This window comes from Sciurus carolinensis, chromosome 11 (assembly GCF_902686445.1).
Source record: "Sciurus carolinensis chromosome 11, mSciCar1.2, whole genome shotgun sequence".
NCBI classification, from domain to species: Eukaryota; Metazoa; Chordata; class Mammalia; order Rodentia; family Sciuridae; genus Sciurus; species Sciurus carolinensis.
In genome coordinates this window covers 8,155,925-8,216,872 of record NC_062223.1, presented here as the reverse complement: position 1 = coordinate 8,216,872, position 60,948 = coordinate 8,155,925, and the positions used below count along the sequence as shown (strand labels likewise).

The window sequence follows — 60,948 nt, the reverse complement described above, 5'->3', positions numbered from 1 at the left end:
GAACGCTCCTGGGCCGGCTCTGGTCCAGGTGAAGGCTGGCCAGCCCCCAGGCTTCTGCTCACCCTCCTGCCCCAGAAGGAAAATGTGGCTTAACCGAAAGAGGAGGACAAAGGAGGTTTCCTTCCTGGGAAGCTGCTCTGGAGAGGGGCCCTCCTCCAGCGGTTGGCTGCCAGGAAGGTCAGTTGCAGGATTCCCGGTTCTGGTCTCCCAGGTGCTTCCCGTCATGGTCGGAGTTCTGGGGCAGCAAACACATCATAGAGGAGAAACTAGGTCCCTTGCAGGTGGCTTCTGAGTCACCAACTTTCGTGCATAAAATGCTGCTTCCCTTTCATGCAACTATAAGCTTCCAAGCTGGGCGCAGGGGGTGAGAGGGCAGTGCCAGGGCCCTCTGAGTGCCCTTTCTCTCAGAGGCCAACACTGGCAGGTCTCACCAGGCGCAGCTAACTGCCCCCCGCCCCGCCCTGCCCTCTGGGGCATATTTGAGTCAGGTCGCTGTTAAAATCGTGACTCCCAACGCTGGAGGACACCTTGGATTTGCCTGCTGCCCCTGGGCTGCTGGCCTTCTACACGCTTCTTGCAGATAAAGAGGGGTCCGCCCCGTCCCAGGGCGGCGGGGCTGAGGCCTCCCACAGGCGGCAGGGCCGCCGCGCCTCTCCCACGGCCTGGGCTGGGTGAGTGCCCGTCGCCCTGCTTGTCTGCACACGACCTTTGCCCACGTTCCCCTGCCCCGCTGGCTGCACGGAAAGCGGGTAAAAAGCGGCGTTTCCTTTTGTCACTCAAGGGAACTCTTACAGCGACTGCAGAACGGCCCTCCCGCAGAGCCGGGCCCTTGGTCGGGTCCTGGAGCAGGCCGAGGAGCCCCGGTTCTTACCCGATGGTGGCCCACAGGCCAGCTCCTCTGGCTGCCTGTCGCCACGTGCCCTCCCGCACCCACACCACCCACGTGCCCCGCAGGCCCTGGGTGAGGGCCCTCTGCATCAGACTGAAGTCCTACCGTCCCAGAACTGCGACCACCCTATCGCCAGGGCGGTCTTCCCCAGGTCCCATCCAGGACCTGCATCCTCTCCAAACTCCAGAGCCTGCCCTCTCCATTTGCTGGTCCCATGACAGCTCCGGGTTCCCTGGCCACAGAGCCCCCCCAGGCCTCCTGCATCTGCCTTTGCCAGTGGCCCACTCTGCTCACAGACTCATCTTTCCTTCCCTACCCTGAGTGCTTGCACAGTGCCGTTCAAACCCTCTCCTGCCAACCTGAACTCTACCTCCACCCCACCATCTCCTGGGACCATCTCCAGGCCTGAGAGGCTCACATCTGTGCAGAGGAGTTCCCTGCCCTCCTGCCCGCCACCCACTAAGGCAACTTGACCCGGGCTGGTACTGCAGTGTGATGAGTAGATATTTCTTCGATGAATCATGCTGAGTTTCTACAGTCAGCTTGCTTTCCCAGTCCTCGATTTCACATCTCTCATTGCCCAAATCCCACATCTGACTCTCAGTGGCCTTGCTGCTTCCAGAGTGGCCGGAACACTTGTGGATGCTGGCGCTAGCCGGTTCCTCCATCACACCCAAATGCCCTTCCTCTTGGAAGGTGGACGAACTCCCCACCCCCCACCTCCCACTCATGACTCCTCACTGCCTTCTCAGGGACTCGCCACCCCATGGAAGCATCCGTCCTCAGCGTTAGACTTGCTTTCCCTCTAAATAGTTAACCACCTTCTCTCTCCGATGTCATCCCCTCTCCTCCATGGTCCCCAGCCAGCCTTACTTCTCAAGTATTGCCCTAGCCATGCCCTCCAGGGTCCCCAAAGTCCAGTTGCCTTGGCACAACATTCCTTGTTGCCCTCAGTGCCTGTGGAGGCACCAACTGGCCTCATCCACTTCTGTGGCTTTAATTCAAATCCTGCCTCCCCAACCCCAAATACCTAACAGGTGCTTCAACACATACCGTAGAAATGTGACTAACTCCTGTCCCCTGCTGGGGGTGGGGTACTCTCCTGTTATAACAGCTGAGGCAGGAGGGTCAGAAGTTCTAGGCCAGCTGGACAATTAGCCAGACCGTCAAAAAAGTGACTCAGTGGTAGAGCAGCCCTGGGTTCCACCCTGAGTATCACAACAGAACCAAGAAGGCCAGCTCAGGGTCTCGGACGGGGACCAGCCTCTGGGGTACCTAAGCAGAGCGTGAAGCACTACTTCTCTTCAGCAGAACACTGGACCAGGTGGGGACTCCCAAAAGGATGGTCGCATTCTAGGGCAGCTTAGCAGAACTCAGATCCGGTGAGGCACAGGATCTGGTAACAGCACTGTTCCCCAACATGCCCAGAGCCATCTCTACCAGCCTGCAGGGTCTTCTGTCCAGCTGTTCACTTGGGAGCTTACGGCCCTGGGAGGAGGAGTGGTAGGGGTGAGGAGGGCGCATTGGCAGCACATCCCTTCCGGCTCACCTGCCGACACTACTGCTCTTTCTGAAGAATGCAGACCCACCTGTGCTCTGGCTCCACCAGTCCCAGCAGTGGCACTCAAGTGCTCTGGGGCCGGAGGGTGCAGAAGGCAGCCTCGTGCCCTTCCCTTGCAGGCTAGGGTCACGTGCACTGTCATCCTGGGACTACACAAGTACCCAGGGGTGGCAGCTTCTTGGCAGTTTTTTTTTTGGTGGCAGAGCCCTTGACAGGGTGAATGTTGGTGACAGAAATCTAGTATTTGAGAAAGAGATCACACGGGAGTTCTGAGCAGCGTGCTACGAGCTAGCTGCCTCTAGCTACTGGAAAGACCTGAGCCATCAAGACATGAGCACTTAACAGGCAGGACAGGTCAGTCTTTTTCAGGAAGGGGAACCCAGGCTCGGGTAAATATTCCATCAGTTAGCAAATGAGTGCTGCACTTGCCTGGTCTGTACCCCTCCCCTGCCACCAGGGGCGAAGGGTGTTCCTTCTAAGCCTTAACTGGTGCTAGGACCAGGCGCACTTGCCTTCTGACCCAGAATGGAGCTAGGTGCCAGGACAGAGGTCTGCAGCCAGGCAACTTGCTCCAGGCTACGCAAGGTGTTGCCAAGCTGGCCAGGTCCAGGGTTCCCGATTCCTGTGCCAGTCCTATTTCAAGGAGGTCTTTGCCAGAGTGAACAGGAGAAAAAGGACCCAGTCCAGTTTGGGATCTGCTATCTATTGGAGGGAAAACCCAAGCAATGAGCTAGGAGTAACTGGGCCACAAAAGCCCTCAAATGTCATTTTGCTCGATTTGGAAGGCAGACTTGCCGCGTCCCCAGGCTAGGCATCACAGCTGGACCCAGCCTCCCTGTGGGGACTGGCTGCTCACTCTTCTCCCTACAGCGAGTGGCACAGGCAAGGGTGCACTCCTGGTCCATGGCTTCACGAGAACACTGCGTGGAGGTGACCACTTGACGTCTTCTTCTCATATACAGTGAACACCGGCCACATTGTTTTAATTTCCGAATTTATTAAAATGATTAACCTCAATACTGCAAGTGCATGTACAAAATATTTGTAAAAAATGTTTTTAATGAAACGTTAAAGAACTTACCTCAAATGCTGAAAAAGTCCTTTTTCATTCTTTCAATACAAGGAATACATTGTATCTCAAAAGTATTACAACTCAGCAAAACAATTTAAAACAGTAATTTGAAAAATGATTGAAAATTGAATACTTTACATATATTTCTATGATCATTTCCTAATTCTTACAATGCCAAAAACTTTTACCAATCATTGCATAAGCTCAAGCTGTAAGTTTTATTGAATGTAACCTCTTCCAAACTGGTCAAGAGTGTGTGGCTTTCGTCTCCCACACGGTGACGTTCTACAGTAGACTGAGAACAGTCCCGAGGCCCCTACCTTTAAAAACGGAAATCAGGGCACCCTAGAAGGCATCCCAGCGGCCGCTGAGTGCTTGTGCATACCAACTCCTGAGAAGCAGCGACTCATCACCAAATGTCACTGCTCTGAGACCCACGGGGAGGTCAGCTCAGAAGATGAGGCCATAATAAAATTAAAACAAACATCATAAATAAGTTACTAAAATTAAGTTTCAAAGTGGAGAAAAATGGGAAATGTGTTATTTCATTACTTTTTCCTTAAGACTGAAATTCCTGAAATGGCTATTGTTGGTATTAAAACAAAACAAAACAAACAAACAAAAAAAACCCATTGAGGTTTAGTCTCTGAACCTCTTCAAAATACCCCAAGTGAACGTGGGAACAAGAGGCGACCCGCTGCCCGCCCACTCCAGAGAGCCCATCTTCATCCTCCCGTGCCTGGTCAGGCCGCACACTTCTGTGCAAGGACCGCGTGAGGACTGGACGGTGCCCAGGGACAGGAGTGCCAGGCTGTGTGGGCTGCTCTGCCTGGAGAGCTGCAGCAAGAGGAGCGTGTGTGCGGGGCCACACCTGCTTCTAAATCAATACCTGAGGATCTGCCTGCACGAGGAGCCAGGTCGGGACTGCACAGGACCAGGGGCTCCCGGGGTTGTAGGAGCAAGGCCTCTCAGACTCCCACACTCTCTGCCTGCAACCTATGGGCACTAGTTTTGAGGAGCTTCATTTAAACAATGTCCCCCAAACTTGACAAGTGGTGGGTATCACACGGAAATAACAGTGAAGCTTGAGGTTTTCTCCATTGGACTTCGTGTTACCTGCAGATCCCTTTGGAGTATTTTAAGACATGGGCTACTTCTCTACAGACACTATAAGAATCCCCTAAGTTGATTTTACTCGTCTGAAAGCACATGTACACATTTCCCAGGAAACAGAGACTCACTGGCGTTAAAACACCTGCTACAGACTTATATTCCCAAATTCTTTGACTTCTAAAATAATCCAGAGAAATGAAGAGAGCCTGGTATTGAACATAAAGTAATAATCAAAAATTTGCTCATTAAGTTACTTAAAATTAATTTCTTTTCAAAGTGCTTCAAAAACAAATTAAATCTGACTCCTTTTTGATTAACTGATAATATAATCAAAAAAATCTTTGATATTTTAATAATAAACTAACATAAGCTGAGAACTCCCACTGAGGCAGTGCTTAAAACTATATATTTATAATTTCCTATTTTATTGGCATGAATATTTCTAAACTTAAAAACCTTCCTGGTAAGTTCTTTTAATTTCTTATGACAAAAATTTCTCACAACACACAAATATTTACAACATATACATTGTTTCAGCTCTTTACATTGAATTCCAAGACAAAACATTTTATAGGTTACCACAGAACAAAAGCTGTGACTCATGTTTTTATTCATAAACTATTATAAGTTAAAGTGAATAGATTTTCTAATACTCCTTGTAGCATTTTACAAGTGCAACAGAAACTTGAAGAACAGATTAAGACAGCTGCAGTTCATAGATAACGCTGCTTGTTGCCGTCGCGTGTTCACAGCAGGGTTTTGAAAAAGTAAGCACCAATCATTCTCGCAAAGAACCATTTTATCTAAAAGGATTGAAAAGTGTTAAATACAAGGTCTTTAATGTACATGACAAGCAATAAATACGCTGCTCTGAAACTCATCCTGCCCGCTGCTGACCCCAGACATACAGTGTGCTCAGCAGCGGGCCACCTCACGTGGGAGGGTATATTTTTGTTTTGTAAAGAAATCACTCTGACTCCGACCGATGGTTTGCTATGTCAACAGAGGCCAACACAGTACACCTGGGCCCGCAAACAGTGTGAAACTGACAAAACTCCGGGGGGGAAACATCTAGCAAATTATAATCAAAAAGCCAAAGATCATTGCTGGTGATATTAGCATATACTTGAAACCTTAATATGCTGCTACTATGATTTGTTTTAGATTATTGTTTAGTCATATATTAAAGAGCCAGCTGATGCTCTTAAAAGTTTAAAAAAAATTGTGGAGCCACATTATTGTCTCAACGTCCCATGTGGAAAGCTGCTCTCACTGTACAATTTTGCTGGAGCCTGTATTTTACAATAGGGCGTCACCTCTAATCAGATTGCACATAAGAAGGCTATTTAAAAAGTACGATAAAAATTTGCACAAATCAGACTTAGGAAGAGTCAGTACGCTGTACACTTTCTACAATAGTATGCTGACAAGTGAAGAGACGATAGAAGTGCTGCCACTAAAATGGTTCAGTTGAGGAATAATCGACTGGAATTTTTATTTCTTTAAAGTAGCTATCCCAGGTCCAGTCAGACCAAGAAGTTATGCATTAAGCCTTAAAGACTGATCTTCTCTTCTCCTTGAAGAAATGTCAATATCTATGGAGTCTTTCCCGACGATCAGCCTCAACCGCTTAGCTGGAGGAAGAGGAATGAAGTCGTCCTCGAAGTCATCCTCGTAGTCCTCCTCCTCCTCGTCCCCCTCCGAGGAGGAGGAGTCGTCCGTAGCTTTCCTCCTCATACTGACCGTAGCCATCCACTTCCATCTGGGACTCCAGGAGAGAGAGGGGGTCGCTACAGCAGACCCCATTTCATGCAGCCCCTCTGCATAGGGCCCCCTACTTTCCTCTATCCCGTTTTAGCTGGATTTTTAATTTCGTAGAACTACTGCCTGATCCTGAGTTAAATCCATTATTGAGCTTTGCTACATAGAGATTGTTATCATTTTCATGGTCTTTACTTAACTTGATGCTTATTTTGGAAGAATTCACCCCGTCATTCTCCTGGTCGTTCGTCTTACTGCTGCTATCGTGGCGCCTACGGAGAGTCAATTTGGGAATCCCAGAGTTATTTTCCAGGATCAGCTGGGCGTCATACCTTGTGATTCGCCGCTTCTTTTTGCTTTTAGCAGTTCTAAAGCCGTCCTTCGCCCTGAAGCTGTCTGACGTGACGATCGAGCACCCGATGGGCGAGGGAGTGCAGTCTGTGTAGCTCACGGGCGCCCCTGCCACACCGCTGGGCTCGCCCTGGTCAGAGTGGGGTGCCATCAATCTGGCACCGCACTGTCCTGTCCAGGGCAGTCCTGCACCGGGGTGGACTCCACTATGTTGGCCAACTGCTTCACAAGTTTTCCTTGTCGTGATTTCTTCCTGGACAAGCTGGGGTCACTCTTGTGACCTGTGCTTCCCCCTTCTGTGCAGTCTCGCTAGCCAGTTCTTCCTGCCTGTCGGGGGCCGGCTGCTCACCACTGTCCAGGCAAGGCTCCACTGCGCCATTACAGTCCTCCAGCGTATTTGGTTCTAGCTTGATGTCTGAGGCCTCCGGAGGGTTCGCCCTGGTCCTCACTGAGCGCCTGGTTGTGTAGGTGCAGGGCGAGCTGTCACCCTGCGAGTGAGCACCTCTCCCAGGATTCCGCCTGTGTTCTCTGGCCGCATGTCTGGTCAAGCACCCACTGGCCACTGCAGCTTGGACTGGTCCCTCGGGCTCCTGGTCTTTTCTAATGGGCAAATTCTTATACAGGACCACTTTAGGCTCTTTAAGCACTAAGTTTCCCATTCGAGCTTTCTTGAACTACTCTTCTGCTCCAGCCGCTTGCAGTGATTCCTCAGCTTTATCTTTGAGAGTAAAGGCTTTGCAGGCTTTTTCAGTTTCTTTGGTACCCTGGAATTGTCCATGTGAGTTAGCTTAGATGAGGTAGAGTTGGAGGAGGCGGGAGTTCTGGACATGGACTGCCTGGTTAACGTTCTGCTCTTGCCGTTCTTTTTTACACCAACGGAAGATTTTCGGTTAGAAGCTGTAAGGTTTAAAAAAAAAAAAAAAAAAAAAGGATGAAAACCAACTGGGTAACACAGTAGTACTCAACCAAACACTGCCCCAAACCAGACCACGAGCTACACAGTATTTCCATTACACACATGTGGAAACGCCCCAGCAGATCTGCCAGCGCAGGAGCCAGCACTCCCTACGCTGCCTTCCTGTTCTCTTCCAAACTGACGGAGCATCTGCTCATGTTGGAGGCAGGTGATTCTACGGCTGAAGAGCTCTCAGCACAGAGGGACTCGGACTTCACTCTGAGCTTCTCCTTCATCTGCCCAAATGCTGATCCAAACTAGGTGTTTCTTCTCCCAATTTAGTATTTTCTTTTCTTTCTTTTTTTGCGGTACTGGGGTGATGAGCTATAACCCCAGTCTTTTTATTTTTCCTTTTGAGACAGGGTCATGCTGAGGCTGGCCTTGAACTTGAGATTCTCCTGCCTCAGCCTCCTGAGTCATTGGGATTAAGATGTGTGCTACCACGCCCAACAGTGATTTATTATTTTCTCTCATAAAAGATGTGAAGTTAAGTAAGAATTACAGTTTTCTTTCACAAGTCTTCTTGAGATAATTTAGAATATTCTTCTAAAATCCATTACTCATTTACCCAAAGTAAGTATATTACTTGGCCAGTAATACAGAAGAGAATTGTATTACTGTTGGGCTCTAAGAGAAAAATTCTAACAGATCGTTTCAAGCACGAAAAGTAGATCCTAAGTACCATATATTGTCATTCTCAATAGATGTTTACCAAAAAAAAACCTACACATCAACAGTTGCTAGCTTGCTTCAGCTCAGTGAGGACTGAGAGAGAAGAGGGGGCAGCCTCATCCCTTCACACCTGCTTGGTGCCCACAGCCAATGGCAAGAAGCCAGCAGCAGCTGCCAGAAGATGTATTCTCAAGAAAAGTGAGAGTCCCGCTTCCACCCCAAGACAGGGATACAGGAAGGCTGTCCTTGAGGTGGTGCCACCGAGGACCGAGTGACTACAGGTGGGCTTTCAGAGGCTCGCCCTGCCACTGCCTCCTCTGCTGTCGTCCGGACTACTCACAGGGCTTTACACCAGCCAATGTTTCAGTTACTGTGCTCTCTCATCCCCCAGTCAAAAAACCTCCCCCTCATCAACCCTGAAGATCATTCAGTGGGGAAGCTGCGACCAACCTCCACATCACCAGGGATGAAACCCTTACTGTGGGCGAGCTCAGCATGGAGGCCAAGCAAGGACCAGGCTCCTTTCCAAGTGCCTAGTGCCTGGGCAGCTGCTGTTCCTTCTGCACAGCTAAGCAAGAAAAGTCATAACTAGTTTTTATTGAGAGAGGAGCAAAAATGCCTAATAAGCACTCCAAAAATTATCAAGTCACAAGAGAAGGCTCTGTACTCAGAGAATGGCTCATAAATGGCTTCAGGCTACCCAGACTAGCAGAATTCACAGCGGTGAGATCCACTGCCTGGACCAAGAATAGCTTATCTGTGGGCTGCTACCAAGGAGGCAGTTTATTTTTAGAATAGTAGGAGTAGTGAGGGTTAGATACTACTCAATTTGAGGATGCATGCTTCTAAATACAGGATATTTATGGAATTCTTTAGCACAGGATGGACTGAGCAGATATGATGCCCACATAGCACGGCAGTGTCCTGGCTGTTCCCAGAAAGGACTGTACCTGCCTGCCTGCCTTGGATGTGGCCACGGGGATGCCTTGACTGTCTCACACCCCGTCAAGACCTGCAGTCACACCTGGTGGTTCTCAGCCTTTGGCTCTCCTTTTCCATGCCACCCCAGGCACCTGCTGCACTCTATTCCATGGTCACACGCACCACGTTCTCACCGGCACCCTGCGCACTCTGGGTCTCGCTTCTCCAAGACAGCCTTTGCTGACCAGTGTCCTGGTCACAAAAAGCAGCGAGTACTTCTCAGACCTTTCTTTCTTCACCCGAGTGTGACACCAACTGCTGTCAAGAAGTCATCTTCTTTCTAGCCACCAAAGAGTGCTCTCCTGGTTCCTTCTGTCCCTGGCACTTCTCCATCTGCCCAACCCCCTTATTCTTCAGGTCTCTCCAGGTGACCAGAACCCACCTGCCGGTGGCTGTTAGCTCTTATATGCCAACAGTCCCCTAATACCTTCTCTAGCCCAGCTCTCTCCTAATGACAGACTGCCAACAACCAAGTGCCAACAGAGTCTTCTCATATGTCTCCCTGTGCCTGCATCAAGCTCAACACCAAACCTGGCCATCACATCACACAACACAGCCCTTGCCCAGCTGCTCCATGCCAGATGCTGGAGCCATCCTGGACTCTTCCTTCCCTCCCTCATCCAACCAGCTGGCTTTACTGTGCAGTCTGCCCTGCGATGTCATGGCCCCTGCTGCTGGAATCTACATGCTCCCCGTTTCTCCTGTTGCTTTCCCAACAGCCCCTTCTCCTCTATGTAGCTAGATGGCTTTCCCATTATCTCAGGTCACTTTTAGGGTTAAGCCAATGTCCTGAGAATTAAGTCCAAAATGCTATAAACTCTGTTCACGGACCTTCTTCTCACCTGCTGAAGCCATGATGAACAAGTCCTCCACCTGTACATGCACATGGATGATAGTCCCCTGCTTTGAACAGGCTCCACTGGGCCAACGTCCTCACTGAGCCTCAGCTTGGGCAGTGCCTCCGGCAGGGAGCTTCTGTGGACTTCCTCTTAGAGCCTGTGGTGCCCTTGTGTTGTCCACAGCACCCAAGACTTTGCTTACTCAGCACTTAGTCTAATCCACTGGATGAATCCCACCTTAGGTGACTTTGAGTCTGGGCTCTTCCCAGTCCATCCTTCCTTCCAAGAAGTTCAGTGCTGGCGGCAGTGCCAGCGGCTGACAAATCACCTCGTTTGTGTTCTAGGCTGAGCACAAAATACTGAAGATGGAACACAGGACTTCAAGATTTCACTTGCACATTTGTGTACTTATCAGTGTGTTCTTATCACAAGCCCAGTCAAAAGGTAAGCTCGTCAAGTCAAAGGCATAGAGACACATGTAGATCAGGCAAGAGGAATGTAAGAGATGTGACTAAGATGCAAGTCCGGAGAGTCACGAGTCCTTCACTGTCAGAAAGTGCTACCATGTCCTTGAGGGGTTGGGAATTTCAGGTATAGTAAGGCTAGAGGAGGACTGCCACAATGACACACTAAGATAGTCTTTTTAAAAGAATGTCAACAGAGTAAGGATTCTGACATCAGTATAAGTGAGGCGTACTTACGGTCACCCTTGCTTCTCAACTGACTTACTCTGTGGGTTATCCTTCTCTAGTGGCCTGGAAATCCAACGAATGCATAAGCCTGGACAGCAGTTCTAGGTGGAGGTACATACTCTTTTCAGCAATTACTATTGTGCTAGGTGTCATGCAAACAGGTCCCCTTGGGACCTGAAGTGTGTGACATCACACCTGTGAAAATCAAGTTCTCAGGGATGAGTAGCTTAAGGTCAGTTCATTTTCCAAATGGCAGGGGTGGGAGCTGAACCTAGCTGGGTGAGGTGGTATGGTCTGTAATCCCAGCAACTCTGAGGCTGAAGCAGGAGGATCCCAAGTTCAAGGCTAGCACTGATAACTCAGAAAGACCTTGTCTCAAAACAAAACAATAAGGGCTGTGGGTATAGCTCGGTGCTCAGTGGTAGTGCACCCCCGGGTTCAATCCTCAGTACCAAAAAAAAAAAAAAAAAAAAGGATGCTGAATTCTTGATCACTTCTGCTGCTGCCTGTAAGGTCTACTGCAGAATTATGATGTGTCAGCCCCAACTCATGGGCAAAGGACATGGCTATCATAGTAATTTGAAGATGCCATCAAATTATAAGGCAGTGTGGCATTCCTGCAGCCAGATGAGATGGAAGAGCTGCAGAAGGACACCTGAGCTTTCCTGAGCACTCAGGCTGCTCTGGAAACACACCATTGGCAACATAAGATGCTACCAGACACACACTCAGTTCAGCATCTGCAGAGCCTGAGAACCCAGGAAACCCCACAGAACTTAAAGGCTCAGTCTCCATGAGTTTTGCTAAGCACAAGCTGCTCTCACCAACCTGCCGGCCTTGGCTACCTGCAACAGTGTGCTGGAAAGGATGCAGAAGCAGCCCACAGGCTTGGTGCCGGGAGCAGGCAGCCCAATCTCCATGTCTGCGACAGCTGCTCCTTAGTTAAGATAAACTGATCCCATGGCCACGTCTTCTGGGTTCTGTGCTGACTGGTGACACTGGCAGTGGCTGTGTCCACACCTTCAGGCATGCTCTTGAGAGCCTTCACATCCTGGATCACAGCACTAATGATAGGAAGGCTCCCCAGCCCACAAGGCACAGAGGCCTGAAAAACCAGAATACTCTAAAAACAACTCTGTCATTCAGACTTGTAGACTGTGGAAATGGATTTCTTCTTGTTTCACTCCTGGATGCTAAAGTGAAAAGTCAAGCTGGAGCTCTGAAGATACCTTCCAAAAAAGGAACCTGCGTGGAAGGGAATAGTAATCCTTCTTCTGAATAGGCAGAAGTGTTTCTTGTACATGCTGTTCAAAGAAAAGAGTTCCTCTATCAGCTGCTAAATCCTACACGAAGTGCAAGATAAAGATGGGCAGCCAGGCAGAGGAAAAGCAGTCCACACCTATGCACACTATGCACCCAGCTCCCCTGGGAAAAGAGCTCTGGCTCTTCTCCAGTCAGTTTCAAATTCTTTCTTTTTAAAGGGTCTGGTTGAGAAATAAACACCAAAAGAATACAGCCTAAAGGAAGACATGTAAGAACTAGAGAAATCCTTCTGTGCACGCAATTCAATGTACAATGGCCTCAGAGTGGCTCAAGTCTGGGCTCCTCCAAGCCCTGGGCCATGTCTGGTCACTCTACGTGCCCTCAAGTCAGTCACGCCAGCCTCAGGTTATTCCAAGGTCACGCTGCAGAAAGGCAACTTGGACAAAGCAAGCACCCCAGAATAAGCAGCCACTACTGAGGTCAGCTCAAAGGCACTGTTTGTTCCCTCTCAACTTGAGAAAATGGCATGGAGATCTAGTCTGCTCTGCATAGTTTTGTGCACCTGTCTTGGAGCTAAGGCATAAGCTCCTGAGGGAGGGGCCTGGGTCTCAAACCTCCTCGTCTCTCTCAAGAACTAGCAGTCTTTTAGTAAGTGTTTGGTTTAGTAAGAAGTATTTCCTAGATGGTTGTATATCAACACACTCAACACCTTCCAAAAACTAGTCATACTTTCATCTTTTCAGCGAAGTGGTGTACTGAGTGCAGGATCTACACACTGTTAGTAGGTTAATGTGCAGAAACAGACAGTCCTGCACTGTGCAGGGCCATCCTGCAGGCGGCCCTGTGGCTCTCACAGGTGGATAGCAGCACGCACCCACGTGTTTCCATGTGAGGGTCTACCACATGGGGTCACAGGTCTCCAGTTTTCACCAAGGAACCAGACTCAGAAAGCGAAGGTTCATTAGGCTGCATTTATTTTTGAATCAACAGTCAACATTGAATGATCAACTAACTCCTCTTTTTGCTCACTTTGGACATTAACTTAAAAGTCTGGGTAAGAACTATACTATTACTTTCGCACTACAAAGGTCACACCTGGCCTCTGACTCCCAGCAGCAGGCAGATTCAGGAATCCATGGCAGTGACATTCAACCTTTCTTCAGGGATTTCTGTAGGGGAGGGAGCAGCTGAGGCACAGGACAGCCTAAGACAGTGCTTGCCAGTCTTACTGACATTAAGACGCCAGGCACAGGCAGACTTTGGGGACCACCCAGTCAAACCCTTCCAGTAACCGTATGTTAGAGACAAGGCGGGTCAAAGAGCCTGCCGCTGTCGTGGCACCTAGGGAATACGGGCGTTACCCAGACGGATGACAGCAGTGTCACAGCCCCAGCACTTCAGAGCTCCACACACGTTGTGCTGTCCTTTGCCTGTTTGGGTTTCCTTTTCTTTCTTCCTTTTTTGTTTGTTCTTCATCCTCTTTTTACAGTTTCCATCAGATCTTGCCCCCAAATACGACTGTTTTCAAAGCTTGCTTCTTTCTTTTTTCCATCTCTCTTGCTACCTTCTGTGGTGTTAACACAACATGCCACAAAACGGCCAATCTGAGTGCTCCTCTAGCATAATTCCGAGTCTATTAAGTGGTGGTCTGGTGAATTGAGTCCATTCATTTAGAAAAAGATAAGCAAGTAGTACAAAGGTGGAAGCTTTGAGGCCAGAAGCTAGGAACTCCCAAGTCCATCACCTGTTCCCAATAGACTGCTGGACACTGGACATGTGTGAGCCTATATGATTCTACCTGGTCCCTTGTCTTCTTGCAGGGCCTAACAACACCAATGACAGAGTCACTAACACCTTGAAAATGTTTTCCTCAAACACATGATGATCCTGGAACATATGATGATGAATTCAACATCCAGTTACCATGTATTCAAGAGAATAGTCTAGAGTACAGCACTGAATCTGGAGGTGGGCACAACCGTGCTTTGTACTCAAACCATTTCTAGAACCTTGCAGAGCTGCTGAAGCTCATGAGTCCAGTTTCTCTCAATATTTAGAAGTTCAAAACTATTGAAGCATGCTTTAGGAAGCAAACTGTGTGAAAATACTCAAGAAAAAAAAAAAAGCATCTTATCAAACCTCCCTTACTTACTTGCATTGCTTTTTTCCTGAGTGGTATCTGCATCAGTGTTAGAGCTGACAGACTGACTGTCTGAGTTTTTGCTGCTGTCACCTAACTTTTTAAGCCTATTTAAGCGTTTATCTGTTTCTCTGAGTCCATATTTGCTATTGATAACAGGAGCAGGCGCGGGCAGTCCCACTCTGGATTTGAAAGCACCAGTTCCCCGTCTGTAAGAGAAAAGAGAACAAGTTCAGTCAACGGAGCACACACACGTATAGCAGGCCTGGCTACCAGGAGCACATGCCACATGGCTCAATGGTGTGACCTGGGGAGACTTTGACAACCACTGGGGAAGTGCCACGTCCAGGAGTCTCAGTAAGTAACTAATCAAATTAACATTAAAAACCTATGCTTAACTTTGGATGGTGTAGAGGAAAATGGGGCGGGAGGGAGTGGGGGACAGAAAGATAGTAGACTGAGACAGACAGATAGTATTACCTATGTATATGTATGATTACATGAAAAGTGTGAATCTACATTGTATACAACCATAGAAATTAAAAGTTGTACCCATTTGTGTACAATGAATCAAAATACAGTCTGTAAAAAACAAACAAACAAAAAAACAACCACACATACACACACACACACAAAACCCCATGCTTATTAGAATAAATAACCTTCTGTGACTGTTGTCAATCAATTGCTAATTGCCTATGAAAATCTACTGGATTTCATGTGTAGATTAAAAAAAAAGTTTAAAAATGATTGTTAAAATAGGTTACACTGTAGCCTAAAAAAAAACCAAACTGTTAATTATATTTCAGCTTGTTATGCACCATTTAGCACTACATTAACTGAATATTAAGAATTAGGAAATTTTTTTATTAAAAAGTTTATTTAACAAAAAGTTTAATATGAAAATGTACATGACCCCATTTTTATGTCATAGTTAAACAGGCCCTCTGGAAAGGGGACACAGATTTCTGTGCTGAATAGCCATTATTTATACTCATTCCAAGGCTTCTAACATGATGATACTATTTCCTCATATTACCACCATTCCAATATGTTCTGTTACCCACTAGTTGCCATCTCCACACATTCATCTATCACAAGATTCACAAAGGGGTCAATCCCTGCAATATTCCTTGGACATGTCTGCCACCATTTAATTTCAATGATAATTTCTTGTCCATAAATTGAGTTGCTTAGCGCCTTGCTTTTGCTGAGGTTGGTTTTGAACTCTTGATCCTCCTGTCTCAGCCTCCCAAGCCACTGAGATTACAGGCATTGCAGCACAGTGCCCAGCTTATATTTAAATTTTTATAGGTGTTTCACATCTGGAACTTTTTGCAGCCCGGGAGGGTGAGCTTTGCTCATGCTATCTACTCTGCAGGCTCAGAGATGCTTTGAAACGGAATTGGCGGCCTCCTTCATGCTCGGAAATTTTTAAAAAGCACAGAATTTCCCTAAATTAAGTCATGGCCTAGAACTTAAACTATATTCAAACAAATTATAACTGAAATTCTATTTGAAAAGGTGAGGCTAGGGCTGGGGTTGTGGCTCAGTGGTAGAGCGCTTACCTAGCATGTGAGAGGCACTGGGTTTGATTCTCAGCACTACATATAAATACATGAACAAAATAAAGGACTATCAAAATCTAAAATAAAAAAAAAATATTAAAAAAGTGAGGCTATTAGTGAACAATAAAAACTGTTAAGTAATTCCCTTAAATTCTCAAATTAACATGAGTAATCATAATTAAATTAACAAACTGTTACTAAATAAGATATTTAAAGACCTGCTTTAACCAGTGGGCATCTCTCTTTGACTACTTATGTGATTCTTCTGCAGTAAATGAGGGTGCTTGGTAGGAGTCCCCCTAAACTGCCTGCTGAGGCTGGTTTTGCAAATCTTTGCTTTAGTCAGTATATAAAGGGCAAGTCTCTACTCAGCTCTACTAAAAAAGAGTAAATTATGAATTAACAAGATTGAACAGAAGACTCTATGTGGTATTAAAAAACTGAGAAATTTCTTTGGCCAAAATCATTTTGCCCTTTTTTTGGCCTTAGCTTATCAGCAGAAAGTCATATAATGCAGTTTCTGAACTTATGACAAAATTGTGTTGCCAGGTGCAGTGACACACACCTGTAATCCCACCGAGGCAAGAGGATCACAAGTTTGAGGCCAGCCTCAACAACATAGTGAGGCCCTAAGGACATCAAGACCCTGTCTCAAAAACCAACAACAACAAAAAACATTAAAGGGCTGGGGATGTGGTTCAGTGGTTAAGCATCAATTACTGGTACCAAAAAAAAAAAAAAAAAAAAAAAAAAAAAAAAAAAGAATGCCCTCTATCAAGTGAGCCTACTGACTGTCCTTTCCAAGTCCCATGTGATTGATACATTTCTTTCAGAATTTGGATGAAGGAGAAATAACATTCCTTTCCGCAAAGTAGTAGGGTGTTTTACCTTTTGCTAATGGACAATATACATTTTATTTCCCTTCCTGCCCCTTATCCCTAAGTACTGAGGAGCACAGATTTAAATCTAACATAAGAGTTGTTTTGGTAAATAGAGGTTAGCATTCTTGTTTTCCTTGTTTCCTAAAATGGGTTTTAAAATCTACTTCAACTGATGTTATCGTAAAAATAACAACTAAAAATTGATAGTGAACTTCCTTAATTCTTTTTCAAAAGTGGAAGAAATCACTGTAAAAACCTCCAGGTAACCTTCACCAGGCCAGTAACCAGGCACACCCAACTCTACCCTAAGACACAGTTAGAATGCACATGTGTAAGCCCCGAAAGGTGGAGTCCGTAGCAATCGAGAAGGAAATTATCTTCAGACACTCCATGGTCTGTTTTTTTTTTCCTAAACCATAACTTGTTAACATTTCTGGTTCGTGTCTGGAAAGATGGGCCACACTTAAAGTACACTTCAACATAAATGCTAGTAGGGTCATGAACTGCTAGAATCCCTAGGGAAAGTAATCTGGCAGTGTTTATTAAAAAGAGGCAAACCCTTTCTTTCCCTGGCAGTCCCATGCTGGGGAGGAATCTAGCCCACAGAAATAAGAGCAGCTATAAATAAGGATTTGGCTTCCAGGGCATGTGACAGTCAGGTGCAGTGATGCATGCCTGTAATCCCAGGGACTCGGGAAGCTGAGGCAGGAGGATCTCTAGTTCCAGGCCAGCCTTGGCAACTGAGCGAGACCCTATCTCAAAATAAAAAATAAAAAAGGGTTGGGGATGTGGCTCAGCATGCCCTAGGTCCAATCCCCAGTACCATACACCCACACAAAACAAACGCACACACACACACATAAAAAACAGCAATAATAAGCAGTGTTGGAACTTTTGGAAATTAGGTTTTTGGTTCTTTAAAAAATTTTCTTAGTTATAGATGTACACAATACCTTTATTTTATTTATTTATGAGATGCTGAAGATTGAACCCAGTGTCTCACGGGTTCTAGGCAAGTGCTCTACCACTGAGCCACAGTCCCAGTCCAGAAATTAGTTTTTTTTACAGTAAAACGTTCACATTCATTTGTATTCTACAACCTTATTTCTTCTTCTTAACTTGTGAATTATACTTATGCTTGCTGCATCAAGTGAGGCCAGGCTAAGCTGTCCACAAACCAAGGGGAGCAGTTGTTTCCCAGTGGCCTCTGAGGCCCAGCCTGCGCTGCCCTGCTCCTGCCTCGCTGCTGCCTCCCCTGCCTTCCAGCTCCGCACAACTCTTTACATCACGGCTGCCTTTCAAGCCAACAAAACCAAAATATCTGAACATTAGAAATATTTACTCAGCGGTCAGTTGTCTTGTCAGTACATCATAGACAAAAAATCTGCAATGAGTGTAGAGTTGTTTTTTTTTTTTTTTTCCCCCAAGTGCCAGAGACAGCCTCACGCATACCAGGTAGGCTCTCTCCAAGTAAACTGCACCCCAGCCCTGGCTGTGCACTTTGAAATCTGCATATTTTCATAAACATTCCATAATTTATTCAATCACTCCTCATAGGTGATTACTGAAACTGGTGTTTTTAAGTTTTTTTTTCTTACGCAAATACTGCTGTTGTTGGAAACCAAATCCTGTGGGGGTGCTCTTATTTCTACAGGTTGGATTCCTCCCTGCCAGGGACCACAGGGAAATGGTTTGCCTCTTTTAATACACACTGCCAGAGTACTTCCCCAAGGGTTCTAGCAATTCACAGCCCTACTAGTACTGTCTGGGTACCTGTATCTTCACATCCTCACTAAGAGTACATTGTGCTTCTTGAATTTTCCTAATATAATGAGGGAAAACGAATAGCTAATTGATACTAATTTCCTTGCTTGTGGCCATCTCTTTCTGTGCAGAACCTCTTCTTCCTTTACCTTTTTCCCATCAGACTTTCTCTCTTCCTTGGGAGTTTTTTGTTATTAGGATTTTAAGTTTTTGCCACATACGTACTTTATTTTCCTTCATTAAATCATTTACCATGGACTTTATTTTGGCCATTCAAACATTTTTGTATTCCTAGTTTCTTGTCTTACTGTCTTCTCCTAATTGTTTTTCTAACGTATTAAATTTTAGATTCTTAATCCAACAGGAATTTATTACATATACGATGTGGCATGGGTTTAGCCTAAGATCTCAATCTATACTTGCCTCCATTTCAGGACTCTGTCCGTGTTCTCTTATCTATCTGACCATTTCTGAGCCAATATGATCAAGCTGGATCATGATTATTTAATAACAAACTTTGCTACCTGTCAAGGCAAGTGTCCCCTGACATTCTTCCTCCTTTTGCTTACTAGGGGTTGAATCCAGGGCCATGCACATGTCAGGCAAGTCCTCTGCCACTGGGCCGCACCCCAGCCCTTTCTATCTTATTTTGAGGCAGGCTTTGGCTATGTTGCCCAGGCTGGCTTACTTCTGACCATCCTGCTAAGGTGTACTGAATCACAGGGTAGGTCACTACACACAACTTCTCTCACATTCCATATTATTATTATTATTATTTTATTTATTTATTTATTTTGGCTATCAAAAGACACTTTTGTATCAGCTTTAAAATAATTGTGACTAATTCCAAAAGCAAAATGCTTAAAGTCCAAAATAATTTATATACTAATTAGGGAAGGAGTAATATTCCTAAGCATTTTAAGTCTTTATAAGTAAGGTCAGAGTTTTGTCTCCTCCTGCCCCTTTGGGACCAGGGCAGCTTAATCACTGAACCACATCGCCAATCCTTTTTTTCTATATATTTTTTTTTTGAGATAGGGTCTTGCCGAGTTGCTGAGGCTGGCTCTGAACTTGTGATCCTCCTGCCTCAGTCTCCTGAACCACTGAGGTTACAGATGTGCAACACTGTCCGGCATTCCTGTCTTCCCCCGGTGGTAGTGGGGGTTAACTTTAGGACACTTTACCACTGAGCTATGTCCCCAGCTATTTCAAGATGGAGTCTCAAAAAGTTGCTGAGGAACCCTTCTGCCTCAGCCTCCCCTGTCACTGGGACACAGGCATGTGCCCTGGCACCTGGCTCAGAGCACCTTTGATTCAGGTCATTATTAAGTTTTGTCCTTCAAATGTTTAGAGAGAAATTTGCAGTACTCTGGCCACGGCCTCAGTGTTCTGCTTGCTCTGTTCGCTCTGTTTTCCTCAGAGTCAGCTCTTGTCACCCTTGGGCTCTCAGCACACGGGGTGTCCCCTGCCTCTGTGCTAGTCTTGCTCCTCCTTCACTACTGTTAGTACCTGATGAGTTATTCAATGAGTTCCTTCCATTACGCTCATCTTCCCAGCTACTTCTGCAAAGGCAGTCTGGTGTTACTGAGAATCTCAAGAATACAAGCAGCCAACTTTTGAGCCAAACAGCTCTGCCTGACAGCAGCCAGGCCATGTTGTGTACCACGCCATTCCCCTGAAAGGGTCTTGCATGCTTCCACTTCCCTCTCACACTAAGGTGTGTGGAATCACTGCATCTGACCAGGAAGGAAACTATGGCTCAGGACAGAGGACTAACCTGCCCAAGGAACATGACCACATATGTGGTTCTGAGTAGGCACAGAGGCTGGGCAGGCTGGTACGTGCCTGTAGTGCAGTCTTACGGGAGGCTGAGGCAGAAGGACTGCTTGAGCACAGGAACTGGAGACCAGTCCGAGCAAACAGCCACACTTGGCCTCTTAAAAAAACAAAGGAAAAACAAAAACAAAACAAAACAAAAAACCCCACCAAAAACAACCCTCCCACACACCAATAAAGAGTTATTTGTGTTATTTTGGAATCCTGAATATATGGGTAGGGTTTTTAAAGACAGCTTCCAAAAACTTATTATGTTTATTTGCTACATTCATTCATTCACTTACCAAACATTTATCAAGCACCTATGTGCCAGGTACTGTTCTGTCTATATTACAGTAAATGAAGAAGATAAAAAAGTCTCTGCCTTCATAGAGCTTGTATTTTAAAATACAATAACCAGAAACCACAAAATAATTTTACAGCTAACATTTGTGTGTTAACTGTGTGCTGTTCTACATGTTTATATCAACAAGTTTTTTTTTTTTTTTTGGTGCTGATGATTGAATCCAGGGTGGTCTTGTACATATGAGGAAAGCACTCTACCAACTGAGCTATGTCCCCAGCCCTAAGTCAACTTTTTTTTTTTTTTTTTTTTTTTTGCGGTGCTGGGGATTAAACCCAGGGCCCTGTGCTTGCAAGGCAAGCACTTTACCAACCGAGCTATCTCCCTAGCCCCGTATGTCAACATTTAATTCCCAAAATGACCCTATGAAATATTGTGTTATATTAATTTTATAGATGGGGAAAATGAAGGCCCAGGGAGCTATCTGACATGCCATCACCTCAGGGCTAATGAATGCAGAGCTGCAGGGTTCTGATTCCAGCAGTCTGGATCCAGATCATAGGCCCATAAGTGAGCTTCATTCTGCTTTCTCTATAAAATGATTTTAAGGTATTATTTAACTATAATTAAAAGACTTCATGGATTAAAGAATCTTTTTATGGAGGTCTAAGATCTAACGTTTGAATCATTTTTAATGTTAAAAAAGATCACTTTTATGCCCACCTCCTCTGTGCCCTGGTTTTCGGCAGCATTAGGAACAGGTTTTCCATTGTCTTTTTGTAGCGAGGAGCCCAAAGCTGGGAGAGAAAGGGCCAGGGTGGAGTTACAGCCCTGCTCTCTCTTGTTACTGGTGGAGACCCCAATGAGGGGTGATATGAGGAGCATCTGCCCTCTCTTCCCTATGCTGGTTGTTTCAAGTGAGAGCAGTGGTACTAATAAATAGGTCCTCTCTACAAAAGCAACAGGAAGTAGAAAGAATGAGGACTCTGCACTCAGGCTGACTGGGTCACTTGTTGTTCTCTCACAGGACAGCTGAGGACTGAAGAAGGCAGGGCGAGTGAGGTGGCCAGCAGAGGTTCAACTGGGACAGGCTCCCACCCCATGTGGCTGTGCATTGCAGGAGGAGTCTCCTGTAGCCCCGCCTACACCAGTTCTGACACTGTCTCCCAGGAGCTCCTGTTCACAGAAGTCACAAGTGGCATGAATTGGACCAGTCCTGCTGAAGGAGAGCTTGGGAATTTCCAAAAGGACCGAGAATTTTTTTTTTAGTGGTGGGGTCTTCAACACCCTCAGCACAATTGCTCTAACACTACACTACAGTCCCAGCATCTTACTTTTTCTTTTTCATCCTGAATACAGAACCCAGGGGATGAGCTGCATCCCCAACCTTTTTTATTTACTATTTTGAGACAGGGCCTTGTGAAGTTGCTGAGTCCAACCTTGAACTTGCTATCTTCCTGCTTCAGCCTCTTGAGTCACTGTGATTATAGGAGTGGCACCATGGTGCCCAGCAGGACCCACCATCTTGATGGGTCATAAAAAAGACGTTCCTCACTGAGTGTCAGCAGGGAACCCAGGGACTGTGAATAGTATGTATATTAAAATAAAAATTCTAGAAAACACAGTTCAATGATATGCAAGGCAACCTCAGGGTTTTTACATGGCTATCAGGGAAGAACTGCACTTGCCATTTTGGGAGGCCACCCCCTCTGGCACTGCATGTGGGCATGAGTGTGTATTAATATCCATTCTCTCCTTAAACACATCTGTATCCTGACCCATTTGTAACTGCTGGTAATATGAAGATTTTAAAGGGACAGGCATCAGAGTAGTTGGATGCCATTTGATTTTGTTTTCATACATTGCACTGGGAGCCACATAATATAAAAACTATCTCTGCACTTAAATGACAAACAATGAGTTATGCCAGTAACCATTAGGCAGCTAAAAGAATGTCTAAGCTGAAAATTTTATTTAATACTTTACCTTTCACAAGTGTAACACTCGCAGAACTCATTGTTTTCTCCAAAAAACCCATCTCCATAGTAACAAGAAATTTCTTCCCCAGGTTCAATATCTCTTAGAGCCTTCACACATGCTGTATCTCGGCCAGTTGACACAAACTGAAATAAAAGTAACTCAGTAAGAGTCTGACACTGAGGCAGAAACAAAATACTTGAGTTTTTGTTTTTGTTTGTTTGTTTGTTTTTTAAATGCTTACCTTACAGTTAGGTCTGCAATCTGAAAAATGTCCAAAAGAGAAAGTCAATTAACTGCTGATAAGATCTGAAACACGAACAGTTACAGAAATCTGAAAAGGTTTTTCAGACAAGTTTGTAATTCCTGATAGAAGTTTAGGTCTCAAGTCAAACTAGGAATATTTAACAAGTCTGTGAAAAAAGAATTCCTAATTCGAACTCTCCCTTAAAGAAGAGCTTTCGAGTGTGGTGAGGCCACGCTAACTTGGCGGGACTGCCCAACACCAGAGCAGATACCCTAGGAGTGCAGCTTACCATGGTTTATGAATGCAGCAGGACCGAGCCAGAGCTGAGCACAGTTTTTCCTCGTGGAATACATGACACTGAAGTCGTTTTCTCCATGTCTAAGTAGCATGTTCTCCTCAATTTCTGAAAGTTCGGCAATACAACCCACCAGTAATTCTATTTTGTCATTTCGTTTCCTATTTGAAATATGTGATGTGTTAAAAATTACTAGTAATTATAAATAATAAGGCTTCTTTTAATAAATCAGCCTGCCCGTTAAATCCTGGAAATTGAGGAGCCCTGTGTATACTTGGACCCCACCTGGGTACCTCCCCCTTGGAGTCCCACAGCTTGGGACCATGGTTACTTGTTATCAACCCATCCCTAGGAGAGAAAGGAAACTCCTCCAGTGCAGGAATGGTGTCCTTGTCTCTCGACTCTCCAGCAGCACCTGTGGCACCTGGTACGGTATTTCATGGGCGAAAGTGCTCAAACTTTTGCTGCCTGCACTAACTTTGCTGACTTCTGGAGGAAGCAGATAGTGACTGGCAGTAAATAAAGTGTCACAGGGATCCAGAATGTGGAGCCACCAGCTGGAGCCCACCACCCAGGATCTCTCTTGGACGGTCATCCAAATGATCTTGTGTGTTGCAAGAGCTTCACACCCAAAGTTTTATGAAAAACTGACTTAAAATTTCATCTCTGGCTTTTAACCCTCCTTAGTAAGCTCGGCTCAGCTCTTCTGGCAGCACTGGGAACTGAATGAACTCAGGCTACTCTACCATTGAGCCACATCCCCAGCCCTTTTTTTGTCTCAGTTGTAGATGGACACAATACCTTTATTTTATTTATTTTTATGTGGTGCTGGGGACTGAATCCAGAGCCTCACACCTGCTAGGCAAGTGCTCTGACTGAGCTACAACCCCAGTCCCTCAGCCCTTTTTCAGACAAGGTCTCACAAAGTTGCGAAGGCTGGCCTCAAACTTGTGATCAGGATTGCCTCAGCCTCTTGAGTTGCTGGGATTACAGATGTGTGCCATGGTGCCTAACTACAGCTCTACTACTTTCATTTAAGCTGTCACATGTGTATTTTTTTTTTTTTTTTTTTTAAAGCAGGTAACATGTGAGGCTGTTTCTACCATTTCGACCTAGGATCATTAACACTTTACCTCCAGTCTTTCCTCTAAGCCAGTGAAAGGCTGGTTCTGGAGCCCCCAGCATTCCAGCAATCTCCTCACCATACAAGATTCCAGACAACACAGGGAAAGCAGAAAGCACATTGGGCCAGAGATGGGACCTGAATCACTCAAGACTTGATTCTGTCATCCCAACTCTCATCAACAGGCAGAGTAATGCCACTGGCTCCTTTAGGGAAATGTTGGCTTCAACCCTTACCAAGAATTCCTTAGCATGTCAAAAGTAATTTAAGAGCTCTTTAAATAAAATTACTTTACAGGTTAGACTATTATGGGTAATAATAATTACCACTCTTTTGTTGCAACTATCTTGGCTCCATTCTGTTCTGATGAGTATCTATTACAAGGCAGTATTTCAAATCCACTGTCAGTTGCAAACATTCGCAAGTAAATAAATACCTAAAATAGGAAAAAAAATGATAATGACTGTCAATTATGTACCTGCTAGGATTCTCAGAATTATAAAAGTACACCATGGCAACCATGTAAAAAAACGTTAAGTAAGGTCATTAAGTGACAAACTTCACTGTTACTTTTTAGTTGAATATATTTTAGTACCTGGTAGCTTGGCTACATTTCTCTAAAACTTCACTCCCCAGATGACAAAGTTTTCTCTTAGGTAGTTATCCAAGTGATGTTATTTGTCAGCAGACTTCCATACTTATTAGTTTTTTTATGAAAAATGAACCTAAAATTTCAGTGTTCACCAATACCTAGATTTAATAAGATCTACTATTTTATCCAGAGGTCTACATCATTAATCTTAATAAACTTACATGTTCCTTGAATAATTTCTCCTGCATTTTATTCTTGTTGAGAAAATAGTGCCGTGCCCATTCTCCTGAAGTCAAACATTTAAAGGCTTTCTCCAAGTGTTCATCTTTCTTAAAACGTTCAATTACTTCCTTTAGTTCTTCTTGTCTTCCTTTAATAGGCCGAAATCTGAAAGAGATTAAAACACTAAGCTTAGTTATCCACTACAATTTTGGGGTCACTGTTCCATTTTAAGAGATCTTGAGAAAAGAACTAATACCCTAAAAGCAGCCATGGTTATCAAAGCAAAGATCTAACAGAAGAAAACAATCAGTAGTCTTGAGAATTACTGTTCAATCACTATTTACCACCTGAAACTATAACGTCCCTTCCTTCAAACTATACTTTAATATTTTTAGTTCAGTTATCTCATAACTGGGGGGTGACTAGATGACTCAAACAAAAGCTGTCTGCTTCTGGAACACAAGCCACACTGAGGGGTAAAAAATGAAAGATCTAGAATACAGCATGTCTAATTCAAAGTCAGAATGACAGACATTTTTAAAATATGCAGAATCAAACTGGAAGAGCGCAAGGAAATGAGTTTCAGAAGTATGGTAAAGCGAACAAAACCATGCCTAAACAAAAACACTGAAAAACCCAAACACAGAAAAACCCCAACCTAAGTATCCCCACAGGTCTTCAAATATACCTTGACCTTCTAAACACCCACATCAAATGTTGGTTTGACACCTGCATTCAGAGGCGAAGAGTGCAGAAAGTACAACTGTCAGTGAAACCACCATGCTTGTATAAACTGTGTGGCAGCATCGAAAAAGGCTTCTCCTGTCAATCAGCCAAAAGGACTTCAGAACATTCTCCTGTTCAGCATGTGCCAAGACACGAGACAATCATGGCACATGTAAAGAATGAAATTTGTATGAGTCCCTCAATCTGAGGCTGTACACCATGATCTTGGTGTCAAAATTTCTTTACATGAACAATTTCATTTTGGCAACTTTTCTCAAACAAAGGTTTTATTTTAGAACACAAACATGCAACAGAAAAAGGAATTACAGATGGTTGTTCAAATAAAATATATTAAGAAAAAAATAAGCTGGGCACAGTGGCACACACCTGTAATCTCAGTGGCTCGGGAGGCTAAGGCAGGAGGATCTTGAGTTCAAAGCCAGATTCAGCGTTAGCAAGGCACTAAGCAACTCAGTGAGACCCTTTCTCTAAATAAAATACAAAAATAGGGCTGGGGTTGTGGCTCAGTGGTTGAGTGCTCCTTAGTTCAATACCTGGTGCCCTCCTTCCCCCCCCAAAAAAAAAAAAAGATAAAAAGAAAAGAAAGAGAAAAAATATTACTGGCTCAGGGGAAAGAAATATTTGAATTAGGCACTTTAACATTTAAAGTTATACATTTCAAGAGCCTAAAAATGCTAAAACTGAAATAAGAACTGGAAAGATAAGATCTTGCCTCCAGCAAAGGAAATACTCAGCAACATTTCTTCCTAGATAAGTGATCACAAATGTATTCATTAACATTTCATTAAATTTTATGCCACACTATCTCACCAAAGCTTATTAGGTGGTCTACACACAAGTCCTTTAAACAATTCAGAAATGACAGAGGACATGGCCACTGTTCCTTTTTTTTTGGTACTGGGGATTGAACGTTGGGGTGCTTAACCACTGAGTCCCATCCCCAGCCCTTTTTTGTATTTTATTTAGAGACAGGGTCTCACTGAATTGCTTAGGGCCTCAATAATTTGCTGAGGCTGGCTCTGGACTCAAAATCCTCCTGCCTCAGCCTTCTGGGATTACAGGCATGTGCCACCACACCTGGCTATGGCCACTGTTCTTGAAAGGGAAATTTAATTGGGAATAAAAGATACAAATATGCATCCAATAGTTAAGCAAGACAGTGGCATGCAAGTGCATGTTAGTGTGATAAAGAAACTGCTGCCACAGCACTTCCAAGTTTGAAAATCATAACCCAGGTACAAGGTTTGTTTGGGAAGAGTTTTTAAGTTGACAGTAGTATGAGCAATGAAAAAAGCGGAGTTAGCTTACTAAAGAAACGGCACAATACTACAGGCAGGAAAATATCAAAGGGAAGGCAAAGAAAGAGGAAGTCTAGCAGAGGGTCATAATACAACTGGATTCTAACAGCTGACCAGGGTTAACTGGTTAGCAAAATAGTGAAGTACCAGAAGTAGGAAGAGGGAAGAAATTAGGTCCAGGATAGGTCTTACTAATACTGTTTCCAGGACAGATTTGTAGAGGACTTCAGGTGTGTTAATAAACACTGATACACTAGAAACTTCCTAGTAACAGGTTCTGTCTCAATAACCTTGGACTCTCACAGCTGCTAACGACTATCTAAGAGTTTAAACACATCCTAGAGACACACAGGGAAAGAGATGGCACCTTTAATTTCCAGTTGCAATCCATTAGTATAAATAGCCTCGAAGAGAAATAAACACAAGTCCTTTAAACAATTCAGAATGTCTTTGAGGTGTAAAAATATGGTGATGGAGAGCCACCACTAAATCACCAAAGAGTCGCAGAACTGGGGGAGTATCCAAATGTCCTTATAAACTACTTATTTGTAGTCATCACAGTCAACTTTGTCAAAATAAGAGCTCTAAGAAACCAAGCTACCATTCTTGCTGCAACCCTACACCTGCAGGATGATTTGCAAATAAAGAGCAGGTAAGTGGAAACAAGGCAGTTGCTGACTAAGGTATAAGACTCAAGCAACATAAAATATGAAATGGTGGGAAACAGACAATCTCTGTCCTACACAGTAATTAGTAAAAAAAAAATGATCACTGAGCAAATGCAATAAATTACTCCTGATGGGAAGTGGCAGGACTTCAAACAACAGATAGCCAAGGGTTTTTTTTTTTTTTTTTTTTTTTTTTTTTTTTTTTTTTTTTTAAGTCTTGGAACTGAACCCAGGGAGGCTCTACCACTGAGATATCTCAGCTCTACCACTGTCTTTAAGACAGGGTCTTTCTTGCTAAGTTGTCCAGGTTGGCAATTTATGATCCTCCTGCCTCAACCTCCTGAGTTGCTGGGATTACAGGTAGGTGCCACCACACCCAGTGGGCCAAGCTATCTTTATGGGTTTGATGTGGAACTGACTAATGGTGACAGTTTAAAAATAATTATACAAAGGAAGTCAGGGGTAAACTCACCCTGAAAAGCCTTAAGAACATTATAAAAAAACAATAGACCACAGAGGATGCTGTGACATCTGTAACAGCTTTGTATGTATCCTTTTTTTTTTTTTTTAATATTTTTAGTTGTAGACAGACACAATAACTTTATTTTTTATGTGGTGCTGAGGATCAAACCCAGTACCTCACACATGCAAGGCAAGAGCTCTACCACTGAGCCACAACACCAGCCTACTTTGTGTATATTCTATGCTTTCTGAAACACATTCCTTTCTATATAAAAATGTTTCAGGTATGCTAAGTTTTTTTTTTTTTTTTTTTTTGTTCATGATGTCCAACAATTTATATGCTAAAATCGATACAGAATAATCAACTATATTAATATTCTGCCTTCTACTTCTCTCAAGCAGACTTTGTTTGCTTTTGGGATTTGCATTGCCTCAGACATGAATAAAACCAAGGAAACAATCCCTTCCTACCTCAAACCTGTATTTCATTTAAAAAGCAGATATGTGGTCCCCAAAGGGTTAAAACTTGCTGTCACAGTTCACTGCTATAGGCATGAAATGAGAGGAAAAGAAGGAAGGAAATGGGTATGGGTACAGGCAGGCAGAGGAAGACACACTTGTTTTCAATAATCCTGTAGCAGTATATAAAAATCACCTGGTCAACAAACCTATACGTCAAATCCCATTATAGTAAATACTGTAAGAAATGAAAATTATTTAACAAGACTGTTATAGCTATTAAGGCCAGGGCAATAGTTACTGAGGACATTAAAAAAAAATAATATTTTCTATTACTGAACAGAAAAATACCCTCTCTCACCCATAATAGCTTTAAATTCCCATATAAACACCATAAAACTACTTTATACTCTGATACTTAAAGCTAGGAAAAAAAATTACAAATTATCTAGAATAATCCTCTTGTTCCACTAATGAGGGAAATAAGGTCCAGTGAAGCTAAGCAGTTGGCCAATGATGTGGGGCTAATTCACAGGACAGCTGGGACTTTCTTTCAGGCCTTTCTTATTCAGCTGTCACTTGGCCTAGGGGAGCCCTCTTGTGTCACTGCATGTTAGAGAAGGATCTGACTTGTTTTGCCACAGAGTCCAGCAAGGAACAGCTCTGGCTGTGTCCTGACAACACGGTGGAAGGGACAGAGGCCAACATGGATTTTCAACTTAGTGTGAGGTTGGGGAGTTGTTAGTGGAGGCAAATCAACATGCCCCCTCCACCCTTGCATGATACATTATCTGTTACTTTAAATAAACCAAATGTATTTATTTTTCTCTTTCTACACCTCTGATTAATGGCTGGTGTAAGAAATTAAGAATACATAATTTACAATTAGCTATTATTAAAGGGGCAGGGGAAAAACATGAATTTACACTCCCACACACCTGTTCCCCACTCTCTCCAGAGACTGACTTCCCAGGCTTTCTTGCTATTTGTTTTTTCTGTCTCCAAACCCAAGAGACCACTGTGGCAATGAAGAAAAGTTGCAGATTTGTATTAGCTGTACTACTGTGCCCTTCCATTAGCATGCACAATCAAGAGTTGACTGGAGGGGGCAGGGGAAGAGAAAGGGAAACAGAAAGGAGAAAGGGAAGGAGAGAGGAGACAGAAAAAATGCTCAAGTATTTAAGATATAAAATAAGAAAACCATGAGGCAACAATGTGAACACATTTCCCCTTGGAAGAAAGATTCACTGCAAATTGCCAGTCTGTAGACATGAAGAGGAAGAGTCACAGGACCACAGCTCCATTTCTTCTTGACCTGCAAATAAACAGGAACCAAAAACATACCTGGCAGACTCCTGCAATCAGAACTCAGCTAATCCAAAGAAGTGACTCCTGATCTTTTGATGAATGATATGTTTCTCCTAAAATTACCCTGTCATGGAGTACAAGTGGTTTTTAAAACAACATATAACTAACACCAAACTATTTTAAAAGGTTTGCTAAATGTTCTAGAACTCGTGTTTATACTGACATCTCAAAATACTTAGCATTAAAGAGCAAATATAGGCTGGAATGCGTTAGTTGGCATCTTATTGTTGGCAGTGCACTCTACCTACCTCACAGGGTTGTTGTGAGGAAAACTGTCAGATTTTGAAAAATGCCTTGAGCTCCTCGAAGGAAAGGCGCTATATAAATGCAAAAACAAACAACAATAAAAACTATTTGTACAATCTGTAATTTCTAAACAGACTTACAGTATTTGTTGTAGCAAAACTTCTTAAAACAGTGATATTTAAGAACCTTATGAGCTCAACAAGGTAACAAGGCCAGGTGGTTAAAATTCTTTTCTTTCCACGTAATACAATCTTACCATTGATTAAGTTAGAAGATTTAAAAAATTTCTTTATGCATTCTAGTCAAGCACCTAATTTAAAGTGAATTATAAACTCATATCCAACCGTGGATATGAATACACAAATGTGTACAACAGTAAAATAAAAATCAGATGGGTACCATGATAGGAGGGCAAATAAGACGATGCACGCTGACATCGCAATTGCAAAAAAATCAGGACAAGTGCCATAGAAAAAACGCGCTGAGGCTACTGTTCTTTCTTTATAAGGCTGTCTCCTCCTTGCTCTCCCCTGCACAATGACACTGGAATCCCAGGGTCATGCTGCCCAAACAAGGGGACATCAGTGAAAGCATCCATCCTGCCTCTGTAAAATCTTGCACCCAACTCCTTTAAAACAATCAGAGGTAATATCAACAATTCTATTCTCTTGTTAAAATAAGAATTTAAGTTTCATAACTGCCAAGTCAATTAAATATGAAAATTTCTCAATAAATTGAAATTAGTATTCCATGTGTACTAAGTACTTGTGCTCCAACTCTGACCTACTTCTTGGTAACTATAGAAATACATTACAATTAAACATAATTACTCAAAGTGGAGCCAGTTTTGAAAATTCTAAAAATCAGTAACATTAGTGTTTTGTTTGCAGGACTGGGGATGGAACCCAGGCCTTTTTTTTTTCTCATTTTGTGATGGTCTTGCTAAATTGACCATGTTGGCTTCCATGTGGGATCTTCTTGCCTCAGCCTCTCAAAGAGCTGGGATTCCAAGTGTTGTGCCACAGCCACTGGCAAACAAATACTTTTTTTTTTTTGGTGGTGCTGGCAATCACACTGGGGCCTTACACACACTGGACAAGCTGCACTACCTCTTTGAGCTGCATCCCCAGCCCCATATACTCTTTTAAGACACTATTCTTGGAGGTACACTGAAAGAAGTAGAAGAAACAAAGGCATTAAAAAAAAAAAAAAAAAAACCACAACCTGACAAATTATAAATGCATAAACATGAACAGAGAGACTGTTCATATTCAATTACTATTAGGCAGCATGAAGAATTTAAAATTCAAGAGCCAGTACATCTTCCAGTTACTTCTTTTGCACACAAAGATTAAATCTTCACAAGGCAATAAGAAGTATTTTATGAACTACTCCAGGAAAGCATTATTTATTTTCCTTATTTTCTATAGCATAATCCCTCTGGAAATGATTTCTATCAACATTGTCATAAATTCTTGCTCAAAAGATGAGGAGCTAAAAAGGATAGTTTTATTTTCAAATAAATTTACCCACCAAGGTAATGTGTACCTTTCACTAAAATTAACAAGATTCACAAGTAGGGGCTGGGGCTGTAGCTCAGTGGCAGAGTGCTTGCCTAGTATGTGTGAGGCACTGGGTTCGCTCCTCAGCACCACATAAAAATAAATAAATAAAAGGTACTATATCCATCTACAACTTAAAAAAAAAAAAAAAAAGATTCATGAATAAAATTTTTGTAGGTCTAGAGATAGAACTTGGTGGAGAGCGCCAGCCTTGCATGCATGAGGCCTGGGTTTGATTCCCAACACTGCACACCGCACACAAGTCTGCATTATCCCAAACGCCAGCTCGCACAGGACAGTCCTGAGAGCCCTGGCAGGGGAAGGGGAGATCACTACCTGTACCATGGTGGCTGAAGTGCTGGTGCAGTGCACAGGCTGATCTGTGTGATCCCAGGATCTGGAGTCCTGGCCCATCCATCACAGGTTATTTTAGGAATAATGTGAGTTTGATTAAATGTTAAATATGAATAAATGTTTTCTTTTGTGGGTTTACCAGTTTTGATTTTAGATGCTTCAATTTCTGTGGGAGTAGGATGCAATTTCACTCGAGTCCTGATACAGTAAGGTTCTGTATTTTAATATTTGTGTGACAATCCTCAACTTCATATTTTATTTATTTTTATTTTTTGCAGTGCTGGGATCAGATCTGGGGCCTCTCATGTGCTAGGCAGTGCTCTACCACTGAGCTACATACATCCCCAACACCTCTGAACTTCACATTTTATGACTACACAGTTTTAAGCCAGCCTTTGGAAACTATACATAGGAACTTTTTATCCATTTATCACATCACAACCAAACTCACAGGCCAGGGTTGAGACCTAAGAGCTATTCCAAATGAGGCCTGGGAGTTTATTAGAAATGCAGAATCCCAGGCCCTGCCTCAAAGCTATTGAGTTAACCTACAGTCTAACAAGATTCTCAGGTGATTCATACATGAACTAATGAGAAGCATCAGTGGTCTAGGAGAACTCTGGAGTATTCCCTGTTGCAAAAGTCAGTAACAGGTAAGCCTTCATTCTTGGTGTTTTTTTTTGTTTTGTTTTGTTTTTGGGTGCTGGAGATTGAACCCAGGGCCTTGTGCATGTGAGGAAAGCACTCTACCAACTGAGCTACATCCCCAGCCCTAAGTCTTCTTCTGGAATAAAGCACGTGAAGAAGATCTCTCATAAGCCACTAAAACCTTTGTTATAATTCTGATGGGATAACTGTCTAAAATATTTTATATGCTCCCACACCTCAGTATACAGGACACAGTCAACAAATTATAACTTTCGCAAAGATTCCAGGCCCAAATTGTGGGCCTTCACAGGGACATCCAGAAGACTACTATTGTGCAAAAAGTGGTTCACATATTTACACTGACTAAATCAGGAAAAAGGGTGGAAGGTGGGACCCAAGGGGCAACTCAAATTCCACCAGGATCTTCTAGGAGGAGAATGAGCATTGGGCTTTTATGTTTAATAGAAAAAATTGGAAACAGACTTGAAAAATAATGTACACCAGATCTTAACTGGACATCAGGGTCTCTAATTTTCCAGAGAACAACCAGTCACCTGGAAGTAACTGTTTAAATAATCTTTGAATTCCATTCCAACATTTCCTTTCACTTAAGTGAGGAAAAAATACATGGCTGTAGGAAGTAACACACAAATACCAAAGGTACCTCGTTACCTGATTATTTCTTTCTGGATTTAGACTCTGACTGGTAAGTGAAACACACAGTGTCCTGTTTTAATTCCAGCAAGGAATAAAATGAAAAGGTGGGGATAAGACACCCCAAGCTTCCTTCCAGTTAGCTGCATCTCTGCCTATCCACCTGGCTTTCCACTTCCTCCTGGGCTGGCACAGACAAGGTCAACAAAATGCCAGAGAGAGCCCAACAGAGACAAGAGGGGCAGGCCCAAACTGGCTCTCTATCCTAAGTTCCTGCTGGCTTGCTTCCCCACCAGAGGCACCACCCTCTCCCAAGAAGCCAAGAGGTAGTAGCTGCAAAGTCCGCCTATTTGGTGGCAGAAATCATTCTGAAATGATCTAAGGATCTTTTTTTGGAGAGATAGAGATTTAAGAGAGTTAGAATAAAAGAGTTAGAGACGTCAGATGTTAAAAAAATGAGAAATTTCAAGATGGGTGTATTTAGTATTTTATGTATAAAAATATGTAAATGTATATATTTAGATTTTGACACTAAAAAGACACATCTGTTTTCTTACCTGCATATTGAATATAAACATTTTTTAAAAAACAATTTCACTAATTTATAATAATTAGCTGAATTGCAGAGATTAAACATAGAGGCAAAATTCTGCTTATTTATTTAAAAGGTTTAAAGTCCAGTAAAATCATGAAAAATAACTGATTCCACCTAATTTTAAGTTGGAAAATAACAAGCACCCATTTTCAAGGCTTTAGAGGATGCTGGTAAGATCCTACTTCTAGCTAAGATATCCTCACCAACACTGGCAGCAACATGAAGCTGCCACTCCTGCTGTGTCCTGTGATGGAAATACCCTGAGGTGAAGTAAGAATACAGATCAACACAGATGACTCTCCGCAGGCTGACATGCAGAAAACCCTCTGCAGCAAAGAACTTGCTTTAATATCATTTAAAATTTTTAACATAAAACTTAAACAAAAGTAAAATGAGCCATTCTGTTTTCTTAAATTTAGCATCATCATCTGTTCCATTCAGGATAAAGACTTAAAATTACCTAGTATTCATTTTGTGTGTTTGAAAACCTAAATAGGGATCAAGAACCAAACTGGTTGCTAGGTCATCATTTTCACAGAGTTCCTTGGCAGACATTCCAGAAGATGGTACATAACGACTCTGTCCTTCGAATCCTGAATTACCATTACCTGTGAAAAAGCAAAAGAAAGAAAAGTGACTCAAACTGAAAACTAGTTCACTTTAAAATCTTCAGATTCATTCCCAATTATAGCTACTGATCAAGTACAGAAATCAACATATTTCAATTAGTCAATTAAGAAGTTATTAAACAGAAAACCAAATGCAGTAAACTAAATCAATTATTTAGAACATTTTTATTTATTTTCTTGGTGATACTGGGGATCAAATGAGAAGCTTGCACATGTTAAGCAAACACTTTGCTACTCAGCCCTTTAAAAAATTGCTTTAAATTTTGAGATGGGGGTCTGCTAAGTTGCCCAGCCTGGCCTGGAACTTATGATCCTCTTACCTCAGCTGGGATTATAAGGTATGTGCTACTGTGCCCAGCTACTAAGAATATTTTGGGTAGCTGATAATAGTATCAGGTTTCTGGGGTCTGTACGTAGTTGGGAGAAGCTTTGATTCAGAAACTTTACTCTTTCCTCCAAAGACAGTTGAGAAACAGGGGACGATAGAATATTTATTATTTTAACAAGAAAGCATATAGTGCCACTGCAGATAGGGTTGGGACAAGAAAGAAATGGAATGCAAGACAGGTTCTAAAGTAAGTGTTAGCACTGTGTATCTCAAGCACCACAGGAGTCTAGAGTTCAGATTCCTGTTTTTAGGCAACTGAGTGACTGTTATCTCCACTTTGTAGGTCACTGAGGTCCAGAGGTTAAACTTGCCTATGATCACAGACCTAGGTAGCAGAAATGGGGACTGTGGAGAGAGATTGACAGGTCTATTTTTCACTGACTTTTGTTTGAAACAATTTTGAAAGAATGGATAAAAAGAGACTGAAATATCTAACTGTGATAACTAGATTTAACTGTGGTAAAGCAATGTAAAGAAGGTAGGTCACAATTGCATGGATAAAGTTTTATCAGAGCTGAGAGTTTGATGTATACATCACTGACAGTTTTTCCATGGAATGAGCACATGTAATTTACAGGAGACACCCACAGTACAATTTCAAGACTCTCAAAATTTAAACATAGAAGAATGGGAGATACAGTGAGAAGCTTAACCTTTTCATTCACTTTCACAAAACAAAATAAACACATGTACTTCCCTACCAAGGGTATGTACATTTTTTTTCCTTTTAATTTTTTTTTAGTTGTAGATAGATATAATACCTTTATTCATTTTTATGTGGTGCTGAGGACTGAATCCAGTGCCTCATGCATGCCAGGCAAGCTCTCTACCACTGAGTCATAACCCCAGCCCCAGATATATGGTTTTATAATCAAATTCATCTGCATGTAGGTAGATGAAAGCTATCAAAACTGTTACTTTTTTTTTTTGGTACCTAGGACTGAACCCTGGGGCACTCAACCACTGAGTCATATCCCCAGACTTTTTTTTTTTTTTTAATATTTTTTAGTTGTTGACGGACATTTATTTTATTTATTTGTATGTGCTATTGAGAATAGAACCCAGTGCTTCACACATGCTAAGCAAGTGCTCTTCCACTGAGCTAGAACCCCAGCCCCCAGCTCTTTTTTATATTTTATGTAGAGACAGGGTCTTGTTAAGTTGCTGAGGCTGGCTTTGAACTCTGGATCCTCCTGCCTCAGCCTCCCAAGCTGCTGGGATTATAGGCATGCATCATCTTAATGTTACATTTTTTTAAGACCTTTATTGAAATATAAGTCACCAATCATATTTCACCCATTTAAAGTGCACAATTCAATGATTTTTGACATATGCAGAATTGTACACAACTAATCTACTTTCTGTCTTTATGGAATTGCCTGAAAACTTCATACAAATGGAATCATATAGTACGTGGCCTTTTGTGACTGGTTTATTTCAATTAGCATAATTTTCAAGGTTCATCCCTTGTTATGGTCAGATAATATTCCATTGTGTGGATACACACCTCATTTTTTTTATTCATGCTTCAGTTGGTGGACATCTGAGTGGTTTCTACTTTTCAGCTAGAGTGAATAATGCTGCAATGAACATTCTCCCTGGGAGTGGAGGTGTTGGGTCATATGGTAACTCTAAGTTTAACTGCCCAGGAACAGTCATCCTGTTTCCCAGAACACGGGATACATTCCCATCAGCAGTGAGAGGGAGTTCCAAATTCTCCAGGGCCTTGTCAACACTAGGTAGCATCTGTCTTTTTGATTCTAGATATCCTAGTAGTTGTGAAATCGTACAATGTGACGTTGATTTGCATTCCCTGGTGACTAATGATGTTAAACATCTTTTCATGTGCTTACTATCCATTTGTGTATCTCTGGAGAAATCTGTCTACTCAGATCCTTTGTCCATTTTAAAACTGAATTTTGTCTTTTATTGTTGATTTTTAAGAGTTCTTTATATATTCTGGATACTGGTCCCTTATCAGATCTATGACATGAAAATATTTCTTTCCATACCATGGATGTCTCTTCATGTTCTTTTTTTCTTTCTTTTTTTTTTTTTTTTTTAATATTTTTTAGTTGTCAATGGACTTTTATTTATTTAAATGTAGTGTTAAGACTCGAACCCAGTGCCTCACAAGCTCAGCAAGCACTCTGCCACTAAGTCACAACCCCAGACCTCTCTCTTCATGTTCTTAATGGTGTCCCTTAAAGTGTGAAAGCTGGCAATTTTGATGAAATTTTTTTGTTCCTTATGTCTTTAGTTCCTTATATCTCAAAAACCACTGCCTAATCCAAAGTCAGGAGAAATTATGTCTGTTTTCTTCTAGGAATTGCACAGGTTTTGCTCTTACATGTAGGCCTTTGATTCATTTTGAGTTAATTTTTACATATTGTATGAGACAAGGTTTCAACTTCATTCTTCACATACACATACCCAATTTTCTCATCATTATTTACTGGAAAAATTTCTTTCTCACACTTATTTTCTTGGCAGTCTTATCAAGAATCAACTGACCAAAAATGTGAAAATTTATTTCTAGACTCTCAATCTACATGTCTATGCCATATTATCCCTGTCTTGATTACTGCATTTTTGTACTTAGTTTTGAAATTGGAAAGTATGAGTTCTCCAACTTTGTTCTTTTTCAAGATTGTTTTGGCTATTCTGGGTCCCTAGAATTTCCATAAGTATTTTAGGATCAGCTTGTCATTTTCTGCAAAGGAGTCAATTGGGATTTGATAAAGACTGCTGAATCTGTCATTTCAAGAGTGCTGCCATTTTAACATTAAGTCTTTTAATCAATGAACATTTCCATTTAGGTCTTATTCAATTACTTTCAGCAATGGTTTGTAGTTTTCAGAGATAAGTTTTACATTTTTTTTTTTGTTTTTGTCTTTTTTTTTTTTTTTTTTTTTTTTTATAGTCGTAGATGGACAGCATGCCTTTATTTTTATGTGGTGCTAAGGAGCAAACCCTGTACCTCACACATACTAGGCAAGAGCTACTAGCCACTGAGCTACAGTCCCAGTTCAAATTTAACATGTTTCTAAAATTTATTTCTTTATTATTTTGGATGTCATCATGAGATTTTAACTTCATTTTTGCATACTGATCTTGTATCCTACAACCTTGTTGACTTTGTATACTAATTCTAATTTTTTTAGTGGTTTTCCAGGTTTTCTATATTATGCTATCATGTCATCTGCAAAATAGATGGTTTACTTCTTCCTGTCCAATCTAGATGGTTTTTAGTTCATTTTCTTGACTAACTCTCTGGCTATAGAGCCTCCAGTACAATGTTAAATGGAAGTGGTGAGAATGGACACCCTTGTTTTGCTCCTGGATCTTAGGGGGAAAATATCTAGGCTTTCACCATTAAATATGACCCAAGCTATGAGCTGTGGTTTTGCATAGCTCTTCATCAGCTTGAGGTATTCCCTTCTATTCTTGGTTTTCTAAGTGCTTCCCATGCTAAAAGTAGGTTAGATTTTGCTAAAATGCCTTTCCTGCAGCTACTGAAATGACCATACCATTTTTTTGTCTTTCATTCTACGAGTTGGTTTATTATATTAATAGATTTTCAGACGTTAAATCAGCCCTGTATTCCAGGGATAAATTCCAATAGTCATGCTGCAGACTCCTTTTTATAAGATGCTGGCTTGAGTTTGTTAGTATTTTATTCAGGATTCTTTTGTCAATATTTACAAGAGACATTGGTCTATAGTTTTCTTATGCTATCTGATTTTGGTAGCAGGGTAATAAAACAAGTTAGAAAGTTTTCATTTGCCTTCTATTTTTTGGAAGAGTTTATAAAGAATTGGTATTAATTCTTTAGATATCTTGGAGAATTCACAAGGAAGTCATCTGAAGTTGAGATTTTATGGGTGGGGTTTTTCCTTTTTTTGTTTTACTGATTCTCTCTCTTTATTCAGTATAGGTTTTTTCACAAGTTTTATTTCTTCTTGAATCACTTTAAAGTAGTTTATTTCTAGGACTCTGTCCATTTTATCAAACTTACCTAATTTGTTGGTATACAAATGCTCATAGTATTGGTATAACATCTATTTCTGTAAAGTGGTAGTAATGTTCCCTTTTTCATTCTAGATCTTAGTAATTTCAGTCTTTTTTTCTTGTTTTTGCTTAAGGTTTGCTAGTTTTGTTGATATTTTCAAAAATCAACTTTTGGTTTTGCTGATTTTTCACCATTTTTTTTCCCCTATTCTCTATTTTATTAATTTCCACCCTAATCTTCATTATTTGTTTCCTGCTGCTTGCTTCAAGTTTAGTTCATTCTTCTTTTTCTGGTGTTCTAAGGTAGAAGGCTAGGTTACTGACTTGAGATCTACTTTTTCAACATGGGCATTTACAATGACTATAAATTTCCTTTTAAGCTACTGCTTTGGCTCCATCTCGTAAGTTTTTTTTTTTTTTTTTTTTTTTTTTTTTTTTGGTGCTGGGGATTAGAACCCAGAGCCTTGTGTATGCAAGGTAAACACTCTACCAACTGAGCCATCTCCCCAGCCCCTCCCATAAGTTTGGTATGAGTATCTTCATTTTCATTCATCTCAGAATGTTTCATTTTTTATTTCTTCTTTGATTCATCAGTTATTTAGGAGCAAGTGTTTAATTTTCACGTATTAGTAAAGTCTCCCAAATTTCTTTTGTATATGAATTTCTAATTTTACTCCATTGTGGTAAGAGAACATACTTTGTATGATTTCAATCCTTTCAAGTTCCTAAGGCCTGTTACATGGTCTAACACATGGTGCATCCTGGAGAACACTTCATGCTACTCCAGAATAAGGCATATTCTGCTGTTGTTGAATGGAATGTTAGAATGTCAGATAGGTCTATTGGCTTGTGTTGTTAAGTACACTCTTTTCTTGCTGATGTTCTGCCTGCTTGTTCCATTCAATTACTGAAAGTGTAGTATTGGAATATCCAAATTATTGCTGAGTTGCCCATTCCCCCCTCGATTTTGTCAGCTTTGTTTCATGCCCTTTGGGGGTATGATTTAGGTGAAGTTGCTGCATTTTATCCAAGATGAGGCGCTACTTTGTGTTCTCTCCCGTTTCTCTCCATCACTGGCTTTCTTTCTGCAACATTCTTGCCCAAAACAGTCAATGTGAGATGCCAGCTCCATACTATGTGCTTTCCCAACCTCTAATCTACTCTTAGCAAAGTGTAATTCATGTAATGATCATTTCCTAAATTCTTCTGTATTTATGACAATGAATTAAAACCTTTTTGGCACTATGATGCACAAAAAGCAGCCAAGAGTAATTTGTTAACTCACTTCAGAGATGCTTATTTACAGACCCACAACCAATCCCATGGTAAGGTCACTCACTACATTTCTCAAGGTTTTAGGTTCCCTACTAAATGCTAAAAGGCGAGACAGGGTCAAGGTTTATGCTGGCAGCAGCCTTAGGGGTGAGCTGGTGTATATGTAAAAGAAAGCCCATAAAGTCTTGGACTTTCTCCGATTCTTATCCCAAGCAGGAATCATGTCTGGTTTTCTAGGAAACACTGACTTGATCTGATATTGAAAGAAAGGGAGACAGCAGCCTGGGCACAATAAATAGCATACCCCCCTGAAGGTGAACAGAAGGAAACAACTTGAAACTGGTGAATCTAGTTGACACTATAGATTTGACACTACAGAAAACACAAGGTTAATCCAAATCACTGGGAAATGGCCAATCCTGACACAAATTGAGGATATTCAATAGTAAATAGTTTGATGTTAGGAAAAGCAAAAACTAAAAAAGTTGTCCTTAAGATGGGCACACACATGCTTTGAACAACCTTCATTTAACACCCACTTGGTTTACACTCAACCTCCAGCACCTTACTACCCTGAGAAGAACTACAAAAACATACAACTTACACTCTCAGAGTAGCCCTTGTTCCACCAAGAAAGTGGTGGTGAGGGGAAAGGGGGGATAAAGCAACTTGGCAGCATGTGCCACTGTCAGGACCCATAGTTCCCCCTGTACAAATCAGAAGAGTTGTGACCTATGAGCTGTTAAACAGGCAATTCTACTTGTCCTCCATTCTATGCATCATTTAAATTAGATTTGACTTTGGTATTCATATCACTCTGTGAAACATTTATGGAAAAAAGTATTTATACTTGTATTGGACATAAAATATATACCTTGAAGTTACAAGAAATTCGCAGTGGTATGTCAAAAAATTTTATAGAACAGATCAATTGCTGGGCAGTGGTGCATGTCTATGATACCAGTAACTCAGGAGGGTTGAGGCAGGAAATCACAAGTTCAAAGCCAGCCTCAGCAACTTAATGAGGCCCTCAGCAACGTAGGGAGACCCTATTTCAGAATAAAAATAAAAAGGGCTAGGGATATGGCTCAGTGGTTAGGTGCCCCTGGGTTCAATCCCTGGTACTAAGGGGGAAAAAAAAGAAAAAAAAGAAGAGACCAACTATTCAGGTATAAATTCTACAAAATATAGAGTTATAGACAGAAAACACTGATTAAGATTATATACAGCATTAAACTTAAGTTTTACATATTGTTTGGTAAGAATAAAAAACTGCTAAAAGCCTTGAGAATAAAAAAAACTATACTGGTAACTATGAGGATATATGAAATTTTCTTTTATAAGGGTCTTGTGCATTCTGGGCAATATCTCTACCACTGAGCTACAACCCTAGCCCTACGAAGTTGTTTTTATAACAAAAGAAAGCAATACACATTACAAACTGGAAAGAATTACTATCGAAATAATAATAGTTTTAAGTGCGTACATACATCTGCTTGATCTCCTCTCAACTGCGTTTTGCCAGTCTTCAAGGTGTCCTTGCCCGTGTGCTGTAATTTTGATTGATGCTGCTGATGGTCATTAGACAACTTGCCTCCATTTCTCCTGCCATTCATCACCATGTTCTTGGATTCTCCCAACCACTTCATACCCACAGACAGCCTGACCCAGGTGCATTTAGTCACTCTCTTTTAATAGCTTAGAGAATGATTTCAATGTTCTCGTCCTACCAGAAGCAAAACATGAAAAACAAAACAATACAGGGAGGTAAATACATGAAAAAGTATGCTAACCCACCCCAAGAAAGACACACATGATTGAAATTAATTTAGTAATAATGCTTTCACTCTTAAAGACTAATAAGCTCCCCGAACCATACATACCATGTCAGGTTCAGGACTAGAGTATCCCCAGACTCTAGTCACAATGTAAACTACCTAAGACAGAAGGGATCCTTCTGACTTGTTCATTCCTTGTGCTTAAAAGAGTGACTGGCAAACAGTAGGTGCTCAATAAGTATTCTCCTTTCAGTTAACTATCAATAAGAACATCTTTGCTCCTTATTTTGCTGACATCTAGGAATAGCTCCATAATTCACTCAAATGACAGGTTTTGGTGAAGCTCTCTGCGCTGGGTAAACTCCAAGAAATCATGTTCTTTGTCCAAGGAAAGTCCTAGGAAAAGGCACCTATGTGAACCTTCTGTCCACCATGGTGAATGGACTACCGTTATTGCTAATGGAATAAGAAAAAGGATGCCCTTTCTATCACTTCATTATGGAATTATGCTTTAGTCTAAGTCACACTGAAAAGGCCCTAAAGATATCAAAGTGCAAGAATATACAACTTTAGAGCCTAAGGTCTAAAGGGATTTTGTGATCACTAGCACACTCCACATATAGATGAAACCAGGGCCACATTTCAATCTGCCTGCAGTGGAAACATGAGTAGAACCTGGTGCTTTCACCCAAGGACCTCTTGACTACACCAACAAGGGCAGTTTGCTTTACAGAACATAAAGAAAGTATAAATAATACATTTTTTTAAAAAGTGCTGGGACTGAACCCAGAGTCTTCCACGTTGATAAGCACACACTCTACCACTAGCTATTCTCCTGGCCCCAGGACAAACCATTTTCAAGTACTCCCAGAATGCATACCTGGACATGCCTTTAATGATACCCAACACAAACACATGAATCACCCAGTTTTTACTTGACCTCAGAAATCTGAACTCACAGTAGATTAGAATGTGTGTGTGACCATGCTCAAGTGAAAGGTAAAATGTCTCAATGATGTTGAGGAGTTTTACAGCTGTTCTCTAAAATGTATTTTTCTTCTTGTTCCTTTTTCGTGTTAAATTTCATTACTATTCAACTTTTATTGTGCCTGTTTTTTGATTCTTCTTGTAGACTTCCTTAAATGCAAAGAAATACTGCTGTTTAAATTACAGGAAAGGGCAAGTAAAACTACAACAGATATAAGCTAAAGCTTATTCAAATACTAAATTCATCAAACCTATCAAGACCTCTTATTGATGACCAAATACCCTATACACATTTATACTTAGGAAAAAAGGCACAGAAGTCAATAGTAGACTTCTTTCTTTGGCAGTACTGGGGATTAAACCAAAGGCTTCCTTGTATATGCTGTTAGGCAAGTGCTCCATCACTGAGCCGCATCCTTAGTCCTGTTTTTTGTTTTTTCTTTTTCCATTTGAAACAGGGTCCTGCTAAATTGCCCTGGCTGGCCTTGAACTTGCAATTCTTCTGCCTCACTCTCTTGAGTAGCTGGGATTACCAGTGTGCCCCACACTTCCCTGCACAGCAGTGTACTTGTGAAGCATCTAGACACGGGAAGGCTGAAAAACAAAACAATGCACCATGGCCCTCTCGCACCTTTCTTCTCTCTCTGCCGAGACTACTATGACCCATCTTTATGTCTGGCTAATTCAGACATGCCCCAGTTTAGTGTTTAGGACCTCTATGAGATCTTCCTTGACCTTCACTGCCAAACACAGCTGCACATCCCTAATACAGGTGAAAGGCTTTAGGTCACTGTAACTAACAATGTGCTTTCCGTAATTGACTTGAGAGTTCCTAAGGTCAAGAATCCATTTTTCTTATTTCTGACCCCAGTACCTAGCATAACAGAGTAGATCAGAGGAATCAACTGATGAAAGAATAAATGAGGCTCTGTTCTAAACCAGGTCACAAAAAACTGTAATTAAAGGTACTGCCTAACCTCTTTAAATCTCCTTTTTCAAGATGCCTATGGTGCTAGGGACAGAAAAAGAAGATCCTGCACAGGTACAGACATGGCAGGACTCACAGCCACCACCAGCAACCTCCCTACCCTCTGCCACTCTGCATTCAGTATCAGTCCCTACTTTTATATGTCCAGAGAAAAAGACCCAGGAGGAAAAGGTAAAGAGCTTTTGTCATTTAGGGAATCCATTCCTAAAACATCCCATATAACATACAATTTATATGACGGAACCATGTGGGGTTTTTTAAAATATATTTTTAAAATTTTCAATGGACTTTATTTATATGTGGTGCTGAGAAGCAAACCCAGTGCCTCACACATACTTGGCAAGCACTCTACCACTGAGCCCCATCCCCAGTCTTGAAGAATGTTGTTTTTTAAGACTCTTAGGAGTTCTAATTTTCCTCAGTAAGACCTAAAGGATATCTATAGGGACCAGAAGAGAGAAACTGTAGATAGAATTAAGAAACACAAGAGATAGCAAGCCATCTCTCTATGGAGAATCCTTAAGGTTTCAACCAAGATTCCCATACAGCAGGTACAAAGCAGAAAATCTGGGGAGGAGGCCCACCTGGGTACCACCTCCAGGTAAAGCAGTGTGAGAATTACATTTACAGTCATTTTATCATCTATCAGGGTGAAGATCACATGGCAAATTTTAAGACAAATTATGGAACAGAAATTTTATTAAAGAAATTATATCTATCAACCTATTTTTTCTGAGAATTATGAAAAGTTCAACAACAATTTCAGCAGTACACATTTCAGCCCAGTTCATAGAACATACTGAGACCCATGCCATTTTATACATTATTCTGACTAAACGTAGGTTAATGATCCACATTGTTAACAACTGTGACTTGGGTCTCAATCACATTGTGATCATTATTGTTTGAACTGAAGGTCCCATAGTGTGATAAGCTCTTCTGTGGATCACAGTAAGGATGAATTCCACACACAAGGCACACTGCATACACCCACACATGGCCTCGCAGAGATGCCTGTACTTTCCACATAACCACTAGACAACAGAGATCAGTAAGGCAGTTCTAATAAAGCTACAGTAAGTTCAGGGCTATTCATAAATTTTTACTCTACTAATTATCAAAATATTGTTTGTTCTACCAAGTGTGGACTCTGTTCTTGTGACATGATCTTTTCTCTAGTACCACAAAAGCAAGCGCAGGTTGAAAGTGGTGGACATAAGGGCAAGCAGAAGTTGAAGACACTGGTAGACAGAAAGCCCAGAGGCCCCTCCCAACATATACCAGTGCAGTAGTCTCTGCCACAGAACCCAAGAAGGCTCACATGGAAATACCCCCCAGTGGAGTACAGGTCCAGTCTTGGTTTGAACTGATTAGCCGCTGACTATATTTAGAAGTAAAAATTACTTCAATTTTATCCCCAAACTGGCAGAAAACAGAAATTTAAGAAAGAAGTAATGGTCACTTCTTAAGCGCATAACTATACTCTTTCTTAGTTCTAATTTCCCAATGTAAAAATGTCAGGAAAATTATTAGACTTCTATATCTAGATTTGGGGACACTGAAGACTCAACAAAGAACAAAGAACAAACAAGGTTTTCTGCCCTCATCTGTGCTTATGCAGGTTAGTGGAACAAAGTGCTAGGAAATAAGTAACTTAATAAATAATATCAATAAATAATAAGTTAACAAGTAAATATCAGCACCTTGGGTAAGATATAGCAGTTTATGGTGGCAGGGGGTGATGGCAGAGAGCTGAGGGAAGCCAGGGGAAGTTGGCAGCCACCTGGGAAAGCATGCAAGGTCCAGGGAAGGGAAGCATGAAACCGGAGGCAGAAATGCCCATGGTATGTCTGAAGAACAGAACAGAAGCTGGGTGACTGGAACAGATTAGAGTGGGCAGAGGCACAGAGCAGGCCACAGAGGCTTCCAGAAGAACATGAAATAGGGTTTCAGAAGTCATTTACCTCCCAGTGGCATGGAAAGCAGAGGATCCAAGTCAGTCTTTTAAAGGATCATGCTGGCAGCTTGCCATGTGAAGAGGCCACAAAATGAATATTGTAATAATCTCTAGTAACAAGAGAAAGCAGGGAGACCAGCTGAGAGAGCACTGCAATAAATCAGAGAACTAGTGGCCTGCAGCATAGGTGGCAAGAAGAGGTTGAAGTCTTTTCTCAAAGTTTTATTGACACTTACAGATTGAATGTTGGGTGGGATGAGACAAACAGGACTCAAACGTGCCTCCAAAAGCAAGACTGGTCTAATAATACTCAGGTGGTGACAAAGACTATAGGAAGGCTGGGTTTCGGCAGGGATCTGGGTGCAGGAGTTTGGCTCTGGTCTTTTCTGAGACGCCCATTAGAGACACCAGTGGCACAGGCATGGACCGAGGGCCTGGAGTACAGGTCCAGGCTACAGAGAGAAATCTAGAGTGAGAGTGTTGATGGTGTTCTAAGCCACTGGACCAGACCAAATCACCTAGGAGTGAGTAGGCATGAAAGAAACCAAGAACTGAGGGGGTCTGCTAATGAGGTCGTGGAGAGAAGAAAGTACAGGACACCGGGAAGAAGGTAACAGCCAAAAAAAAGAGGGGAACCAAACCAGGGAAGGTGCCCCAAGCAGGGAGTGACCACACAGGCAAAGCCTGCTTATTCCCAGAAGGCAAGTACCTCTTTCTCTTATGAGTATAAACTGGACAGGATGGGCCACTGCTCAGAAATGATAGAGAACTTCTAAAATGGATATGACAGCTCAACACACATGCTGAGGAAGACAGGGGAAATTCTGCTCAAGAAATAGATGGCAGAGGGGAAAAAAAGGAATAGCAAAAAAAAAAAAAAAGTTTCACATGCCAGAAAATGTAAATTAACTCAGCATGGGAGAGGACAGGCAATGGAAATTGGTTAAATATTTTGAGAACACCATGCCTCCAGCTTCTTGGATCTGAGTAAATTTTTTTAATAGTTAATTCTCTGATTTGGAATGATATGGATCATCCGATTGTGAAAGTGGGGTAGAATTCCCTCTATTTTTGTAAGCTTTCACAAAAATGGCATAACCAGGGCTGCTGGGGTGTGGTTAAGCGGTGGAGTACCTGCCAAGCATGAGTGAGGTCCTAGGTTCCAGCTAAGGAAATGTAATTGTAACTAAGGTCCCAGATGGACAGCACCATTCCTGAGCAAAAAACTGCACCCTCCACGGTTCCACTGGATCAACAAGTAAGGGAAGAAGCACATGTTTAAGACTCTACTAACAAAAATAAAACTGAGACAATTTAGGAACAATATGAAACATTAAAAACTGCTAAAATGGGTTAAGGATAGGCACTTGCCTATCACCTGAAAGACCCTGGATTCCATCCTAGCACTGCAAAGAAAAGCAAGCAAGCTGCTAAAATTAAGAATTGTATGCAAAGAATTAAAGAAAAAGCTAACTCATATGTATACCATAATACCACTAAGCTAAAAGTACCCCACCCCTCACTACCAGGGTACACGGGGATCACTACCAATGGCAACACAATGGTCATTTTGGGGGATGGGATAACTTTAAAAAACTTTTTATTTAACGGCTGGGGGATGTGGCTTGGTGGTGGTGCACTTTCCCAATGGGTATGAAGCCCAATACTCCCTCAATACCCACCCCCACATTGCCAACCCTAATGCCTATAGTGAATGTATTTATTTATAATTAGAAAGCAAAACAAAAAACAAAAGCCTTGATACTTTTTAACAAATTTCAGAAGAAAGCAATGCTCTAGGAAATGTGCTTGGTTCCCACCAAGCGCCTGCTTCATGGCAGGCAGTGACAGCCCCTCAACTGTCCCTTTACTGAACTAGAAGTTGTTTAGTAATTTTTGATTTAGCTCGTCCCCAATTTGATAACCCTGGTTCAATCCTTTTTTTCATTTAAAGACAGGAGATATTTTGCTTAATGTCCTTACACAAATCTGGACTTTAAAAAAATCTGTCATAAAAAATAGAAAACTGATTCTGAAGAACTATAAAAAAGTTAACATAATTCCTGTGACATTACCAAGAAATCTCTAAGCAGTTTAACATGTTGAATTTGTCTGAAAATAAGTTTATCTTAAGAGTATTCAGACGCAGGGAAACAAATCCCCAGTGGCTGAAACTGAAAAGTTAACACACGTTTTTAAAAAGCGGGCTTTAACCTATTAGAAGATTTTTGAAAATTTTATTCAGAAAAACAAAATGTTTTTCAAGTGATTTGGCTATAACCTGGTAAGAAAACAGAGTTAAGTGTTATCCCTGGAGGATGATTAGAAGTCATTTTTTACCTGGAACACGTTCAACTTTTCAAAATGAACACGCATCACTTTTGTAATAATAATTGTATATATATTGCGGAAAGGCAAGGAGGCTGACAGCCCCCCACCCTTCAGTCCCCGCCCAGTCCCACTTCCCCACCTCATAAGCATCCTTGCCACAGGGCTCCCAAACTCACCACCACTGTACTTGCATCCTGTGTTGTTATCTGATAACGCCTACCTTCCCACTGGAGCGTGGACTAGCTAAGGTATGCTTTCCAAGCACTCGCACCTAGTACCCAGGCCTCCCACACCACAGGACCATTCGCATCACACTTTCCATTTTTTTGGTACTAGGGACTGAACCCAAGGGAACTTAGCCACTGAGCCACATCCCCAGCCCTTTTATTTTTTATTTTGAGACAGGGTCTCTTAAGTTGATTAGGGCCTCACTAAGTTGTTGATACTAGCCTCAAACTTGCAATCCTCCTCCTTAGCCTCCCAAGTCACTGGGATGACACGTGTGCACCACCACACCTAGCTACATCACACCCTCTTTCAAATCTCAAACCTAACTGCTCCATATCCAGTTAGTCACTAGATCTTTCCCCTACATCTAAAATTACAAAAGAATTCTACATCAAAGAATTGCAAATTAGTCTTTACCAACCACTATTCCAAGCCCATCTGCAATCACCATATACCCAAAGTTCTACAGAATCCTCAAGTAATAATTCTAATGATTAGGTCAATATGAGAAGACCTGCAAAGATATCAGAGACATTTCTGATCAATATCCCATCATAAGAGTCTAATAAGGTTTGACAGGGCAATTGTTCAGTTGCCAATCTGTTAGAAAGCTGTCATGAATTCACATTCAGGACAGCAACCTTAAAATTTGCTCCTATGAATAGCTGTCAGAAACCTCACCTGAAAAAGCTAGACACGTGCCAGAGTAGTTAACTAGTGCTGCTGGTGGAAAGGAGATTTCTGTTTCTCTCAGATTCACAATTACGCCTCTACCCAAGTTAGAGCTGTCACTGCAACACTGGAGCTGCCAACCTAGCCACATGCTAACCCGGCATCTGGCACCACCAACTCAGCAGCAAAGAGCAGGTCTCTCCATACTTGTGAAATGATGACAAGTGGTGTGTTATTATTAGGTTGTCATTCCTGCTTTCCTTCTCTAGCTTTTGCAGGGTGAAGCTCAGAAGCACTTTGCTTTGGTCAATCCAACAGCTCCCCCAAGCATCCTCAGGTGGTAATGCTCTCATCTGGCCCACCAAGGGAAGGGGGCTCTCTTGGGATCAAATGGCGGCTAGAGTCTTTTTTTTTGGGGGGGGGGGGGCAGGGGGTGCTGGGGATCAAACCAGGGCAAGCACTCTGCCGACTGAGCTATCTCCCCAGCCCCTGGCTAGAGTCTTTTAAACCACTGATCATGGCAAACTGGTCTAGCTATTACTCTAAAGGGGACTGCAGTAGGCTGAAAATGGCCCCCGAATCTATCAGGTCCCAATCCCTGGAACCTGTGAATATTACCATGTAAGGAAAAGGGTCTTACAAGATGTCATTAAGGATTCTGTTGATGGAGATTATCCTGCCTTTGTAAGAAAGAGGCACAGGGAGGCCCCATACAAGAGAGGCAGAGACTAGAGTGATGTGGCCACAAGGGAAGGAGTGCTACTGCCACCAGACCCTCCAAGAGCCAAAGAGCAGATGCTCTTCTAGAGCACAGCCCTGTCATACAAGCTGTGGGTTCTGTGAAACTGATGTTGAATTTAGGGTTTTAAGCCATCAAGCATGTGGCAATTTGTTACGGCAGCCACAGGAAACTAATAGAGACCATGAAAAAGTAAACCAAAGTAGAAATGTTTTTCACTAGCAGACACTGAAAATACATAAAATTCTAACAAACACATGAAAAAAGGTTCAACGTACTTTTTTAAGTACGTATTTAAGCCAGGCATGGTGGCACATGTCTGTAATCCCAGCAGCCTGGCAGGCTGAGGCACGAGGATTCTGAGTTCCATGCCAGCCTCAGCAACTCAGCGAGACCCTGTGTCTAAATAAAATACAAAAAGGGCTGGGGATGTGGCTCAGTGGTTAAGTGACCCTGAGTTCAATTCCTAGTATCCCCCCCCCAAAAAAAGGGGGAAAAAAAGGGTACTTAAGACTACTTTAAAAAGTTATTTTTTTCCCCTTCAACTGCAGGAATGAAACACAGTTACAGGCTTATATGCATTCTGAAAATAAAGGTGGTTTTCCAGTTGCACATCTAATCACTCATGTCCCATGCTAAGCCAGATAGCCAAGATCTTCCTTAGAAGCTTTAAGATTGAACATGTCTATTTACAAAGTTATAACAACAGCTATTAAGCTAAAAGTTTTTCATCTAGTAAAACATTTTGAATAGCAACATCCACCAACTGGTAAATTTATAATCAGACATTTGCAATTTCTACCTGGTGATCTGAAGTCAGACATTTAACAAATTCCTAACTGCCTCATTACAAAAGCATTGCTTCACAATTGCTCATGTGTCCATGTCCAGTGTGCTTTACAAAGAGGGATTTAGACAAGAAAGAATTCGTGTCCACCACAGTCTCAGTAGGTCTTTTAAGAATAAAGGTTATGTGATTGTAAGGAAACTCAACAAAACAAACAAAACAACAAAACCCTCACAGAGAACAAAGCACCTGCTTCCCCATCTTTCCTACTGACCCACTGCTTACCTTGTAGTAACTATAAATAAAATCCAAATGCTTCTTTGTTACCCTTTCCTCTGAGACCCAACAGTATCTCATTCTTCTAGAAACAGATGCCACCTGGTGCCATATGTCTGTAAGTACAGCCTCTAGCCCACAGTTCCTTAAAGAACAGTCAATTTCTACTGAGCAAAGGGTGAGGGGAACTTCGAAGGTGATTTCTGGGCTGGATTTCAAGGAATGACTGAGTCTGCCAGGTGGTGCACTGTGCAGAGGGAGCCCAGAGTGGCTTCGCATGTGGCTCTGCAGTGAAAGCACCTGGGTCCTTCTCATCCCATCTAGTACTTTCTAGCAGTGTGACCAAGCACAAGTCTTTTAACCTCACTCACAGTCCCCACCTTGGTAAAATGAAAAGGGCCATCTCCTGAATTTGGCACACAGACCAAATGAGCCTCCTCTTTCCAACTATTAAGGCAAAAGGAAAGAGGGCCAGATGCACTAGACATTTCCTTTCCATTTCCCATCAAACCAAAACTCCTACAGGGAAAAAAAAAATGCCATCTCACTAATTTTAAAAAGTACAAATATTCATGAGAATGAAAAAGGACAGGCAGTGCTAAGAACTGAGCATCGGTTTTGCTTTTCCTACAGCTCCTGAGAAGGAATGTGAAACCACACCAAATTACACTTACACTTCAACATGCAGAGGGACTACAGATTTCATTACAGTAAAATTTAGTTTGTTGTGTATCTGGTAAAGCAGATTAATTCTTCTTACTATAAATCCAGCTTTTATGATAACAGTTACATTCACTACATTTCCTATATTCATTCTATCATTTGATTCTCACACACTGTAAAGCAGGTAAATTTTCCTGGTTATCAGACAAGAGGTTGGAAAAATTTCTCAATTTTGCTCTAAAAAGACTGATTTCTCTGATGAAATACTGAGATTAAAGACAGGAAATTAAATGCAATAGCAGTAGTGAGTGGGAAGAGAGAAAAGCTCTGGTGTTTAAGACAAAGGATGACAAAACTTGGTAAATTAGAAATAGGTGGTGAGGACTTTGAGTTAAGCCGGGAATCTCTGGTGGGCACAAGGCTGTAGTCTGGAAGACTGCAGGACTGTCATTTACTGAGCAGGGAACAAAGAAAAAAGCTTTGCAGGCAAGAGGAACAAGTGTGAACCTGCTAAATGTGGGGAGAAGGGTACTACCCAGGTAAAGTTGTCTTAAGATGCTAAAACTCAGAGAAGTAGAGGCTATGAGAAGATTCACATTAATAAGAGGACTTCGCAGTTCATCACACATTTCAACATTAAGTCACTTACAAAGAAACAGGCTCCAGAAGCAAGTTACTTGCCCAAAGTAATTCACTTCTTCTGACAGGATACTGTGCCACCAATGATACATGAAACAAATGAACAGAAAATAGTCTTGAGCTTTATAATCGGCAGTTAAATGAAAGGAAGAGAGGAAGGGGTCAGAGAAGGAAAGAGATGAGCAAAAGACAAGAGAATCATCTTGCAAAGCAGTACCACAGTATTTGGGGAAATGTGGGTTAGTACCTAGTTCAATGTCTGATACACGGCTGTTCACGATGTGAGGACCTGAATGCTGTAGTTCTAGCACCGTGGAGGGAGACCACCTCCTCGCTGGACTGTTCCAGCACCACTTCACGTGACTGATTCACTCTGATCCAAGAACTGCACCAATCCCGTCATGTGCACTGCATCATCTACTCACACCACAGTCCTTTATACGTACACAATACTACCATTATCATCCCTGTTTCACTAAAATAATTAGGAAAAAAATCAAGACAAGTCCAGGTTGAGATTGTATGCTCGTAACATCATATAAAGAAAGCAATACAAGCCTGATCCAAACAAAATTTTAAATACAGTTTGCCCCATACTTGAAAAGACACTAAAACATAAGAGACATGGCTTCTGATTTCACGGAGTTGTGAGTATAGTGAGGGAGGAGGAAAAAAAATCAAATAAACATGCACCTATAAATGCTGGTTAAGAGCTCTAAGGAAAGCCAACAGGATGTTAGCTGAGAGAATAATGCAGTAATAGACTTTAGATCAGATGATTAGGGAAAATAAACCAAAGAATAAGTACATAAAAAGGTTCACCTTTTTTGAGTCAAAAAGATTCTTACTATTTCCATCCACCAAACAAATATTTTGAGGCAAATGACTTTGTCTGAACCCTCCAGAAACCTAATAAGGTTGGTTTTGTTTGTTTTTAAGGGGAAGAGAGGTTTCTCATGACAGCTACAGTCCCAGACTCCACTGACTCGATGGCTAAAGTCTCACTGGAGGGAGCTCCATCTTCCCAAGACCTGTTTGGTTCTCTTGTTAAAAGCATATACTGCTCCACATAATACAACATAAGCACTTCCCTAAAATCATTCTTCAGAGATCATTAAGAGATATAGGCTACTTCACCTTGATACACAGACAAAATCATTCATTCTGCAGACCTGGAATACTCACTTCAACAAACATTTACCAAGAGCCCAGTGGGAGCCAACGGGGCACTGTTCATGGTGCTGGAATACGGATCACAGTCAGAGAACACTAGAGGGCGCTCGAGAGCTTCTGCTTTCAGTAAAATTGGGCAGTACTACTATGGATTGGGGATCAAAATGCAAGGGAAGCACACAAAAAAAGAATATCTAAAGAACAGTACAGAAGGGTGCAGAATAGAAAGCAGGATGATCATTCAGCAAAAGAGCCTTTTATGTAAAGTCCAAGAGGCAATCCCACTGCCCTTTGTGACCTGCCAGCCAGGTGTCCTACAAAGATAACACAAGTTAAAGACAGGCATCCTAACACAAGAATTAGGAATTATATGTTTCCCACTAACATGTGCAACTCAGGGGAGACAGGCATTATCACCACAAATGAGAAGACGAAAGCTCAGAAATGAAATGTTTTCCTGATGTCAAATTGCTATTACGTGTTAAGGCTAAGTGTAACCCTGGCATTTAAACTGGAGTCTGGGGTTTACTCCAACACTTGAGCCACGTGTATCACCCCTAAGTAAAGAGGCTTGTCACTGGCAAATGCTCCCTAGATTTATTTATTTTTCTCTTAGTGTGCTATGCACAGAAACTCAGAGATGCAAGGGCAAGTAGGATCCATACAGGGCCTAAGAACAGTCTCTCAATTCTAAAACTCAACTGATCGTTAAGTATCCCATCAATTAAATGACTTCCAAAAAAGGAGGTAAAATGACATGAAACACAGAGATGAACCAAGTAAAGCAGTGACACGGGTGTCACAATATAACTAAAATAGTTAAGAGAAAAAAGGGTGGTGAAAAGGTGAAGTGTAACAGAATGGAAGGGACCAGAGACTAATGTTTGGTCATTTTATAAAAACTGAGACTTGCTTGGGAGGGGTTAGCATTAGGTTTAGGGTTAGGTTTAGAGTTAGGCTAAGGAGAGCGGTAAGAATGAAGGAAAGAAGGACTGTATAGAGGGAAAAGAGGGGTGGGAGGGGTGGGGGGAAGGGAAAAAAATAAACATCATTACCCTATGTAAACGTTAAAAATAAATAAATAAACAAACAAACAAAAAAACAAAACAAAAAACTGAGACTTGGCCCTATAAATGTCCTACACAAACAGTGACAGAACAGAGACTGGAATACAGGTATTGATTTTTATGCCACTGTCCTTCAACTACCCCTCAAGTTATATTTATATAGTAGAAACTCTATGTAGCCCTAGAGGACTATGTATGTCTCAGACACCCACCCACTAGCCCCAACTCGAGCAGCCTGAGGCCAGAAACAGCTAAGGGACCAAACAGATTTGGTGGTCCTTCCATGGTTTGGCACCATGCAAGGAAAATGGTGAAGCAAAACCTAATTTAGAAGATAACTGTGGACAGCGGTGAGTTTTGTCCTTCTGTGAAAATATTTTAGAAATAATGAAGGTTAATAATAGGATGCAAATGGTTTCTGGTTTCATCACCTAACACACAAATGATAATATACCCTCTCTAACTCTGAACAAGGGAATCATCAAAAAACAAAAAGTCTAAAGAGGGGAAAAAGCTATCACTGGAAGTTAACATGAATTTACAAAAATAAACTGGGTGAGTCTTTACTGTACAGATGGATTCTCTCTATAGCAAGCCTTTAAAATAGTCAAACCCTGTCACGCATTTAAAATAAGATGTGCATGACTAAAAATTGGGAATATGTCTTTTGAGTAAGACAAGATGTTTTTAAGTGAAAAGTGCTTTCATTGACTAGGACAAAGTGAAATTCAGATCATACTAATAGATAAACAAGGATTAGATATTGATCAGGCATGACCTGTGCTCTGTTAACACTTCTGATCTTCTAGGAAACATCAAATTATGGGGATGAAAAGAAATTATAGCAAGAACTAAAGTAAAATTGAATTTGTAAAGTTTTTCTGGGGAGGTTGTTTTTGTTTTGGAGGGGGGATACAGAATTGGCAGAAAGAATTCAAAAGAAGCTATTAAAGTTTCCCCCCCATTAAAAGTTTCCTACTTCCTGAGTAGGAACCCTTCTTTGTACAGCACATTCCTTAGACCTCCCCCACTAAAACTGTAGGTTATTAATTCACATTTCAAAGGTAAGAGCCTCAAACACAAAGTAAATGCTTTAAGGTTTCAAGATGGACAGTCTATTCAAGAAAGAAATTATTCTCTGAACCATGTGCATTTTTATCAATAAGCTAGAGATAAGTTTTATCTTACAATCATTTTGATTTGTGCTTCTCTGAGCAATCAAAATCATTTTTCACACCATGACATGTCAGTAGAACAAGTTTTTCTTCAAATACAAAATTAGGCTGAAGAGTAGTTACACCTTCCCTAGAAATCCAATCTCTATTGCACAGAGCTAGGTCTACTTAAAATACAACCACTCCATGCAGAAACACAATGGGTCTTTCTCTGATTTGCTTTATACCATGTAACCAAGAGTGTGACCTAAGGGAGGAAAGTCACATGATCTCTTGCCTTTAAAAGTCTGTGGAAGGGGGCTGGGGGTGGTAGCTCAGTGGCAAAGCACTTGCCTAACGTGTGAGGCACTGGGTTCGATTCTCAGCACCACATTTAAAAAAAAAAAAAAAAAAAAAAAAGACTGTGGAGGGTGAGTGGCACATGCCTGCAATCCCAGCTACTCAGGAGGCTGAGCCAGGAAGTTCACAAGTTTGAGGCTAGACTCAGCAATTTAGACCCTGTTTCAAAATAAATCGGAGCTCAGGAAAGGAGCTCAGTGGTACAGCACCCTGAGTCCTGGAGGGTGAGGGTGGGGAGTCTGTGGAAGTCTATTAGAATGTCCCAGGAATGAAGAGTCCCCAACTCCAGCACATGGAGAAGTATTCTACTGAACGGGAGTGAGTAAAGTTCATACAATAGTACACAAGAGCACAAAATAATGGAATTACAGTGATTTATCAGAAAGGATTTGCTCTGTAAGTCATGGGAAGGTATTCCTGCGGACCAGGAGCTGCTCAGATGTCACACATACAAATTTGTCACACAGTCCAGCCACATACTCAGGCCCTATAAACCCACAAATTATACTCATGTAAAGGAGAATCAGATTAAAGCCTAGATTTATAGGGTACAAGGGGGAAATTTACAAAGCAGCATCCCCCACTCACAAACTCCTTCCCACTGCACAATACAAACACCCAGGGCACATCTTTTCCAAGCATACCCTGCCTCCCTAGCATGACCCACTGGTGCTACAAGCACAGAGAGTACAGAGCAAAGCAGTCCAGCGTGTCCAAGAGGCACAGGAAAATACAGGCAAGAGTGCACCTGGGCGAGAAGGGGAAGGGCCCTTCAAAATTATGTTGGAAGAATTAGGTTTCAAAGATTATGGGTAAAGAATGGAGCAGAACTTCTCTCCTCTTGAAGTATCTATAATATTCCTTCCACTCTCAAACTTAAGTTTCTTTAAAAAAATAACAATGTTTAACTAGAGATGAAAATGTATATACATATATATATGTGTATACATTTTGTTACTGGTTTGAGACAGGGTCTGGATAAACTGCCTAGGCTGGCCTCGCACTGGTGATCCTCCTGTCTCAGCTTCCCGAATATCTGGAATTACAGGTATGAGCCACCACCTGCCAACGACGTTTTAAAATAACATTCAAATGGACATACTTTGAAAAACCAAATACGAACTATTAAACTTGTCAGCCTGGAGATTAACAAATTATCACATTCATCAAGGGTCTACAGAGCATCTACTCGCACCTGTCCCTTGGGCAGAGGAGATAAATAACAACGAACACAAGAAGCTCACAGGAATGCTGAGGGCACGAGCAAGTAAACAAGCCAACAGAATACAATGTAACAACTGCTCAGGGAACAGAGAGGAAGCACATATCCTCCCGGCGGGTCAGCCCCTCAACGTGTGTTTAAGAACAAGGAGCCACGGGCAGGCAGGATTCTCCGGGAGCCTTTCTGAGGGGTGGGTGTGCACTGCTGGGGTAGGACAGGCGCACAGGAGTGCCTGGCAGGACGTGGCCAAAAGGTATCAGGCGCGGGAAACTAGTGCCCCTGGAGCTTGGGAGAGGGAGCAGAAAGTAGAATGTTGAGAGGTTAAAGCCCCAAAGTGAGCTGGGGCTCCCAGACTGCCGAGTGAAGCGCTTGTGCACTTTAGCCCTGGACTACAGGGCGCGCCAACAGTGACAGGGCCACACCTGCGATTCGGCTTGCTAAACCCTGGGCCACAGCGAGTGCGTGTCTGGCGAGCAACTCCGCAGCGTGCACTTCAACAGGCTCGAGTTATCTGTGATGACTGCGGGCCAGAACGACTTCCTCCTCCCCTCCGAGGTGATTTATGCTTCTACTACTCATCACCAAAAATTACAGGCGTGCCCTCAATAACTATCAAAGGCTGAAGGGGAAAAATTACAGCCGGCAACTTCCTTGAGGATGCTCCACAGCCGCCTCCGGGCCCGCGGGCCAGGCTGAAGTCTAAAAGGGTCCAGGGAGAAGAATCCCAACCAATCCAACCAACGCGTCCGCCCGCGGCGCCGGGGAACTTCTCCTGGGGCGAGAATTCCGCCTCCGAGGGCGCGCCCGGAGCCCCGGCCCCGCCGCCGCGGGTGGCGGCTCCAGCCCCGGCGGGCAGCGGGTCCGCGGAGGGGTCGCGGCGGCACGCGGGGCCGCGGGGCGGGGGCCCGGGCCGCACAAAGCGGAGGGAGCGGCGCGGGGCCGCCGGCCCGGACGCAGGACGCGCTCCGAGGACACTCGAGCGCGGCTCGAGCCAAAACAAAAACAACCGAAAGTTGAGCGCGGCCGGGGAGCAGATTGGGCGAGCCCGAGCACGGCCGCCCATTGGCGAAGAGCGCAGGCAGAGTCCCCCAATCGCGAGCGGCGGGCTGCCCCCCTCGCGCGGCCGCGGCCCGGCCCGGCGCGGCCCGGCGGCCGCTACCGCTCCCTTCCGGCCGCGGCCACCACTGCAGGCCGCCCGCTGCCCGCCCCGCCCGCGGCCGCCCCGGCCCGGCGCCCCGGAGCCCGCTCGGCCGCCGCGACCCCGCACGCCCCCGCCCGGCCGCCCGCTCCGCTCACCGCCGGCCGGCCCGCCTCCTGCTCGGGCGCGTCGAGGCCCCGCTGCCCGGCCGCCGCGACGCGGGCCCGCGCTGCCCGGCCGCCCTCGCCCGTCCCCTCAGAAAATTAATCACCAAAAAATAATTCCAGAGAAAAATGGAGAGTAAAATCCAAGATGGCGGCGCAGACGCAGCACCGCCCGCTCCCTCCGCTCAGGAGAAAAAGGAGTCCCGCGGCCGAGCCCCCGCCCCCAACCCCCGCCGCCACCGTCGCCGTCGCCGCCGCCGCGCCCGGCCCCGGCCCCGGCCCGCCGCCCCCGTCCCGGGCCCGCCGCCCCGGCCTCACCTCCGCCTCGCGCGCGGCCGCCGGCTCCGAAAGGCATCCGTCGGCTGCGGGGCTCCGCGTCCTCGCGCCGCGCGGTGCCGCCTCCGGTGCCCGGCTGTCCTCACCTCATAGCCCCGGAGCCGCGCCGCAGCCGCCGCCCCCGGTGAGCCACCCGGACACCGCCCGGGCCCGGTGGAAGGACACGAAAAGGAGTCCGCGGCGACGGCGGAGGGACACCACGCCGGCCGCGGCCCGGCGAGCGTGCGCGTCCCTGTCCGGCACGGCCGCCGCGGAGGCCTCGCCGGAATCCCGTGCGGGGAGGCGGAGGGCGCCCGAGGGAAACGAGTTCCCCGCCGGCGTCTCCGGGCGGCGGAGGCACGGCGGCGATTTCCGAGTGAACGGGCCGCGTCGTTGCCGTCGCTGCGCCTCGCGGCGGAGGGATCGGGACGAGCGTGGCGCACGGGGATCCCTCCGCCCGCTGCCCTTTAAATCGCGGCGGAGGCGGCGTCGCCGAGCGCCCGCGGGCGCCACCTAGCTCGCGAGCGCCCGGGCCCGAGCCGCCCCGCGGGGCCCCGCGCCCGCCCCTGGCTCTCGCGCACCTGCACCTACCAGGGACAGCTCCCGAGCCGGGACTGGGGGGCAGCCCGGGGGCCCGGGGACGCTCCTCGCTGCAGCGCCGCCTCGGTGCGCCGAGGGGAGGCGGCCCCGGGAAGGCGAGTTTCTTTGTTGTGGGAATGGGTGTCGCTGGGAGCAGATACACCCTTAAAGACCATGTGGGCAGCCTGAGCATTACAACACGGGAGGAGGGGAGGGAGCGGGCATTGGTCGGGCCGCTCGGCGCTGTCAGCCGGCCGTTTCTTGAGCACCTAATGGGTACCAGTCTTTCCGCGACACCATGGCATTTCCACTCCTTGCCCTCCTGGAAGTCGACGAGCACCAGAAGGGCGTTAGGGTCTTGCAGGAGCTCAGGCGGCGCAGAAAGAGACCGAGCGCCCTGCACCCGCGCCGGGGATGTAGCGAAGCCCCGCCCCTTGGATCTCGGAGGATAATAAAGGGTACAAAATAGCAATAAGGAGGGTAACATGTATTCAGGCCTCACCGGCTCCCCTTCTCCGGGCTCCGATGCACTATCTCGTTTACCTCCTTAGAACAACTCCCAGAGGTGGGGGGTGTTGTGGTTCCCAGTTTACACATAGGGAAATTGAGGCACCGAGTGGTTAGGTGGCCTCGGGACAACTGGTCAGGACAGTACTTTGATGAAAAATATGCAAACATCAAGTAAATTAGCGTGCCTTAAGGAGGGACAGGTTGAAGTTGCCATAGGCAAGCGGATAGATGCAGACTGGAGACCTGAGGGGTAAATTGGAGCGTTAGGGAAAGGGGAGGTAAGGAAATATGTGTCCCCTGCGACAGACAAGCACAAAGAGCGACAGGGAAAAGGGTTGCGGCTCCGCCCTGAGGAGGAGGACAGGGTCAGCGGCGGAAACAGTCCCAGGAAGAACCCCAGCCTGCTGTGGTTTCCCTGCATCCCGCGTCCGGCACAGTGGACACTCTGTAAAGGACCAGTCAATGGAGTGTCTGGGCAGCCTCCACAAGGCTGTCCTAAAATCCAGCTAACAACACCTTAACCACATTTTCCCTCCTCCTTGGCCTTGGGGGGCAGACATGATGCTTGTTACCCCATCTACATATGGGAAACTGAGGTGCAGTGACCTGCTGAGGGCACAAGGCTAATGGGGAGGCAGGTCTAGATTATGTTGCTCCCTCAGCCCGCACCTAACCATGGGGTGCTTCCTGCTCTTTCACTCTAAAAGGAGTTGGTCATCCATATTGCCACGTTCCTCTCTGCAAACGCAGCTGACAAATGATTGCTTCCATTTCAACAGT

General features: G+C 43.3%; 1 protein-coding gene and 1 pseudogene across 1 annotated transcript; both read right to left on the bottom strand.

The window, feature by feature from the left end:
* Positions 1 to 5,245: 5,245 nt before the first annotated feature.
* On the bottom strand, positions 5,246 to 59,523 carry Kmt5b (lysine methyltransferase 5B). The gene is given in 16 exon segments (XM_047516324.1): positions 5,246 to 6,357; positions 6,359 to 6,900; positions 6,903 to 7,028; positions 7,031 to 7,408; positions 7,411 to 7,644; positions 14,302 to 14,498; positions 22,608 to 22,744; positions 22,843 to 22,862; positions 23,135 to 23,301; positions 24,590 to 24,699; positions 25,077 to 25,242; positions 30,328 to 30,396; positions 34,599 to 34,746; positions 41,932 to 41,961; positions 41,964 to 42,167; positions 59,187 to 59,523. Coding segments are annotated over 15 exon segments (2,634 nt in total). The 5' UTR covers positions 42,091 to 42,167; positions 59,187 to 59,523; the 3' UTR covers positions 5,246 to 6,174.
* Positions 15,284 to 15,654, bottom strand: LOC124958338 (small nuclear ribonucleoprotein G-like; annotated as a pseudogene).
* Positions 59,524 to 60,948: the final 1,425 nt, after the last annotated feature.